General features: G+C 39.6%; 3 protein-coding genes across 3 annotated transcripts in view; 2 read left to right on the top strand and 1 right to left on the bottom strand.

Annotated features, from left to right (window-relative positions):
* mea1 (male-enhanced antigen 1) overlaps positions 1 to 9,044 on the bottom strand; it is an 11,087-nt gene extending 2,043 nt beyond the window's left edge. The window contains exons 1-4 of the mRNA XM_062430490.1: positions 9,005 to 9,044; positions 4,254 to 4,648; positions 3,946 to 4,054; positions 1 to 3,857 (exon numbers count right to left, since the gene is read on the bottom strand). The exon at positions 1 to 3,857 is cut by the window's left edge and continues 1,621 nt beyond it. Coding sequence (XP_062286474.1) covers positions 3,682 to 3,857; positions 3,946 to 4,054; positions 4,254 to 4,622 — 654 coding nt within the window. The 5' untranslated portion in view covers positions 4,623 to 4,648; positions 9,005 to 9,044 and the 3' untranslated portion in view covers positions 1 to 3,681. The remainder of the gene's footprint in view (positions 3,858 to 3,945; positions 4,055 to 4,253; positions 4,649 to 9,004) is intronic.
* A 4,781-nt stretch (positions 9,045 to 13,825) lies between these two features.
* lrrc73 (leucine rich repeat containing 73) lies at positions 13,826 to 22,889 on the top strand. Its single transcript, XM_062430860.1, has 6 exons — positions 13,826 to 14,097; positions 14,821 to 14,981; positions 16,472 to 16,594; positions 17,361 to 17,461; positions 18,944 to 19,211; positions 22,819 to 22,889. Exons 1-6 carry the CDS (start codon positions 13,826 to 13,828, stop codon positions 22,887 to 22,889), a joined length of 996 nt encoding a protein of 331 aa, XP_062286844.1.
* A 10,187-nt stretch (positions 22,890 to 33,076) lies between these two features.
* Positions 33,077 to 65,914, top strand: LOC133991872 (NACHT, LRR and PYD domains-containing protein 12-like; the record flags this gene model as incomplete). The annotated part of the gene is made up of 8 exons (XM_062430466.1): positions 33,077 to 34,860; positions 36,002 to 36,175; positions 36,916 to 37,086; positions 61,820 to 61,990; positions 63,074 to 63,247; positions 63,410 to 63,583; positions 64,481 to 64,657; positions 65,696 to 65,914. Coding segments are annotated over 8 exons (2,838 nt in total), but the record flags the coding sequence as incomplete, so codon positions are not given.
* Positions 65,915 to 72,089: the final 6,175 nt, after the last annotated feature.

The following is a 72,089-nucleotide window of genomic DNA, read 5'->3' as shown; positions in this document are numbered from 1 at the left end:
AGCGTCTCGAAGCGTCTTAAAGAGTCTTGAAGCGTCTGAAAGAGTATTGAAGTGACTCGAAGCGTCTGAAGGAGTCTCGAAGTGACTCGAAGCGTCTGAAAGAGTCTTGAAGCGTCTGAAATAGTCTCGAAGAGTTTCGAAGCGTCTGAAAGCGTCTCGAAGAGTTTCGAAGCGTCTGAAAGAGTCTCGAAGAGTCTCGAAGCGTCTGAAAGAGTTTCGAAGCATCTGAAAGAGTATCGAAGCGTCTGAAAGAGTCTCAAAGAGTTTCAAAGAGTCTCGAAGAGTTTCAAAGAGTCTCGAAGCGTCTTAAAGAGTCTCGAAGCGTCTTAAAGAGTCTCAAAGAGTCTCAAAGCGTCTGAAAGAGTCTCGAAGCGTCTGAAAGAGTCTCGAAGCGTCTGAAAGAGTCTGAAAGAGTTTCAAAGAGTCTCGAAGCGTCTCAAAGAGTCTCGAAGCGTCTGAAAGAGTCTCGAAGAGTTTCAAAGAGTCTCGAAGCGTCTTAAAGAGTCTCGAAGCGTCTCAAAGAGTCTCGAAGCGTCTGAAAGAGTCTCGAAGAGTTTCAAAGAGTCTCGAAGCGTCTTAAAGAGTCTCGAAGCGTCTTAAAGAGTCTCAAAGAGTCTCGAAGCGTCTGAAAGAGTCTCGAAGCGTCTGAAAGAGTCTGTAAGAGTTTCAAAGAGTCTCGAAGCGTCTCAAAGAGTCTGAAAGAGTCTCGAAGCGTTTCACAGCAATATTGATCAAAGTGAAACGTCTCCGTGCGCAGAAACAATCCAGAAGATGAAACAAAATATATAAAAGAAAAATAAATCTTTATTCTTCAGACGGTTCTTCCTGCAGTTATTGTTGTTGTATATTGACTCGTGACCACGCCCCATACAGGCCACGCCCCTACAGGCCACGCCCCATACAGGCCACGCCCACAGGGACATTTCCTTTTCCTATTTTTTTATGATTATTTTTCTCGCCAGCTGTTTTTTTGTTGCAGTCGTTGCTTGTTGCACGTGGTCCTCAACTCGCTGTCATGTGACCATTCCAAAGGTGGGATAGCTCCGCCCCCCTCGCTCGCTCACTGCTGGACAAAACAAACGCCAAAAACGGAAAAGGAAGGAGGGAAGGAAAGGTGCAGCTCCCTAAATTCCCAAACTGCCTCAGATGTAAATGTAAGAATTTAGGAGCTCGAACAGAGAAAGAGAGAAGAAGTGAGTGTTGGATGTTTTTTGGTTGGTTTTTTTGTCCAGCAGTGATTCAATGAGACACAAATACAGAACATTAAAAAAGAATAAATAAAGAGTAACGCTGCTTCCCGTCATCCTGTACATATGTTGTACTTTAATTAGAGTATTACATCGTATGAAAGTCCAATTTTGTACAGATGTTCATGTATGTACAGAACAAAATAAAAAGAAATAAAGTGGACATGTTTAACAATGAGAGTTCCTGTGTTTCTCTTACACACACACACATACAGACACACATACACACACAGACACACACACACACAGACAGACATACAATCAGGTTAAATCATTAAAACAAATTAAAGGCTTTCAGGTGGAATGTGACGTTTCCTTCATTCTTTTACTGAATATTTTCATTTTTACAACTAGAGCTGCAACAATGATCATTTATTAATTTCACCATCAAACATTTGGTCTTTAAAACACCTGAAAATAGTGAAAAGTTTCATCATTTTCCAACATTTCATCTTAAAATGAACAGAAACCTCAAAATATTCTGACATGAAACAAAAAAGGAGAAAATTGATCAGAAACTGAGAAGCTGGAAAGAATTTGATTGATTGAATTTCTATATTTTTCTTCATATTTGGATTCAAACCAACAATCAACTGAAGGAGCAAACTCTTCACAATAAAAGGAGCAAGCTCTTCAGAATAAAGGAACATGTAAAGTTCCTTATTCTGAAGAGTTTGGAGTAACTTAAAACTGCATTCTATCAAAAGGCCACCAGGGGGCGACCGTTTTGGTGTCAAAAGGACTTCCGTCTCTATACAAGTCAATGGAGAATTCACCAACTTCTCACTTGATTTCTAACCTCAGTAAACGTTTTCAAAATGTGTTTATGGTCTCAATCGCTAGTTTAAAGCCTTCTTCAATGCAGTATGATGTTCATTTGGGACATTTTGGCCTCCCTGATTTTATATGTGACGATAAAGCAGGGTATGCATTAGGGCGTGGCTACGTGGTGATTGACAGGTTGATTGGTTCACAGGTTCAGGAGGGCGCCTCATGCTCCTCCTGATGCCCATATAAGTAGAATCCCTGTTTTTATTTTTCCCAGCATGCACCTGACATTTTCAAGATGGCGCTGCTCAGATCCGATACTATTGGCCTCCGAGCAGCAGTCCACAAACCAATGGGTGACGTTACGGATGTTACGTCCATTATATATACAGTCTATGGTCCAAGCACGAAATTTGTCGATATGAAGAAAAACACATTTAATTTTACAGACTGTTCCTTTAAATATTTGCAGCTCTAGTTGTAAATATTTCTGTAATTTTCTCTTTTTATCTTTCTTTGTGATTTTTTAATCATAATTTCACAGATTTAAAAATTCCAGTTTTTGAGTCCAGATCTTATATTTTTTAATTTTTGAATCTGATATAAAAACGATTCTTCGACTGATGACAACAAACACAGAGAGGACGGAGCTTTGTGACATTAAGTTATTATTATATTTCTCTCGTCTCTGTGAGGATGTTATTTCACTTTCTCCTCATTTCATGATTTCAGGTTTATTTTAAACATTTTTTTTTACCCTGGGTTTCGTCTCTCAGGCTTCAGGCTGCTGACAGACGCCTGCAGACAGAACTGAGGGCTCGTAAACACGTAAACTTGCCTCTTTTTTGGGGGTAAAAATGATTATTTACAGATTATTCTCCTGAAAAGACAAAACATTCAACTCTGAACACTGTGATCAACATTTTTTACTTGTTTTTTTTAATTGGTAACACTTCTTTATTTTTCAGGTCCCATCATTTTATCCTCACTTCTAGAAAATCTGGAAAGTTGTAATCTGGAGATATGTTCAAGACTCTGTAAAACATTTTGGTACAAATTTATTTTTTGGGTTCATGTGAAGTTTTTAATTATCCAAAATAAATAAATAAATAAATAAAAATACAGAGAAGTGTTTGTTTGAAATGTAAAATGTAGTTTGGTGGCAGAAATGTGCTGAGAGTTTTTAATAAAGAATTTAATATTTAGTTTTCCACACAAAACTAAATATTTTCTGCCAGTTAAAAAGCAGTAAATTATTTATATTTGTGATATATTCAGGAACCTGTAAAATGAAGCGTTACCGTGAGATGTTTAATAAAGTAAAGCAATAATCAGCAGAGTGATGGATCGTTATTATTAGAGCAGCTCTGATTGGTTTAATTTATTCTGATTAAGAAACACATAAAATAAAAAAAGAAATAATGAATCTTATTTTTATCTGATTTTCACTTTTTGAGCTAAAATCAGAAACTGCGTTTAATGAGGTGACGATGCGTTCGAGAAAATCCGTTTTCTCAGTTTCAAGCAGCTTCATTCAACTTCACATTAAACCTTAAATTTCACTGTAACTATGGAAACGTGTTTGGGTTCAGACAGAGGCTGTAAGGCTGTCTGTTATTTCCCACACTGTGTCTGTGTCCCTGAAGTGTCCGTGGTGCGTTCAGGGTCAGTTGATGTTGTTCCTGCGGTTGAGGCGCATGGCGGCGGCGCTCTGCCGGCTCTGCATGGCGTTCTCCACCACGTCCTTCCACTGGTCGTCGGAGATCTCTTTGGCCCACGACGGCACGCCGAGAGACGGCAGCGCGATGGCCGCCATCGTCCTCTTCACCAGCTCCACGTGGTCTGCAAGACGCAGGAAGTGATGTCAGCAAACAGGAAGCTCACACATGATAATGGTTTAGACAAACATGAGGACAGGTGGAGGTCTTACCTTCGTCCATGGGGATGGAGGCGGCGCTTCTATGGGCTGCCGCCCCCTCAGGGTCCTCCTCCTCGTCACTGTCAGGAGGCGGAGCTTCAGGGAGGTGCAGCCCCATCACCTGCAGGAGAGAGACAGAGAGAGAGGTGAGAGAGACAGAGAGAGAGAGACAGAGAGAGAGAGAGAGAGACAGAGAGACAGAGAGAGAAAGAGAGAGAGACAGAGAGAGAGAGAACCAGACCAGAATGTGAAGTTGGGTCCAGACTATAAACTGGAAACACTCTTTAGTTGCAGATGTGATGACTATCAGCAGTTCGTACCTCTATCCTTTGCTGCACCTGCTGCAGCTGCTCAGTGTGTGACGGCGCCTCCCCCCCCTCCTCCCCCCTCTCTTCATCCTCCTCCTCTTCCTCCCCCGGTGGAGCCGTGGAGACGTTCAGTGCGTCCGGCTCCTGGTTCAGAGGTTGGTAATAATATCCTCCGTTGTTCACCTCCCCTTCCTCCTCCTCTTCCTCTCCGTCCAGCTCCATCTCCCCACCTTCCTCCTCCTCTTCCTCCCCTCCTCCGTCCCCCCCGCTCCACACCGCCGCCCCCCCCGCCAGCATCTCTCCGTCAGCGGGCCGCTCGTCCTCGTCCTCGGAGCTCGGTAAGACTCTCTCCGGTCCCATCGCTGAGCTCAACACTTCCATCCACAGAGGCCGAAGACGCTGAGACGCTGAGACACAAACACAGCAGATAAAGATCAGTCTGATAGTTTCATTCATCCTCCAGTCAAGGAAGGAAAGGAGGAAGGAGGGGAGGGAAGGAGGGAAGGAAGGAGGGGAGGAAGGGAAGGAGGGAAGAAGGGAGGAAGGGAGACACAAACAGTCAGAGCAGCTAAAGATCAGTCTGATAGTTTCATTCATCATCATAAGGAGGGAGGAAGGAAAGGAGGAAAGAAAGGAGGGAGGAAGGGAGGAAGAGAGGAAGGAAGAAAGAAGGAAAGGAGGGAGGAAGGAAGGAGGGAAGGAAAGAAAGAGAGAAAGAGGGAAGGAGGACAGATGGAAAGAAGGAAGGGAGGAGGGAGGAAGGAAGGGAGGGAAGGAATGGAAGGAGGAAAGAAGGGAGGAAGGGAGGGAGGAAGGAAGGAAGGTGGGAAGGAAAGAAAGAGAGAAGGAGGGAGGGAGGGAGGGAGGAAAGACAGATGGAAGGGAGGAAGGAAAGGAAGGAAGGACAGAAAAAAAGGAAGGGAGGAAGGTAGGAAGGAAGAAAGGAGGGAAGAAGGAAGGACATAAGGAAGGAAGAAAGGGGGATGGAGGAAGGACAGACGGACACTTCAACACTTCCACCCACAGAGGCCGAAGACGCTGAGACACAAACAGAGCAGCTGAAGATCAGTCTGATAGTTTCATTCATCCTCCAGTCAAGGAAGGAAAGGAGGAAGGAAGGAAGGAAAGGAGGAAGGAAGGAAGGAAGGAGCGAGGGAAGGAGGGAGGAAGGAAGGAAGGAGACACAAACACAGCAGCTAAAGATCAGTCTGATAGTTTCATTCATCCTCCAGTCAAGGAAGGAAAGAAGGAAGGAAGGAAGGAAAGGAGGAAGGAAGGAAGGAAGGAAGGAAGGAAGGAAGGAAGGAAGGAGACACAAACAGAGCAGCTAAAGATCAGTCTGATAGTTTCATTCATCATCATAAGGAGGGAGGAAGGAAAGGAGGAAAGAAAGGAGGGAGGAAGGGAGGAAGAGAGGAAGGAAGAAAGAAGGAAAGGAGGGAGGAAGGAAGGAGGGAAGGAAAGAAAGAGAGAAAGAGGGAAGGAGGACAGATGGAAAGAAGGAAGGGAGGAGGGAGGAAGGAAGGGAGGGAAGGAATGGAAGGAGGAAAGAAGGGAGGAAGGGAGGGAGGAAGGAAGGAAGGTGGGAAGGAAAGAAAGAGAGAAAGAAGGGAGGGAGGGAGGGAGGAAAGACAGATGGAAGGGAGGAAGGAAAGGAAGGAAGGACAGAAAAAAAAGGAAGGGAGGAAGGTAGGAAGGAAGAAAGGAGGGAAGAAGGAAGGACATAAGGAAGGAGGAAGGGGGATGGAGGAAGGACAGACGGACACTTCAACACTTCCATCCACAGAGGCCGAAGACGCTGAGACACAAACAGAGCAGCTAAAGATCAGTCTGATAGTTTCATTCATCCTCAAGTCAAGGAAGGAAAGGAAGGAAGGAGCGGAGGGAAGGAGGGAGGAAGGAAGGAAGGAGACACAAACAGAGCAGATAAAGATCAGTCTGATAGTTTCATTCATCCTCCAGTCAAGGAAGGAAAGGAGGAAGGAAGGAAGGAAGGAAGGAAGGAAGGAAGGAAGGAAGGAAGGAAGGAAGGAGCGGAGGGAAGGAGGGAGGAAGGAAGGAAGGAGACACAAACAGAGCAGATAAAGATCAGTCTGATAGTTTCATTCATCCTCCAGTCAAGGAAGGAAAGGAGGAAGGAAGGAAGGAAGGAAGGAAGGAAGGAAGGAAGGAAGGAGCGGAGGGAAGGAGGGAGGAAGGAAGGAAGGAGACACAAACAGAGCAGATAAAGATCAGTCTGATAGTTTCATTCATCAGAATTATTCATAGTGAGAGAAACTGTGATGTGTTGATCTGCAAAGAGGAATCACATCAGTTCTGTCTCACTACATGTTTTAACCCTCCTGTTGTCCTCGAGTCAAGGAAGGAAGGAGGGAGGGAGGAAGGAGGGAGGGAGAAAGGAAGGAGGGAGGAAGAAGGAAGGAAGGAAAGAAGGACAGAAGAAAAAAGGAAGGGAGGAAGGAAAGAAGGAAGGGAGGAAAGAGAGAAGGAGGGAGGAAGGACAGACGGAAAGAAGGAAGGGAGGAGGTAGGAAGGAAGGAAGGAGGGAGGAAGGAGGGAGGAAGGAAGGAAGGAAGGGAGGAAGGGAAGAGGAAGGAACGGTCCAAACAGACGGAGGATGACAGGAAGGTTGATCCAGCTGATCTGCTCTGTATCATCATTTCCTTTGACCTAGTGGAGTCAAGCTGATCACAGCATGGCTACAAAAATACAGACTAATAATAATAATAATAATAATAATAATAATAATAATAATAATAATAATAATAATAATAATAATAAGAATAATAATAATAATATATTAGAACCAACAAAGAACTGATCTTCTGAGTTTGGTCCTTTATTTTGTAGAGTTTGGTCCTTTATTTTGTAGTAATAACTGATAGATGCTCAACATGTCTGAGACATTTCTGTACTTCAGTTTATTTATTTTATAGTTCATTTATCACCTGATACTGATATTACATTACATTACATTATATTATATTCTACTACACTACATTAGACTATTTTAAGGGGGGGGGGGGGGGGGGGGGGGAGTTCAAATTATCAGATTCAGCTTCTTAAATATGAATATTTTCTGGTTTCTTTCGTCTCTCTGAAAGTAAACTTAATATTTAACACATGAGATCTAAACTGAGCTGTAGTATAGTTAGAGGTACTTATACTTTACTGTAGTACAGTTAGAGGTACTTGTACTTTACTGTAGTATAGTTAGAGGTACTAGTACTTTACTGTAGTACAGTTTGAGGTACTAGTACTTTACTGTAGTACAGTTTGAGGTACTAGTACTTTACTGTAGTACAGTTAGAGGTACTAGTACTTTACTGTAGTACAGTTAGAGGTACTAGTACTTTACTGTAGTACAGTTAGAGGTACTTTCACTTTACTGTAGTACAGTTTGAGGTACTAGTACTTTACTGTAGTACAGTTAGAGGTACTAGTACTTTACTGTAGTACAGTTAGAGGTACTAGTACTATACTGTAGTACAGTTTGAGGTACTAGTACTTTACTGTAGTACAGTTAGAGGTACTAGTACTTTACTGTAGTACAGTTTGAGGTACTAGTACTTTACTGTAGTACAGTTAGAGGTACTAGTACTTTACTGTAGTACAGTTAGAGGTACTAGTACTATACTGTAGTACAGTTAGAGGTACTAGTACTTTACTGTAGTACAGTTAGAGGTACTTGTACTTTACTGTAGTACAGTTTGAGGTACTTTCACTTTACTGTAGTACAGTTAGAGGTACTAGTACTATACTGTAGTACAGTTTGAGGTACTTTCACTTTACTGTAGTACAGTTTGAGGTACTTTCACTTTACTGTAGTACAGTTAGAGGTACTAGTACTTTACTGTAGTACAGTTTGAGGTACTAGTACTATACTGTAGTACAGTTAGAGGTACTTATACTTTACTGTAGTATAGTTGGAGGTACTTTCACTTTACTGTAGTACAGTTTGAGGTACTAGTACTTTACTGTAGTACAGTTTGAGGTACTTGTACTTTACTGTAGTACAGTTTGAGGTACTAGTACTTTACTGTAGTACAGTTAGAGGTACTAGTACTATACTGTAGTACAGTTTGAGGTACTAGTACTTTACTGTAGTACAGTTTTGAGGTACTTTCACTTTACTGTAGTACAGTTTGAGGTACTAGTACTTTACTGTAGTACAGTTAGAGGTACTAGTACTTTACTGTAGTACAGTTAGAGGTACTAGTACTATACTGTAGTACAGTTTGAGTACTAGTACTTTACTGTAGTACAGTTAGAGGTACTAGTACTTTACTGTAGTACAGTTTGAGGTACTAGTACTTTACTGTAGTACAGTTAGAGGTACTAGTACTTTACTGTAGTACAGTTTGAGGTACTAGTACTTTACTGTAGTAAAGTTTGAGGTACTAGTACTTTACTGTAGTACAGTTTGAGGTACTAGTACTTTACTGTAGTACAGTTTGAGGTACTAGTACTTTACTGTAGTACAGTTAGAGGTACTAGTACTATACTGTAGTACAGTTTGAGGTACTAGTACTATACTGTAGTACTTAGGTTCAGTCTCTCAACTGTGTGACAGCTGATGCTGATGATGATGATGATGATGCTAACAGCTAACTGAGCTAACCCTTCCTCCTCCTTGTTTCCGGTTATTAAACAGTTTTTCTTCTTCTTCTGTCTGTTTGTTTACTTCCTGTAGAGAGCGAGACCTCCTCCAGGTGAGCCGTGACGTGTCTCACCTGTCTGAGTCTCACCTGTCTGTCTCTTACCTGTCTGTGTGTCCGGAGCTGCTGCTGGTAGCTGGTAGCTGTTAGCCGCTGCTAGCTGCAGCTGTTTAGATACTTCCTGGTACGTCACACGCCTGCAGCACGTAAAGCCGACGTGTTTTTTTTATAACGTAAGACTTTATTAACAACACACAACATTAACACTGTAAACACGTCCAGAAAACACATTTATGACTTTATATTTTATATTTAATGGTTATTTTATTATTTATTTGTGTCTCTGTTAGTAATTATATTAAATACTAAGCTGGATTATTATAGAACATATTAATTTTTTTTATTTAGTTTTATTTTTTCAGATATGCAATGAAAGAATGTATGACACCAAATATATGTAGAGTTGATTTGTCCTCAACATGAGAATAAATAAATAAATAAATAAATAAATAAATAAATAAATAAATAAATAAATAAAAATAAAAAGATGAAGAAAAATAAAAATGGACACTCAAACACACTTACTCTAATTTTTCCTGTTTTTATTTTGTATTATTATTATATGTATGTAGGTTTGGAAAGGTACTATAGAAATAACGTTTATTATTATTATTACACATGGCATGACGACACTAACTGAAGTCATCACATCCAACATTAACACATAATTGTATTATTATTATCATTATTTTATCATTATTTTATCATTATTTAAACTTGTAAAGACTTTTTTCACTCACAGTTTTATTGTACATTTAATCTCATATAGTAGTATGATTATTGTATATTTTGGTTGTTAGTGTTTATATGAACCAGCAGGTGATGCTGTTGATCAGCTGTTATTAACTGTGATGATAACACATAATAAATAACATACTGTATATAATATATTTATGTTAAAGAGCATATTGCTTTACTTCCTGTGTTATTTTCCTTCCCTCCATTATTCCTTCTTTCCTTCTTTCTTTCCTTAAATAATACGGGAGAATTTAAATAAAAGTAAGTCAAACATATTTAGAGACATTAGTCACAAAGTGATTTACAGGCAAATTAAAACATGAAAAGGTGATAAAACAATACACATTATACACACACACACATACATACACACACACACACACACTAACACACACACACACACACTAACACACACACACACACACACACACACACACACACACACTAACACACACACACATACACACACACACACACACACACACTAACACACACACACACACACACACACACACTAACACACACACACTAACACACACACACACACACACACTAACACACACACACACACTAACACACACACTAACACACACACACTAACACACACACTAACACACACACTAACACACACACTAACACACACACTAACACACACACTAACACACACATTTGGTTGAAATAATAAAACAAAGCAACATAAAAACACATTTAATATTAACTGAAATAAATATTTTATTACAAATAAACAATATTCTCAAATTTTCCAAATGAATTAGTTACATATCAATCAATCAATCAATCAGTCAATCAATCAATCAATCAATCAACCAATCAACCAATCAATCAATCAATCAATCAGCAGCTTTTTTCTCTTTCATAAAATCATGACCTTTATTCTCCATGTGACGTCACAAGCTGAGGATTAAACCGAGGCTCAGCGGGTTGTGACGTAATAGCTGTAAAGCTCGCCTATTGGCCAAGAGGAGTTACTCAGACTCTTATTTATAACACTAACATGTTTCTGTCTGTTTTATCATTTCTGCTTCTGTGAGAGCAAAAAGTTCAAAGGTCAACTTATAATAATAGCTTGATTTGAATAATAATACATAATAAATAATATTAGGCTATGTATATTATTTATTTATCAGGTTTCTAGACACAGCCTTTCAATATTAATTGACGTTTCTGGTAAATTGATTAAAATGACACAATTACAAAAAATTTAAAAACATTTTTTTTAAATTAAATAAATTTAAAATAAATTTAAAATAAATTTAAAATAAATTTAAAAATAAAAATTAAAAAAATAAAAATTAAAAAAATAAAAATAAAAATTAAAATAAAAATAAAAATTAAAATAAAAATAAAAACAAAAACAAATAAAATAAAATAAAAATATGATATGTTTGGCTTTTGACTTATTAAAATATATTTATATATAAAAATATATAAAATATTCACAAGAGTAGTGTTACATTGGTGTTTATTATATTAAATATATAATAATATTTTTTAAATGAAATTTATCACGTGTCCTGTGAGAGATATTTATTTAAGATATAACATTAATGATACTACTGCTGCTAAATGTTTATATATTATATATATATTATATTATATATTATATATTATATATTATATATTATATATTATATTATATATTATTATATATATTATATATATATATTATTATATATATTATATTAAAACAGTTCATCACCAGCTGTCTCTGTCCTGCTGCTGGTTCACAGAAACCGCTCAGAGTGATGCCTCCTCCTCCTCCTCCTCCTCCTCCTCTCTCTGTCTCATAGTAACGGTCACCTGCAGAAACACACCGGGACTCACCGGGACTCACCGACCGACCGACAGACCACCGGGCCCGGCTCCACAGCGCGTGTCTCCCCGCTGCTGATCACAACCGATCAATCGATACCGGATCGATAGGACTGCCATGTCCGTGGATCAGAACCGGCGCGTGGCCTGCGGCGTGATCAGAGGCACCGGAGCCGTTAAGGATGACATCAGCGCGTGAAGCTCCAGATCCTCCCCGCGTGAGCTGATCGATCATTTATTTATCAGGTTCATTGATCACCTTATTGCAGCTGATTCCAGGCTCAGTTCATGATTGATCGGTTTGATCAGCTGATCGGCTCCAGGTAGAGCAGCATGCGCCAGCTCGTGCTCATTAATACTTTACATTCATTGATTATTGATTAGCTCCGGTGTGTTGTCACTTACACATATCGATCTATCAGTGAGCTCATCACCTGTAACTGATCAGCTGACTGACCCAACATGATCAGCACTCATCAATAAATGCTCAATAACTTATTAGTTTCTTTATCAGGCAGATCAATGATAAGAGGAGAAAGTATTGATCAGCTAATAATGTCCTTAAACCTGTTTATTATTGATCAGTCTGTACTAGGGCTGGGCAGTAAAAGTGTTTTATATCAGTCAATATATCGATAATTATTGATTGTTTATGACCTATTTATAATCAGGACCAAAATATTAAATTTAAAGACTTTTATTGTAAACTCTGATTATAATCTCCTCAGTTATCAATCAGACAGAGAAAAGAAACGTAAACACAACCATGAAAACACTCCAATAAATACATGTACATATAAGTCTGAATGATAATTAAAATCACAATAAACACTTTTCTTTTAAAACAATTATCTCTTAAATAAACATTAAATAAACATTAAATAAACATTAAATAAATGCTTAACATTGGTGCATAAAGTGTTTTAAAATAGTTTTAATTGTAAACATAGAAATTAAAGTAAAGCTGACGTAGAGCTGATACAGAGAAACTCAAATATCACGATATATTTAACCAAATACCTCAATATCAATATCACAACTATATTATAAAGATGAATTATAAATATTTACACAATGAGATGTTTGATAAATAATCATTATAATGTGGATATAATGACAAAGTGGGTAAAAGTTAAATAATAGAACAGTAGAGGTGCCACGATCTTGTCACGAACTCAAAACTGCAGCCGGTCACCATGGCAACCGCTTATATAGGAGACACATTACCATGGCAACCGCTTATAGGCTATAGGAGACACAACACCATGGCAACCGCTTATATAGGAGACACATCACCACGGCAACCGCTTATATAGGAGACACAACACCACGGCAACCGCTTATATAGGAGACACATCACCATGGCAACCGCTTATATAGGAGACACATCACCATGGCAACCGCTTATATAGGAGACACATCACCACGGCAACCGCTTATATAGGAGACACATCACCATGGCAACCGCTTATATAGGAGACAACAACTGAACTGCTTCACTCAATACAAGTTAGGGTTACATTATATTGTTAATAAATGATTTAATATTAACAGTAAGGCCTTAGTGTGGAGATTATATCACAGTCTAAACATGGCTGCTGTGCTAAAAGGACCAAAAAAAATAAATCGTGAACTTAAAATCCAAAATTAAATCGAATCTATAATTTGGAGAATCGTGACACCTCTATAGAAGAGTCTGGTAAGTTCAGATAATTACATCATTTTACTGTAATCAGCCTTTAACCCTCCTGTTGTCCTCGAGTCAAGGAAGGAAGGGAGGAGGAAGGAAGGGAGGAAGGAAGGAAAGGAGGGAGGAAGGAAGGAAGGGAGGAGGAATGAAAGGAGGGAGGAAAGAAGGAAGGAAAGGAGGGAGGAAGGAAGGAAAGGAGGGAGGAAGGAGGGAGAAAGGAAAAGAGGAAGGAAGGAAGGGAGGAAAGTGGGGGGAGGAAAGAAAGAGAAGGAGGGAGGAAGGAAAGAAAGGAAGGAGGGAAGGAAAGAAGGAGGGAGGGACGGAGGAAGGAATGAATAAAGGGGGATGGAGGGAGGAAAGAAAGAGAGAAGGAGGGAGGAAGGAAAGGAAGGAAGGAAAGAAAGAGAGAAGGAGGGAGGACAAAGGACAGACGGAAGGAGGGAAGAAAGGGCAGAAAGAATGAAAATACATTATGCTGTATCACTATATTACTATATCTCCTCTCATATCACGATATAATAACATAATATATTGCTCAGCTCTATTCTGATCTATCAGCAGCAGAGATGACATCATTCTGTCCCCTCAGGTTTCCCCCCCGCAGCATGCTGCCGGCCTCCATCCAGATCACAGGTGAGCAGCTGTCTGCGGCCGAGGTTCAGGACATCTGTGAGAGTCTGAAGGAGGACAGCGTGCGGCTGCTGTCGGTACGCGGCTGTCAGCTGTCCGACCGAGACTTCGGCCGCGTCTGCCGCAGCGTAGCCGAGTCTCGCTCTCTGGCTCAGCTCAACCTCAACCTGGCCGTCGTCTCCAGCGTCGGCCGAACCCGACACCTGGCCGACGCTCTGAAGACCAACCGCTCCCTGCAGACGCTGTTGTGAGTTAAATCAGAGGGGTTAAACATAAGGCCCGCGGGTCAGAACTGGGTCAGAACTGGCCCACTGGATAACTTTAATTTAAGTTTTTAATAAAACTCGCTGCTAGACTCACTTAACCCTCCTGTTGTCGTCGAGTCAAGGAAGGAAGGGAGGGAGGAAGGAAGGGAGGAAAGGAGGGAGGAAGGGAGGGAGGGAGGAAGGAAGGATGGAAGGATGGAAGGATGGAAGGAAGGATGGAAGGAAGGGAGGAGGAAGGAAGGAAGGAAGGAAGGAAGGGAGGAAGAAGGAAGGAAGGGAGGAAGGGAGGGAGGAAAGGAGGGAGGAAGGGAGGGAGGAAGAAGGAAGGAAGGGAGGGAGGAAGGAAGGATGGAAGGAAGGATGGAAGGATGGAAGGAAGGATGGAAGGAAGGGAGGAGGAAGGAAGGAAGGGAGGAAGGAAGGAAAGAAGGAAAGAAGGAAGGTAGGGGGGAGGAAAGAAAGAGAAGGAAGAAAGGGGGATGGAGGGTGGGAAGAGAGAGGAAGGAAAGAAAGAGAGAAGGAGGGAGGAAAGAAGGAACAGTCAGAACAGACGGGGTCTGCAGCTCATTTATAAACTGATGCAGCGACGGTGCAAACTGAGTAATTAATTATTAATTAAGCCAAAAACTGTAAAATAACTTAATTATAAACTAAGCCGACTACCTGATGATTGGTCGGTAAGCCCGTGTCTCCGCCCCCTCCAGTCTCCATGGCAACCCGCTGCTGGACGCCGGCCTGGTGACGCTGAACGCGGCGCTGTCCACACATCCGGCGCTGGTCAGTCTGGACCTGGGAGACTGCATGCTGGGAGACGAGGCGCTGAGGCTCATCTGTGGCATGCTGCCGCCAGACGGAGCCAAGTCAGGTACGCAGAACACGCAGAACACGCAGAACACGCAGAACGCGCAGAACACTGAGCAGAACATAGAGAACACTGAGCAGAACACGCAGAACACGGAGAACACTGAGCAGAACACTGAGAACACTGAGCAGAACACTGAGCAGAACACGCAGAACACAGAGAACACTGAGAACATTGGTCTGGATTATAAATGGATTGAGGGACAATTATGTGGAACACCCTAGAAAACCACTTAGCAACATCCTAGCAGCACCCTAGCAACCACTCAGCATCAATTTAGCAACACCCTAGCAACCAACCACAACAGCACAGAAAGCACCTGATACAACCCTAGCAACCGCTTAGAAACATCCTAGCAACCATTCAGCAACACCATCTGTCTGCAAACACATAATATGACACCTTAGCAACCACATGGAAACCGTCACATGACACCACAGTGACTCCTGGATCAGTCTGATAACTGACATGAAGCTGTAAAATGCTCTTATAGTGAATGTTAAACCTCACAGGTCTGAATAAAACAGTTCAGACACTCATCAAAAACATTAAAAACATTAAATTCATAATTTTAATAAACAGATTAGCAGATGAGTTTCTATTTCCAGGCTGTGAATCAGCTGAGAAACAGAGTGAAGCTGTAATATCAGCAGCAGTTTGGAGGAAGCAGACAGATATTCATGAAGCTCCGAGGACGTTTGGTCTCCTGGGAATCTGTTATTTCAGGCTCAAATAACCTGAATTCATCAGTCTGCATGCTGGAGGATTTAACAGAACAAGGACAAGCATCAACGTTCCTGCTGATGAGAACAAAAAGATCAAATCATATCTGAGCCTCATGTCCTGAATTCAACACTCAATAAGAAACATTTGAGATTAAAGTAAACTGTGATCTTGATTAGAGGGATGTTTATTTATTAATAAGAGTCAGACATGAAATTAAAATGAATGAAATCGTTTTATATCATTTCATTTTATACTTTAGTTTTCACAAGTTAAGCTTTGATGCTTCCAAACACACAGTTCCTGATAATTAAGAGTTATGATCATAATGTGAAATCACTGAAAAACAAACTAAACAAAAGATGAAATATGACAGTCAGGTTGGATACTGCACACATTTATATACATTAAAATATATATATGTATGTTTGCCCATACATATATTTTCAAACACACACACACACACACACACACACACACACACACACACACACACACACACACAGTCAGATATTCAGTAACCTTCTGATAAACTCTGATGATGATGTTATAATTTCCTCCTTTCCTCAAACACATCTTCCTTCATTGGTCTCGTTCTCCATAAATTGCTCTTCTTGAATCCATCTTTTTAAATCCGGTGTTTTGGTCTTTTGTAATTTGCTTCATTGATTCTCAGGCGTCTGATTCCAGTTGGAGGTTGTGTAGCTGTGTGTGTTCTTCAGTGTGTGTCTAGTTGTGTGTATCTTCAGTGTGTGTCTGGTTGTGTGCAGGTCTGAGGGAGCTGACGCTGAGCGCTAACCCAGGAATCAGCTCCAAAGGTTGGGCTCGACTCACCATCGCTGTGGCTCACAGCTCACAGCTGCGGGTGCTCAACCTGGACTACAACCCGCTGGGTAATCAGATTACATCAGATTACATCATACTACAACCCGCTGGGTAATCAGATTACATCAGATTACATCATACTACAACCCGCTGGGTAATCAGATTACATCAGATTACATCATACTACAACCCGCTTGGTAATCAGATTACATCAGATTACATCATACTACAACCCGCTGGGTAATCAGATTACATCAGATTACATCATACTACAACCCGCTGGGTAATCAGATTACATCAGATTACATCATACTACAACCCGCTGTGTAATCAGATTACATCATACTACAACCCGCTGGGTAATCAGATTACATCAGATTAAATTATATTACATTGTATTAATGACACTGTGGGGACAAAAAAGTGTTGCGCAACTACATAATCATAATTAAACTTTATTTATACTGCACATTTCTTACAAACAGACACAATTCAATCACTCATCAACAGATTTCGGGTGATTTCAGAGAATCTGTGATGTTTAGAGATTATCTGCAAATTATTTAAAAGGTAAAAATGAAACTGTTGAGTTCAGACAGACGAACGTTCAACTGATCTGAAATCAGAAACTCTTCAGATTATTAACACAGAGGCTCGAGGACGAGTATCTGCTACCTTGGTAACGGTTGAACCAACATACAGAAGGGTCCGAAGGTCTGAGACCACTTCCACTTCCTTTTTGTGGACTTGTAGGAAGAAGCTCTGAATGTTTCCTGAATGTTTCCTGAATGTTTCCTGATGTTTCCTGATGGCTCCTGCTCTGCTTGTCTCCAGGTGATCAGATTGCAGGGATGCTGGCGGTTGCCGTGGCGTCCAGTCGGACCCTGGAGGCTCTGGACCTGGAGGGGACCGGACTCACTAACCAGTCTGCACAGGTCAACCAGTCACATTTCTTCTTCTGTGTTTTCTTCATTGCATCAAAGTTCAGCTGAATCCAAACATCCAGACTCCCACATGACGTTTTATTAGTAATTAATAAAACAATTACCAGCATCCTAATAACATGTACGATATTTACTTTTGATGACATTTGTTTTTTAGTGAGTTATAATGTGTTATAACAGTCCTATAGGCTTAATAATGTGGATTAGTTTATTATAATCTGATAAACTAGAAGGGCAAAGGTTGGTTTGTTAGTAGTTCATGTGAAGGGAAACTCTCTCTGAACTGTGTAAAGCAGCAGAGTTGCACATCAGGACCATTAGGATTAGAAACATTTGAGCACGTTTAATTTCATCCAATCCCGTCTCAGACTCGGATTCAGCCTTTATATCAGTGCTAATGCTGCTAAGGAAGTCTTCATGCTGTCAGGTGTTCCTGTGTTTGACCAGCAGGGGGAGACATTGATCTGAACTTCCTTTAACACTGAGCTCAAACACTCAGAGGATTCAAAACCTAACTTTAGATCACAGTCCTCTTTACTCTGACCTTACTTTACACTAGTTAACGCTGACTCACCGTGTAACAGGATAGACAGGAGAATACACAGCAAAACATATTAATAATAAAACATATAGACAAAATATTAGGAACATCATTCAATAGACTATAATGTTCCCTAATACACCACCGCCGGGCGGTGACTTAAGACGTTTTTTATTTTAACCTTCCTGTCGTCCTCCCGGGTCAAATTGACCTTGTCTGTTTTGACTTTTCCTTCTTTCCTTCCAACTGTCCTTCCTCCCTCCTTCTCTCTTTTGTTCCTTCTTCTCTCTTTCCTCACTTCCTTCTGTCCTTCCTTCCTCCCTCCCCCTTCTTTCCTTCCCTCCTTCCTTCCTTCCTTTCCTTCCCTCCTTCCTTCTTTCCTTGCTTCCTCCCTTCCTCTTTTCCTTTCTCCCTCCCTTCCTCCTTCCTTCCTTCCTCCCTCCTTTCCTTCCTTCCTTCCTCCCTCCTTTCCTTCCTTCTTCTTCCCTTCTTTCCTCCCTCCCTTCCTTCCTTGACTCGAGGACAACAGGAGGGTTAAAGGCCTTTTCTTTGTACGTTTGCTGACGAAAAATACAAGATTACAAAAACTTAGATAAGAATAAAAATTGGCGCACAAACTAAGTTAAAGATTAACTAAAGATTAAAAGAATAAGAATTATAAGTGACAAAAGGAAGAGTTAGTGCGGTGAAGAGAAGAGAAGATGAGCAGAGCAAAACCTGAAGCAAAGCTTTATGCTAAAGGATCTGTGTTTGTCCCAGAGAGAGACCGTGTCAGTCTCTATATCAGACCTGGTCCAGTTTACTATCTGAGGGTCAAAGGTGACTCTGACCAGACGATGTTCTGATCCGTACTGATGCTGCGTCGGCTACAGTTGTGTTTGATGTTTGGAAAGAAGGGGGCGGGGCTCTCACCTGTCCGTCTCCGTCCCCAGGTGTTCTTGGACATGGTGGAGAACTACCCGACCAGCCTGCGGGTTCTGGTTCTGTCGGAGAACGACATCAGTCCGGAGCTGCAGCAGCAGATCTGCGACCTGCTGTCCGAAGCAGAGGACGACGATGACAGAGCGGCCACGCCCCTCCAGCCGGGCCACGCCTCCAGCGGCGCCATGCTGCCAATCAGAGACAAGTACCAGCCAATCAGAGACAAGTACCAACCAATCAGAGACAAGTACCAGCACCCCGCCTGGCTCCCCCACAGCAGTAAGGGCTGAACACTCGTCACTCGTCCCTGTCCTCTCCACAGACTGTTCCCCCTTCAACCTGTCCCTGAGTCTGTCCCTGTTGACCCAGTATTAGCCTGGTTCTGTCCCTGTTGACCCAGTATTAGCCTGGTTCTGTCCCATTTAACCCAGTATTAGCCTGGTTCTATACCGAATGAACCTAGTATTATCCTGGTTCTGTCCCTGTTGACCCAGTATTATCCTTGTTCTGTCCCAATGAACCCAGTATTATCCTGGTTATGTCCCATTTAACCAAGTATTAGCCTGGTTCTGTCCTAGTTGACCCAGTATAAGCCTAGTTCTGTCCCATTTAACCCAGTATGACCCTTGTTCTGTCCCATTTAACCCAGTATTAGCCTGGTTCTGTCCCTGTTGACCCAGTATTAGCCTGGTTATGTCCCAATGAACCCAGAATTAGTCTGGTTCTGTCCCAGTTGACCCAGTACTAGCCAGGTTCTGTCCCATTTAACCCAATATTAGCCTAGTTCTATACCGAATGAACCCAGTATTATCCTGGTTCTGTCCCATTTAACCCAGTATTATCGTGGCTCTGTCCCATTTAACCCAGTATTATTCTGGTTATGTCCCAATGAACCCAGTATTAGCCTGGTTCTGTCCCATTTAACCCAGTATTAGCCTGGTTCTGTCCCATTTAACCTAGTATTATCCTGGATCTGTCCCATTTAACCCAGTATTATCTTGGCTCTGTCCCATTTAACCTAGTATTATTCTGGTTCTGTCCCAATGGACCCAGTATTAGCCTGGTTCTGTCCCATTTAACCCAGTGTTAGCCTGGTTCTGTCCCATTTAACTTAGTATTAGCCTGGTTCTGTCCCAATGAACCCAGTATTAGCCTGGTTCTGTCCCAATGAACCCAGTATTAGCCTGGTTCTGTCCCATTTAACCCAGTATTAGCCTGGTTCTGTCCCAGTTGACCCAGTATTATCCTGCTTTTGTCCCATTTAACCTAGTATTAGCCTGGTTCTGTCCCATTTAACCCAGTATTAGCCTGGTTCTGTCCCATTTAACTTAGTATTAGCCTGGTTCTGTCCCAATGAACCCAGTATTAGCCTGGTTCTGTCCTATTTAACCTAGTATTAACCTGGTTCTGTCCCAATGAACCCACTATTAGCCTGATTCTGTCCCATTTAACCCAGTATTAGCCTGGTTCTGTCCCAGTTGACCTAGTATAAGCCTAGTTCTATCCCATTTAACCCAGTATGACCCTTGTTCTGTCCCATTTAACCCAGTATTAGCCTGGTTCTGTCCCATTTAACCTAGTATTAGCCTGATTCTGTCCCATTTAACCCAGTATTAGCCTGGTTCTGTCCCATTTAACCCAGTATTAGCTTAGTTCTATTCCGAATGAACCCAGTATTAGCCTGGTTATGTCCCATTTAACCCAGTATTAGCCTGGTTCTGTCCCAATGAATCCACTATTAGCCTGATTCTGTCCCATTTAACCCAGTATTAGCCTGGTTCTGTCCCAGTTGACCCAGTATGAGCCCAGTTCTGTCCTGTGTGTGGTGTTCTGTATAATAGTGGACTAAATGTGAATCTGGTTAAACTGGTTTTTATCTAATCCCAGTTAAAGAATATTCAGTAATCTTAATATTCAAACAATATTAATTAATTCTCCCATTAATGACAGTTTCTTCCTCTGTGGTTCCAGCAGCTGTGTGGTCTGAAGCTCAGTTGTTCTGGTTCTGGTTCTGGTTCCAGACCCGACTGGGTTCTGCTTTAAGGTTCGGTCACATCAGGATTCAGACACTAGATTCACTGGATTCACAAAGCAGATCAACAGGAATCCTTCATGTTTCGGTGATTTCGTGGAGATGCAACGATTCATTGATTAGCCAACTATTGATCTAATTACCAATTTGATAATCAATAAACAATTAGACTTTTCTTCAATCAATCAATCAATCAATCAATCTTTATTTATACAGCAAATCACAACAAAAGTCATCTCAAGGCACAGAGCAGACTGAACTCTTTAACCTCAGTGTCGTCCTCTCGGGTCAAATTGACCCTGTCTGTTTTGACTGTTCCTTCTTTCCTTCCTTCCTTCCTTCCTTCCTTCCTTCCTTCCTTCCTTCCTTCCTTCCTTCCTTCCTTCCTTCCTTCCGTCTGTCCTTCCTTCCTTCCCTCCCTCCTTCCTTCCTTCCTTCCCTCCTTCCTTCCCTTTCTTCCTCCCTCCTTTTCTTCCTTCCTTCCTTCCTTCCCTTTCTTCCTTCCTCCCTCCTTTCCTTCCTTCCTTCTTCCTTCCTTCCTTCCTTCCTCCCTTCCTTCTTTCCTTTCCTCCCTTCCTTCCTCCCTCCCTCCTTTTCTTTCTTCTTCCTTCCTTCCTTCCTTCCATCATTCAATCCTTCCTCCCTTCCTTCTTTCCTTTCCTCCCTTCCTTCCTTCCTCCCTCCTTATCTTCCTTCCTTCCATCATTCCTTCCTTCCTTCCTTCTTCCTTCCTTCCTTCCTTCCTTCTTTCCTTTCCTCCCTTCCTTCCTCCCTCCCTCCTTTTCTTTCTTCTTCCTTCCTTCCTTCCTTCCATCATTCAATCCTTCCTCCCTTCCTTCTTTCCTTTCCTCCCTTCCTTCCTTCCTCCCTCCTTATCTTCCTTCCTTCCATCATTCCTTCCTTCCTTCCTTCTTTCCTTTCTTCCTTCCTTCCTTCCTTCCATCATTCCTTCCTTCCATCTTTCCTTCCTTCCTTGACTCGAGGACAACAGGAGGGTTAATTTAATTCAGCTTCTTTAATATGAATATTTTCTGGTTCCTTTTGTCCTCTGTGACAGTAAACTGAATATATTGAGCTTTAGGAAACAATGATCTGTATTTCATAAACCAAACTAATCAATGAATTGAGAAAATGATTGACAGATTAAACTATAATGAATCTGTTTGTACCATCAAAGCTTATTAGCTGTGTTGCTCTCTGTTGATGCTAACATACTGACTATCGCTAGCATGTTTCGTTAGCATGGTTAGCTCATCAGCTGCAGCTCACCAACTAGACTGAAGAATCATCGCGTCCTCATCAAGCTTCAATAATCAAATATTTCACAAAGATGAATTTCTGATGTGACCGAGCCTTTAGAAAAGATGTAACCTGATAAAAACAAGCATTCAGACGTTATGAGGACACTTCTAACAGAGTTCCTTTAGAGGAATGAAAACATGTGTTCAGCTAATATATTAGAAATCATGTATATACTATCTTTATAACATTTTCCAAATCAGCTGTTAGATTGATTTCTATCAAATAAAACAGTTCCTCTCCTTCTCTGTCTGGTGGAGAGTTTGATGTTCAGATAGATGAATGTAACGTAGCAGCCAGTTAGCTTAGCTTAGCATAAAGACTGGAAACAGATGGAAACTGCTAGCCTCATACAGAAACTGGAGTGTATGAATGTCGGTGATGGATTATTTCTCTGCTGGTTGATTTCCAGAGAAACCAAACGGCTGCCTTGAATGAAATCAATCTAAACAGTGATTGATGGAAAATGACGAGCAGGATTTGTATTTACAGGTTTAAGAAACGTTTGGCGGTCCGGTTCTTTAAATCTAAATGTGTCGTTCTTTAACCCTACAGACTCCAGCCCCCAGATGGTCTTGCTGACATCAGGTCTAGGTGAGAGCTTATTGGCTGAGACTGAGATGTGACCCCTCCCACAAACACCCCCACTTCCTGTTCACCTTTTAAGTTATTCTTATCTTTTGGTTTGTTCTGAATGTTCCTGGTTTGTTTCTCTGCACTGCACTTGTCCGGGTTGTCAGATCACCTGATGGCTAGCAGCCAATCACATGCTCTGCATGGTTTGATGTAGCACCTGTACAGAACAGAGCGACACACAACCTTAACACACCAAGTGACTTCTACACAGACAGGTGTTTGTTCTGCAGTGTGTTTCTAATGAATGTTGGTTTGTTCTGCTGCTCTGATGTCACAATAATAAAACTGTTTACAGCTTCGTACAAACTGACGACTCAGCGTCTTCATTTACTGTCAGTCAGCTCCTGCAGAAAGTGATCCATGTTTAACATTTTCACAAAGACAATGATGGAAAATGACTCTATTGCTTTGCTCAAGTCTGATTTTTAGGTAGTCAGCATCACATTTCAGATGTCTATGAGTTGTTAACAGCTCCACCCTCTAAACTTCTCACATGGTTTCATTTCAATAAATGTTCAAATGATCCAATATTTCAGCAAAAGAGATCAATATTGACACATGCTGCTAGTGTTTGTCCAGCAGGTGGCGCTACAGAAAACATCATGGCGTCATTAAAGTATGAGAGGTTCATCCTGTGGAGAGCAAGACTAAGACCTGAATATTTCAGGACAATTTGACATCATCTTCTTTAGGCTCCACCTCTACTGGAGCAGAAGACATAAAGTACTAATCACCACCATATTAACAGAACATGAATCTTTCAATGGTGTCTTCTTTGGGGGGAGGGGGGGCATGAGAGTGATTGACAGCTACATGCAATGGGCGGAGCCTGTGAGTGACATCAGGTTAAAATTGGATCATAGAAAATAATCATCAGAGAGAGAGAAAGAAAAATCTCCTATGTGCATTAAGACAGAAACATGGAAAGCAAACACATGTATACAATATGTTTGAGACCCTGAGCAGTCATAGTGTATATAATTTGCATATCTCTGAGATTTGATGATCGTATCTGTCAAATGATCCAATATTTCAGCAAAAATCAAAGATTAGAGAAAATAGTCCAAAAACTGAAAACACATTTGTGTATCAGAACTTAGTTTGTTCTTCTTTCCTCTCCCATTAATCATCTCACCACCCCTCACATTTATCTGCTGACCCTTTGGAGGGGCCCCACCCCTAGGTTGGGAACCACTGGACTAAACTAGCTAACTGTATAATAAGTAGTGTAAACTAGCTCCACCTCCAGCAGCTACAACAGTAACATGCTGCTCTAACACTGATGCTTCACTATTAATAATCTAATGATGTCATAATAATAATATATCAGTCAGAGGACCAAACCACTACTTTTACTGTAATACTGCATACTACATCACTATAATACTGCAGTACTTTACTGTAATACTGCATACTACATCACTCATAATACTGCAGTACTTTTACTGTAATACTTTAACTACATCGCTCATAATACTGCAGTACTTTTACTGTAATACTGCATACTACATCACTCATAATACTGCAGTACTTTTACTGTAATACTGCATACTACATCACTATAATACTGCAGTACTTTTACTGTAATACTGCATACTACATCACTCATAATACTGCAGTACTTTAACTGTAATACTACATACTACATCGCTCATAATACTGCAGTACTTTTACTGTAATACTGCATACTACATCACTCATAATACTGCAGTACTTTTACTGTAATACTGCATACTACATCACTCATAATACTGCAGTACTTTTACTGTAATACTACATACTACATCACTCATAATACTGCAGTACTTTTACTGTAATACTACATACTACATCACTCATAATACTGCAGTACTTTTACTGTAATACTGCATACTACATCACTCATAATACTGCAGTACTTTACTGTAATACTGCATACTACATCACTCATAATACTGCAGTACTTTTACTGTAATACTGCATACTACATCACTATAATACTGCAGTACTTTTACTGTAATACTGCATACTACATCACTCATAATACTGCAGTACTTTTACTGTAATACTGCATACTACATCACTATAATACAGCAGTACTTTTACTGTAATACTGCATACTACATCACTATAATACTGCAGTACTTTTACTGTAATACTGCATACTACATCACTATAATACTGCAGTACTTTTACTGTAATACTGCATACTACATCACTATAATACTGCAGTACTTTTACTGTAATACTGCATACTACATCACTATAATACTGCAGTACTTTTACTGTGGGAGGATTCTTCATGCAGGATTTTTACCTCTATTTAAGAAGGACAGAACAACAGTAAGGACAGAATCTGCATTGTTCTTCCTGAATCAGAGATTTGATAATCGTATTTTGCTCCTTTCCAGCACTCTGGCATAAGTGTTTCCAGGAGGCTGAGTAGGGTGATCCCCCCATAGTTGGAGCACACCCTCTGGTCCCGTTTAAAAAAAAATAGGGACCATAATCCTAGACTGAGCCATGACAACCCTACAATGTCGAGAGCTTTCAGCATCTCAGGGTTAATCTCCCCCCTCCCCCTGCACCTTGCCACTGAGGAGCTGTTTAACTACCTCAGAGACCTCTGCCAGAGATATGGTTGAAGATTCCTCCGGATCATCCAGTTCTCCTTCCTCCATAGAGGACATGTTGGCCGGGTGAGGAGTTCCTCAAAGTTTAGTTAGTTTTTTCTTTTTTTTCTGAGTTAAACGTGTAATGGAGAGCACTGTAAATAAACCTTCACCTCTGAGAACATGTCCTTTACTACTGCAGTAAAGGACATGAATACTGTACAGAACAAAGTCTGTACACAAGTCAGGTCTTAAACTGACAGAACAGGTCTGGGTCAATGATCAACCTTCACCTGGTCTGATAGTTCCTGCTTGTTTTCTTTTAAAAGTCTGAGTTTTCCAGCTGATCAGGACTTTGTGTCCACAGACGAATCTGATGGTTGAGTTCATTCTGACTCTTCTTCACTCTACAGTCCACAGCAAGACTTTGACAGTAAAAATAAAAACAATGTTAAGTTAACTTTCATCCTGTTTTCCTCTTTCTGCTCTGTCATTTTTAATTTCAACTAGCTGACTGCTGATCCAGTTTTATGGCTTTATAGTTCTCTCCATATCAGTATGTACCTTTATCACCTGTGTGGTGTGTGTGTGTGTGTGTGTGTGTGTGTGAGTGTGTGTGTGTGTGTGTGTGTGTGTGTGTGTGTGTGTGTGTGTGTGTTGAGATCTGATAATCAGCAGAAACACTATTGTCTCGGCTACTATAAACACATAACACTTAACAATGAAATCAAACAGACCATGTTCGACAATGTTATGTTTAATGATAAATCTGATATGGATGAACCGACATGGCTCCTAAAGGTCTTCCTGAGGACACCAGCAAAGATCAAACCCTGTCAAGTTTTCTAAATGGAACAGCCAATATGTAGCCGATTAAGATATTATTCATAAGCACTTGTTGAAGGGGCACCACTTCTTAATTTGGAAGAAATTAATTATTATTATAATAATAATTATTAAATCAGTTTCAATTTAGAAGCTGCGACCACTGATTCAATAGATCTTCATCCTTTAATTCAAGAGAACACAGTTTTAAGACATTTATTAACTCATACTACTGGTTATAGTATGAGTGTACCATGCTAAGATTTTATTTGTGGACTTTTCATCTGCTTTTAACACTATTCAACGCAGCATTTTAGCAGATATACTAACTACAGAATTCTCCCTAGAAGCCGGACTGATCTTATGGATCGCTGACTTTCTTAGTTTCAGAATCCAGCAGGTCAGAGTGGGCTCGTCACTCTCTGTCAAAATGATCACCTGTACAGGCTCACCTCATGGCTGTGTATTATCATGTCTTTTGTTCTTTTTATATACCAACTCCTGCACCAGCACTTTTACTAACAGGCACTTTATTAAGTATGCTGCCGACACAGCATTGCTGAGCCTTTTACATGATGAGGAGGAAGAGCACGGGCCAGTTTTACACTTCTTTCTAAACCGGTGTGAGAAGTCCAATCTTCTACTGAATGCATCCTAAACTAAGGATATGTCCATAGACTCTAGAAAGACCCAAAACCATCAACCTACTTTCATCATAGGGGAGCAAATAGAAGCTGTCGTGGAATACAAGTACCTTGGTATTATTCTTGACCGTAAGTTAAAATGGGACACTTGGACTGATCACGTGAACACCAAAACACAGGAGAGAATGTATTTAAAAAAAAGATTACTGTCTTTTAATGAGCATAACAATACGCTGAACATGTTTTACTGTGCTTTTTTGAAAATGTTGTAACTTTTGTATCATCTGCAGGTTTGGTAACGCTACTGAGGCACAGAAACAGTTTGTATTAATTAAACTGTATTAATGGCAAGTTAACTGCTCGGGATCATGCTGCCTTCCTTTGAACATATTAAAGGGAGAGAACTCTGAGAAAGGCAAACAGCATTGTGGGGCCAGAAGTACTCCCTTGCTCCGTCTTTCTAACTGTTGCCATTTGCGCTACGCTACCGTTTGCCCCCATTCATCTAAAATAGGTCAAAGTTCTCATCTGTACCACAAGCCATTAAGCTCTTAAACTGAACTTTGTGTTCTTCAGAAACATGTTTGCACCAACAGAAGGAAAAGGGAACCTGATGTGTGTTGTGACTTATGGCAGGTGATCTGGCATTCTGCCATTTGGAGTCCAGAGGAGTTGAAGAGTTTATACATGTGTAGGTGACTGACTTTATGAGTTGAAAGGTTGATCCACATCTTTATATTCCTTTAATAAATGTTGGTCTGAGGTGAGTCCCAGCTAGAGGCCTGGAGTCCAGAGGGTCTGACCTGTTTAAATGTTATTGGCTTCATTTTCATCCTGATATGTTGATGGTTCTTTGTTTATTGATAGGAGAGGTTAACAGTGCTTTTAGCCAGAGGATGTCAGGAGTCACAATTTAGCAGCACTACAACTGCTGTTCATTTTATTACATTTATATTTATGTAAATGTTGTGATCATAATTTATGGGCTTACAGTCTGAGCTGATGTTATCAAATGTCTTGTTTTGTCCGACCACCAGTCCGAAACCTGATGAAATGTTCTTTTTTCTTTTTTAAATGAAACATTATGAAGATTTTATATGCATCACAATCACTAACACATGACTTCCAATAAAAAAGGGAGGAGCAGTCAGGTAGTCAATGAAGGTGAAAGTCCGTTCAGATGCCATTTTACAGTCAGAAGAGGAAAAGAGGAAAACAACAACTCTGAGGCAGGTGAGTGTTAATATAGTAGTTAGTTGGCTGATTTTAAATTGTCTTAATGTGACTGTTTAATTTCATGACTACACCAAGATTTCTGGTTTGGTTTGTGATTTTTAACATCACTGATTGAAGCTGAATGTTGACTTTTAAACATTCTTCTTTGGCTCCAAAAATCAGATGTCTTGTTTAGTCCGACCAGCGGTCTAAAGCCTGAAGAGATTTAGTTTACTACATTTGACTCTTTTTTTAAAACTCCGGTCCGACCTTCAGGGTCTATATAGGACAAGCGTAGACCAGGCTATGTAGACTGGGTCCTTTGTAGGGTTTGACCCCTGAGCTGGGACACAGCTATGGACAATGGGAAGGAGAGTTAATAATGTGACAGTCTTGGACACAACACTGAGACATTCATCTTCAAATACAGTCTTTAAAGGATTCAGGGGTCGCATTCTTCAAATGTCTGGTTTTGTGTGACCAACAGAAAATTAAGATTTTGTGTGCACTTGGTTCATTGAGTTCCCCCTCTTTATGCACACACACACAAACACACAAACACACACACACACACACACACACACACACACATACACATACACATACACATACACATACACACACACACACACACACACACACACACACACACATACACATACACATACACATACACACACACACATACACATACACACACACACACACACACACACACACACACACACACATATGACTTGCAGTAAGGGATGGAGGGGGAGGAGCAGACAGGTAGGGACTAAAGGTGAAAGTCTGTTCACACTATAAAGATGATTTATTGATGTTTTATTATGTCTCTCTCTCACACACAATAAAGAAGGGAGAGGAGCTGACACATAGGCAGTAAAGTCTATTCAGAGGGAAACTGTACACATGTTTATCTGAAGTCTGTTTATTGGATTTAAACCAGAGTCAAAGTTTCTCTTTGTGATGACTAGAAAACACACATGGTTGTAGTTAAAGTCATGTAAACTAATAAGAAGCTACTAAGTTGAGAGGCAGGACTGGGTTTATTATACTGTGTATGTGTGTGTGTCTCCAGTGTTCCTGGTTTACCTCTCAGACTCCAGAAGATGAAGAAAGAGGAGGAAGAGGAGGAAGAGGAGGACGGAGCAGAGTCTGTAACATCCAGCTGTCCGTCTATGAAGAGTGACCGGTCTAAAGATTATGTTCCACACTTCAGTAATGAACCTGGACCCTCAGACACAAAGTAAGAGACTGTTTCTACTGTAAACTGACCTGAAGATGATTCAGTTTAATATCATTTAAAATCAAACACCACTGACTGACAACACACACTCATGTCATGCATGTCAGATTTAGGGCCCAAACAAAAGGCTTCACCTTTCAAGAGTTCACCTCTAAGGGTTTTACATTGTGACAACAGGGACCTCAGTGCTCCTGGATCAACATCTCTAGATTGAGTCAGTGATAAATGTTAAGTGTTATGTGTTTACAGTAGCCAAGAGTGTTTCTGCTGATTATCAGATCTCAACACACATGCACACTCAGGTGATTACAGCTTATTCAGATGTTATTTACAGGAAATGTAAGTAAATGTAGAGTCTTGCTAATCTGACCCAGTGATCAAGGTACATACTGACATGGAGATAACTATAAACCCATAAAACTGAGTCAAATTACAAAAGTAATTTACTGATGTGCTGAGGACTATGGAGCAAAATGGAAAAATTTAGAGCGACATGTACAAGGAAGGGAAATTCAAATCCTCATTGGAGACAGGCACTCTTGACCAGAGGTTCAACAATGGATGCCAAATGTTGTAACAACTTAATGCACTGTAATAAAATATAGGAATGTCATGAGTTTCCAGGAGCTAAGATATTTACAATTAAAGGACTTTTATGACAAATAAATCAAGCAAAATGTGAAGTTAGATGAACATAGAATAATTAGAACCATAATTGTGGTTTTAAGTTCAAAGAAGTAAAAAATAATATCCACATATTGACGCCTAATGTATGGAGGAGGAAATACAACATTATATGTAAAACTGAAAAGATTGCAGAAGATGATTGGTTGCATATTTGGAGAGCACAACAGTCTACAACGTCCTCGCATAGTTGGAGAGAACATTGTTGAAAGGATGTGATCGGATACTCTGTAAGAATAAACACATCTCTATAGCACAACCATGCAGGAGACAATATGGGGTAATAAATGTAGATCAGTCCCATGTATTTTGTCTTTGTCTTGAAATTGTACAGTTTGTGGAAATGTTCATATGATTATTATCAAAATTCTGGGCTATGATATACTTAGTTCATGTATAAGACTGTACTTTGGTAATATTACAGGCGATATTGTGTTAAAAGAAGAAATATATTTGCTGAAAGTATTGTTGGCAGATTGTAAAAAAGTTATTATGAAGATATGAGACAAGGTGGAATCGCCTGATGAATGGATGAAAATTGTGAGTGAAATAAATTATATGGAACTGTTGACTCATAGGATAAGAACCCATGAGGACAGATGTCGAGAGAAATGGATGATGCTTACATATCAACGTCAAGATGAGAGAATGAATGATTGAATATGTCACAGGAATCAATCGGTTTTGTGTAGATGGCAAAACAATCTGTGTCAGAACAATATGAAATGACAGAGTTTGAGGTGTTGAAACGTTGTTTCCTGTTGTTGTTTTCCTGGTTTGTGCGTCCTCACAGCGATGTAACGTGACTCACTGCTGCCTCTAAATAGAGAGAAGTCACAGTTAAGAAGCACACACATGTTTATCTGAAGTCTGTTTGTTGGATTTAAACCAGAGTCAAAGTTTCTCTTTGTGATGACTAGAAAACACACATGGCTGTCTATGAAGAGTGACTCGTCCAACTATGAACCTCCAACCTTCAGTAATGAACCTGGACCCTCAGACACAAAGTAAGAGACTGTTTCTACTGTAAACTGACCTGCTCATTAAAATGTGTGTAAATGATTCAGTCAGACTTCATGCATGCATCAACACAGGATGTAAAAGCAACATATGGCAAAATAAAAAGATGTTTAAATATGATTGAAAGTGTTAAATTGGCAATTAAATGAATCTAAAATAGAATAAAACAGATAAAGCAAGAGAATAAAGAGTTACAGTGCAGTGTGAGATATTAACCCTAAAGATGTGATTTAATAAAAAGCAGCAAACAGAAAAGTCTTCAGCTGTGATTTAAAGAAGTGAGAGTTGCAGCAGACCTTCAGTCTTTTGGGAGTTTGTTCAGAAATGTGGAGAATAAAACCTGAACTCTGCTTCTCCAGGTTTAGTTTGGATTCTGAGGACAGAAAGCAGACCTGATCCAGACCAGCTGAGAGGTCTGGATGCTTCATAACGTAGCAGCAGATCAGAAATGTGTTTTGGCTCTAAACCATTCAGTGCTTATAAACCAACAGCTGTATTATAAAGTCTATTCTCTGACAGACAGGAAGTCAGTGTAAAGATCTGAGAACTGGACTGATGTGATCCACTTTCTTGGTCTTAGTGACTCTGAATCAGCTGCAGCTGTCTGATGGACTTTTTAGGGAGACCTGTAAAGACTCTGTTACAGTAGTCCAGTCTGCTGAAGATAAATGCATGGACCAGTTTTAAAAATGGACAGCGTGTATTATCTTGCACATTTGAAAGATGCAAGCCTCAATGCACTGCGTTAGTAGATCAGCTTGCACATTTTTTTGCGGGTGATGTCAAGTTTGCTCACGTTTTTACACATTCAGACCTTTACAAGCCTTCCAGGGCCTGCAGCCGTGAAGCTTCCCCACAGCATGATGCTGCCTCCACCATGCTTCATGGTAGGGATGGTGTGTTTGTGGTGATGTGTAGTGTTTGGTGTCTACCAAACATAGTGTCTAGTCTGATGCCAAAAAGCTTGCACAGTCACTCAGTTTGTGATGATGGCTATAGGCAGATTTATACAAATTTATCCAAATTTATCCATTTCTTGAAGGTGGATTTAACTGAACTCCAGATGATGTTCAGTGACTTGGAATAGTTTTTGTACCCATCCCCTCACTTCTACTTTTCAATAATAATCTTTTCTTCTTTTCTCTGAGTTTCTTGGAGTGTTATTTTGTATTCATGGTGTAATTGTAGCAGGAATACCAATGAACCAGTGACTGGACCTTCTAGAAACAGGTGTTTTTATATTACAATCACTTGAGACACATTAGCTGCACTCAGGTGATCTCCATTTCACTATTTGCGAGACTACTAGCACCAACTGGCTGGACCTCTGTTGAATTAGGTCAGTCACTTTGTAGAAATCTGTTTTCACTTGGACATTTAAGAGTTTGGGTTTTTTTGTACATTTTTGTCAAATTGAATGTGTTGAATCTCAGAGGCTGAAGAACAGAAACTGTAAGTGTGTAAATACTGACAGTCTGGACTGTTTATGTGGGGAAAGAGCTGCATGCAGCTTGTGAGCTGTCGGTTGGCCTCCACTAATGTCATGTGAAATAAAGAATGTGTTCATGTCCACAGAGAGAGGAAGAGGAGGGATGTTTCTGTGGAGGAGCAGCTGTCTTGCTGTTCTTTGTGTCAGGATGTCCTGAAGGATCCAGTCTCTACCAGCTGTGGACACTGGTTCTGCAGACAGTGCATCATCTCATACTGGGACCAGTCTGCTTCATCAGGAGACTCCTCCTGTCCCCAGTGTGCAGAAAGATCCAGAACCAGACCTGGACTGCAGACAGACAGTCAGACCAGCACTGTACAAAGTAAGACTGAAGATCTGTCTGCTGATCTCATCATCTCTGAAAACAGGACAGGAATCTACCTCCTCTATCCTACTGAACATTAACAGTCACATGATTTCTGTTTCATTCTACCTTTTTTCTTCTCTTTCAGCAGAAAGTGGTCTGCAGGAGGTTTTAGATGAACATCAGATCAGTCTGAGCAACACATGTGAATGTGTGACTCAAGGAACTGATGAAGCAGGAATTGAAATCCTCCTCATCAGCATCTTCACTGAGGTCCACATCACAGAGGGACAGAGTGAAGAGGTTAATACCCAACATGAGGTGAGGCAGCTTGAAACAGCTTCCAAGATGAAGACCCTCCATGACGCTCCAATCAAGTGTCAGGACATCTTTAAAGTCTTACCTGACCAACAGAAACACATCAGAGTGGTTCTGATGAACGGCGTCGCTGGCGTTGGAAAAACCTTCTCAGTGCTGAAGTTCACTCTGGACTGGGCACAGCGCTCCAACAACCAAGATATCAGTCTGCTGATTCTGTTCTCGTTCAGGTCGCTGAACTTGATCAAAGATGAGCAGTACAGTCTGCTCATGCTGATCCGTGTTTTCTATCCAACATTACAGAAGCTCACAGCAGAGAAGCTCGCTGTCTGTAAAGTTTTGTTCATCTTTGACGGCCTGGATGAAAGCAGACTTTCACTGGATTTCAACAACAGTGAGGTCGTGTCTGATGTCACACAGAAGTCATCAGTCAGTGTGCTGTTGACAAACCTCATCAAGGGGAAGCTGCTTCCCTCAGCTCTTATCTGGATAACTTCCCGACCTGCAGCAGCCAATCAGATCCCTCCTTCATGTGTTAGCAGGGTAACAGAAGTACGAGGCTTCACTGACGCCCAGAAGGAGGAGTACTTCAGGAGGAGATTCAGTGAAGAAGAGCAGTCCAGCACAATCATCTCACACATCAAGACATCCAGGAGCCTCCACATCATGTGTCACATCCCAGTCTTCTGCTGGATCACTGCTACAGTTCTGGACCACATGTTGACTACAGACCAGAGAGGAGAGCTGCCCAAGACCCTGACTGACATGTACTCACACTTCCTGCTGGTTCAGACAAAGAGGAAGAAGAACAAGTATGATGAGGGACATGAGACGAGTCCACAGGAGCTGACGGAGGCTGACAGGAACCTTCTTCTGAAGCTGGGGAGGCTGGCGTTTGAACAAATGAAGAAAGGAAACATCATGTTCTACCAAGAAGACCTGAAGCAGTGTGGTCTTGATGTCACAGAGGCTGCAGTGTTATCAGGAGTTTGTACAGAGATCTTCAAAAGAGAGAGTGTGATCTTCCAGAAACCAGTCTACAGCTTTGTTCATCTGAGCGTTCAGGAGTTTCTGGCTGCAGTCTACATGTACCACTGTTACACCAACAGGAAGACAGAGGTACTGAAGGACTTCCTGGGAGGATACTACAGTAACTCATCTCTGGATGACTTCCTGATGAAAGCCATGGTGAGATCGCTTAAAAGTAAAAATGGCCACCTGGACCTGTTTGTCCGCTTCCTTCATGGCCTCTCTCTGGAGTCCAACCAGAGTCTCTTAGGAGGCCTGCTGGGTCAGACAGACAACAGTCCAGAAACCATCCAGAGAGTCATCAACAACCTGAAGGAGAAGAAAAGTGAGTTTAACTCTCCTGACAGAAGCATCAACATCTTCCACTGTCTGATGGAGATGAACGACCGCTCAGTACATCAGGAGATCCAAGAGTTCCTGAAGTCAGAGAACAGATCAGAGAAGGAACTCTCTGTGATCCACTGCTCAGCTCTGGCCTACATGCTGCAGATGTCAGAGGAGGTTCTGGATGAGTTTGACCTGAAGAAGTACAACACATCAGTGGAGGGACGACAGAGACTGATCCCAGCTGTGAGGAACTGCAGAAAGGCTCGGTAAGTCCAGATGTGATTAACATTATTAATCAGTGTACATTAGTAGTTTAGTTTTTCAAATATAAATAATATAAAATTCCTATTATGACTGCAGACTGACTGACTGAAGGGGAGAAAACTACGTTTTATAAGCTTCCCAAATAGTTTTCATGCCTTTACAGCACTTTGTAAACTTATTTTTGAAAACATGAATAATTATTATTAACTATTAAATGTTATTTCAATGGAGTATGTTGCTGTGACAGTGGTTTAGTATCACAAGTAGAGAATAGTCATCTAATCATCAAACTGATTCAGTAATGTCAGTTATACAACAATATGTAAAGTTAGCTAACGTTAACCAACATTAGCCTCCGTAAACTACTGGTCATAGAGACTAAACCCCTGAGTGTGTTGAACCGAGCAATGGAGCCTTTTATTTCTCATCAATTCATCTTTTTATTTTAAAGAGGGAAGTGGTGTTACATGGTGTTGTTCTGAAGTCTTTCTGATATTCTGTTGGTCACAGAAAGAAACTCTGAGCTGTTTTGTCTCTTGTTGGTGTAGAGAAGAGTAGTAGCAGGAAATGCACAGAGGTCTGATCAATATATAAGAACAGAATGGAAGAATTCAGCCTGTTTAAAGACAGTAAAAGTGTTTTTCTAATCAAGATGTCCTCATGTTAACTTTGTGGAGACAGACATGGGATCAGATCACACAGACACACTGTGCACATTATGAAGCCTCAATGTAACTCCATTTTCTCTCCTTCATCTGCAAGATTAAAGCAAAACAAAGATTAAAAGTCTGCAGGTATGATAGAGAGTGATGAGAATGATTGTTTAATTCAAGCACAGTGAGACAGCATCAGCTGAACTGGGAGTGTTCTGGTAGCTTACTGGTCTGTGCTTTGATTCTGGTGGTGGACCTTTGTTGCATGTCATTCTCTGTCTCTCTCTCCTCTTGTTTCCTGTTTATCTCTCAACTGTCCATTAAAGGAATAAAATGCCTCAGAAAACAAAGATGATCTGAACCACTGATGTGAAGATCAAATGTTCATCAAAATAGTGAATGTCAAACTGTTTGATCATCAAATGCATGAAGTAAATATAAAGTGTCCTCTTTCATGTTAACATATGTTGTAATATATGTGTCATTACAGACTTTGGGACTGTGGACTCTCAGAGACTCACTGTGAAGTTTTGGCCTCAGCTCTGAAGTCCAACTCCTCCCATCTGACAGATCTGGACCTGAGCTACAACAAACTGTCTGATTCATCAGTGAAGCGTCTGTCTGCTGGACTGGAGAGTCCAAACTGTAGACTGAAGACTCTGAGGTGAGTTCACTGACTGTAGCTTTGGTAGATTTATTTCTATTTATTATATTCAAATTCTTCAGTGAAATTTCAAATTTTTGTTTCATAATTTTCAGGATTTGCTGAACATAAAGTGTAGAATGTAAACGTTTTCAGGAATTTAAAATCCTCAGTCTTGTTGTGAGTAAAAATGACTTCCAGAGTTGAAACTAATATGAGGCTTCAGCAGTCTGAGTTCCACATATCAAGTAAGTATGTTTGTGTTGCTTCAGTGTTTCCTTGCTGAGCTGCAGTGGAGGGATCCAAACTCAAAGAGGGAATTTAGTTCTAAATATTCTGAAACTTTGAGTCACACAAATGAAGTGTGAGTCTACCAGACTGTCAAAGCCTCATATTAGCTTCAACTGGACTTATTACACACACACACACACAAACACACACAAACACACAGCACAGTGCGAAAGCATCAGCTGAACTGGGAGTGTTCTGGTAGCTTACTGGTCTGTGCTTTGATTCTGGTGGTGGACCTTTGTTGCATGTCATTCTCTGTCTCTCTCTCCTCTTGTTTCCTGTTTATCTCTCAACTGTCCATTAAAGGAATAAAATGCCTCAGAAAACAAAGATGATCTGAACCACTGATGTGAAGATCAGATGTTCATTAAAATAGTGAATGTCCAACTGTTTGATCATCAAATGCATGAAGTAAATATAAAGTGTCCTCTTTCATGATAACATATGTTGTAATATATGTGTCATTACAGACTTTCTTACTGTGAACTCTCAGAGACTCACTGTGAAGTTTTGGCCTCAGCTCTGAAGTCCAACCCTCATCTGACACATCTGGACCTGAGCTTCAACAAACTGTCTGATTCATCAGTGAAGCGTCTGTCTGCTGGACTGGAGAGTCCAAACTGTAGACTGGAGACTCTGCTGTGAGTTCACTGAATGTAGCTTTGGTAGATTTTGTTCTGCTTATTAAATTCAAATTCTTCAGTGAAGTTTCAAATGTTTGGTTCATAATTTTCAGGATTAGCTGAACAGAAATGTGTAGAATGTAAATGTTTTCAGGAATTTAAAATCCACAGTGTTGTTGTGAGTAAAAATGACTTCCAGAGTTGAAACTAATATGAGGCTTCAGCAGTCTGAGTTCCACATATCAAGTAAGTATGTTTGTGTTTCTTCAGTGTTTCCTTGCTGAGCTGCAGTGGAGGGATCCAAACTCAAAGAGGGAATTTAGTTCTAAATATTCTGAAACTTTGAGTCACACAAATCAAGTGTGAGTCTACCAGACTGTCAATGCCTCATTTTAGCTTCAACTGGAGTTATTACACACACACACACACACACACACACACACACACACACACACACACACACACACACACACACACACACAATATATAACTTCAGTTTTAGTGTCTTCTAAACTGAATTAATTTATTCTGTATTCAGATTGGTTCGCTGCTGGTTGTCAAAGATCAGCTGTGATTATCTGGCCTCAGCTCTGAAGTCCAACTCCTCCCATCTGATAGAGCTGGATCTGAGTAAAAACAACCTGAAGGATTCAGACGTGAAGCAGCTGATTGATCTTCAGCAGAGTCCAGACTGCAGACTGGAGACTCTGAGGTCAGTAGAGAGTTGGAGTCAGTCTGTGCTGGTTTCAGCAGTTTAGTATTAAACACAGTCAGTATCAAAGCAAAGATCCAGTATTTCCTGGTGAACCTCCAACCTTCTCAGTGCTGCTTTCCTCAGTGAAGCTGTGAGAGGAGAATGGTGACAGGCTTCAGGATTGGACAGAAAGACAGAGAGAGAGAGAGAACAGATGAGCCAGAAGCTTGTTGCCATCATGTGTTTGAGTTGATGTGAAGACGACTGTTGTTAGCTGTGTTGATGTCTGCAGGAAATAAAGCTGGATTACAGCTGACAGCCTTACAAGATGTATAGAGACAGTGGTCCTCATCATCAAACTGTCACACCATCAAATCTGATCTCAAAGTGTTTGTTCTCTCATTTTAACACTAAATTATTGATCAGTTCATCTTTGTCAGAGCTCTAAGATCAGCCTGACTGCAGCCTGCAAATCACTGGCTCTTATTTCACACAAGCATCATTACGTTTAGTAACCATGTGGTCTTTATACAGACCAGAACCTCTGCTGAAGTCCAGGAATCACAGCAGCTGTTTATCTGAGAGCTCTGACTGATTGTCATGTGATGATTTAACAGCAGGAAACATCTTCAAATCCCACAGAGACTCTGTAGCTTTAAACTTTGATAAGAGTTGACATGTATCAGCAGTAAATCCATCAGTAAACTGATGACTGAATGTCTCTGTTTCTGCAGTAATGATGTGTTCATGACTCTCAGCACTTTATTTCCTCTGTGTACTTGAGTGAAATCTGCAGAGGAAACACACTTGATAGTAAAAGTGTGTGCAGGTGTGTGAGCTTGGAGCTCAGTGTGTTCACTCCAACACGTTAACATGAGAGCTGAAAGGAAGCAAGCTACGCTTCACAGCTGTTCCACTTCTGGTCTGAACAGGACTGAAGTCCCTGCTGCTCTTTATACTGGATGTGCTGCATCACTGACTGACAGCTGATGAAGTGAGTCTCACTAAACACTCATTTATCTCCTCTGTTCTTTCTTCTTCTCTCATCAGCTGGAAGTGGGATGATTGATCTCTGTCAGAGTGAGAGTGAACATCCAGGAGTGTTGAGAGAGGATCAGCTGGATCCTGATGATCCATCTGGAGTCTGGATCTGGATTTAGTCGTCTTCACTTAAGTCTCTTAACTGACTACAAACTGAACAGTTATCTCTGGATTTAGCTGAAGTCAGCACTTTACACATTTGTTCTACATGAGCTGTTTGATGCAGAAAAGATAAAAACAGGTGTTATAAGTCAGACTGTGAGCCTGGGCTCATATTTATCAATCGTCTCAGAATCACACTGAGAGTTAACGAGGACTAAAACTAATGAATGAAGCAGAAGAGAATTGACTGTGACTTTCAGCAGGAGAAGGATCACTGCTGGGAGAGAGTGAGACGTCTCTGTTTTACCACAGTCAGAGCAGCAAAGTAGAAATAATGATGACATATTGTAGTTTTCTCACAGTCTCAGCTGGAAATATTAAACAGTGGTCATTTGGTATATTATGTGTATAGGCAGGTAACCAGACAGGTAACTTACCAAGGTTATGGAACAAAACTATGAAGCAAAAATTCATTATAAGATGATATTTACAAAGTGTAAAGAAAGCCTGAGAAATAAATGCAGCCTATATGTTCATTAAGATAACAGGTCATGTGACTGAGCTGCTGAAATTCTCTTGGTTCAGCCTCATGGTTTCACAGCCTGTAATAATGCTACATCTTGCACATATTGCACAGACATGTTGTAAACCCTTTCCATGAAGCGTAACCATAGAAACAGATATAGTTCAGCTGCAACCTCCTCTCTCTAATATCAGGCTATAACTCTGCTGTTATTTGAAGCAGCCTCAATAAAAAAGAAGCCTTTAAAATATTTGAGCTGTTGTAATGAAGCTGATTATTATCATTATGCAGATGACATGATTGTGTTCTAATAACAGTTTTATTGGTCTGTAACTGAGGACCCTCGTCACGCTCATTATTTTTACAGTGTGCTCAAATCCAGATCAAAGTTTGATTCATGACTTCCATCATTGTGTCTTCTGACAGAAACATCACTGTTGCTCAGCTGCATTTTCCCGGTTAGCATAACGTGGAACATTGTGAGGACGCTGTGTATTTATTTAAATGATGATGCATCACACACACAGTCAGTCTCACAAATGATTCTGTTTCTGTCCAAATAATCTTTTAATAAGCTCACAGTCATCAATCATTCCTAAAACACCTTCTCAGGGAATATCTCTGCCTGGACTCCATCTCCTGCATCTCCTAAATATTGGCATACACAGGAATCGTTTACCAAGTGATTTCCTGCTCTGAGACGCTTGATAAATACGAGCCCAGATGTGACAGATTGAATGTTCACTCACTTCATTCAGTTCAATTCTGAAATAATTTCTCATTGGTCAGAAAACCTGTTGGTTGTTAAACTAAACGAAAGCTCAAATGGTTGGTTTCTCATTTTAATATAATATTGTGGAAGTCAGGTAATAGTTTTTTCCTTGTAACTGTGTGTAAAGTGTGTCACTCACTCTACGATGTGAGTCAACTCCAGACTGAACTTCTTCACAACTTTGACAATGATCCAGTGTTTTTATTTTGACTTTGTTTTGAAATATTTTCATATCTTACTTTTTACTCCATATGCTGAATATCGATTGTAGATTTAAAAACATTAGTGCTTTAATTAGTTTGTAGTATTTCTCGCTCAGAGTTGATAATTAGTTGTATTCTGTATATTTTTATGAGCATTTATTTCCTCATTTTTTAATAATTATAGAGTATACTATGAGAGGTTATAAGTATAATGCCTATACGTATATAACTGATTGACTAGGCAGAATGTATTTACCAAAGTATGATAATCATATTTACTCTTTGATGGTTTTAAGATGACTTGATGTGTGTTTAGTTATTCATATTCACTGTTTTCATTATTTCTGTTGTTTATACTTTTATGAAAGTTGATGTGTGTTGATGGGCTCTGGATCAACCTGTTTGATAAGTCTTTATCTTCCTTTAAATCACTTCTTCAAACTCATTTTATCCACTGATCTACCAGTTATTTAGTTGTATGTGCTGTACATCTTACATTTGAATCTTCTGTGTGTTTTCTGCTTTATTTTCTTGCTGTATGTTTGTTAGTTTTATGTAAAGTGTTGTGTAACGTTGGTTTGAGAAGTTTTCTACACGTCTGAAGGGAGGCTGGTGGGACGATGCTGATAGTAAACAAAGACCCGAATTCTAATAAACTTGGAAATAAATGAAGTGTCAGCGTTTTTATCCTGTGTGGAGCTTCAGCTTCATGTTTAACATCTATTTTTATTGTAGTTATTTTTCTGTCTTTGTGTTTAAATGACTCATATTTGATTGAATCTGTGTTCTTTGTTTTGGATTTCTGTGGATCTGTTAGATGTTTTATGTCTAACCACTGGACCACCAGCATCTGAGTTTATGTCACGCTTTATACTAAATCTCCATTATTCTTATCATTTATTCATTTCTTTAAAGCTTCAGGATAGGATTGTCTGTGTAATTTGGTGATATTTATAGTTATTCATCAGTCATTTATTATTGGAAAGTTTACTCTCATATATGTTGAATTGTATGTTTGCACGTTTGTCTGAGCTGGAGGAAGGAAACAGCACCACCAAGTGATGATACAAGAAATTAGAAAAACGTTTAACTTTTAAAAATGTAGAAGAGGAAACTCGATCTAGTTAGAGATGTCTCTGTTAATCATTTAGTCTATGAAACAAACGTGTAGTATAATCAAGAATAAAAGCAGCATGTCCAAAACTTCACATCCACAATAAAAGAAACAAACACACTGAGAAGTAAAAAGCAATCCAAGACAGAGTCCACACATGGCACACATCCTTTATAAAATACACAACTGTAGCCGACGCAGCATTCGTACGGATCAGAACATCATCTGGTCAGAGTCACCTTTGACCCTCAGATAGTAAACTGGACCAGGTTTGATATAGAGACTGACATGGTCTCTCTCTTGGACAAACAAAGATCCATTAATATTCCATGGAGCAACATGAAGTGACAAGAACTACATAAAAGTAATATAACACAGATTTTGGTGTCTCATTCTGACGTCATAACTTATCGGAGGGTCTTCAGTCCCTTTTCTACCATCAGATCAGAGTCACACAGACCAGCGTCATTAATTAAAAGACACTACACCAGCTATAAAGTATAGAGACATGGCACATTCCTGACTTCCCTCTGTGTGTCCTGAAACCACACAGAGCATGAAAGAAAAATTATCATTAACACTTGTACAAAAACTGGTCAATAGTTTGGTTTAAACACAATACCAATTACTTATATCAGTATCAATTACCTAAAGAAAACCTTCATTATCACAGTTATTACAGCAATCACAGATAAATGGGTATTTGAAGAACTGTCATTATTCTTTCTCCTTTCATAAACACAAATGTTGGTATGAGAACGTTTACTTAATGTGAGAAAGTGTTACATTGATGTTATGTTTACATTATGGTGATAATCAATTATCTATCATGGAATAAGTAGAATAACAATGTGTTGATCATATTAGTTGTTTTCAGGTTTTAATGAATCAAGCTGATGTCATATTAATGCCAGAATGATACATCCTGTGTTCTGTTTTACTATGTTATATTATGCATTTTATAATCAGGATTAAATACTGAATGAATGATGATGATGAAAAGTTTTGCGGTTGAAAGCTGGAAATAAGATCCTCAAAGTAGCTGTGATGAATCTGATTGGCTGACACACGAGCCCTCCCCAGGAGTAAAACCAGCTGCACCGAAACCGGCTTTTATTTCTCATCTTCTTTGGTTCACTTCAGCTTTTCTGCTAATGCTCCTCTTTTCTCATACATCTCTTCTTATATTACTCATTCTTTTGATCTTTAGTTATTCTTTACCTTATCTTATTTTGCGCTCCAATTTTTATTCTTAAGTGTTTGTAATCTTGTATTTTTCGTCAGCAAACATACAGAGAAAAGACCTTGAAAGTGAGCATGAGTCAGAGTAGCAGAGGGCAGCAGTGTTCAGGTTCTACTTCTACACAAGAAGCTTAGAGCTCCTCCTAGTGGCTGAAAGTAGCTGTTCAGCTCAGTGACTCATTGCAGCAAGACATCATGGAGGTTACAGTCAGACCACCAACCATGATTTGGTTTTATTGACCTGTCTCTACTTCTTCTTCTTCTTCTTCTTCTTAGCCTTTATTTAACCAGGTTAGTTATAAGGGAGACCTGGCCAATATAGCAGTGATACACTTACAGTATAAAAATGAAAAAAATAAAAAGTCAGACAACAAATAATTAGCCAAATAAAAACAAACTTATGGTTGGCGCGCAGGTGGTCGAGTGGTTAGAGCCATATATGCAGCCTACCTTGGTTCCAATCCTGATCAGAAGGCCAGCCGACCTGGATCATCCTTACAGCACCGGACCTTTAACAGTTATTACATTATTGGTTCCGAAATTTTATTACGGTGTTCACAAATTATTACATTATCAGCTTATTACATTTAAAAACAAGTAAAACTATTAAGTTACCGGCTGCTACAGACTAACTTACTACTGAGTCAGAGTAGCAGAGGGCAGCAGTGTTCAGGTTCTACTTCTACACAAGAAGCTTAGAGCTCCTCCTAGTGGCTGAAAGTAGCTTTTCAGCTCAGTGACTCATTGCAGCAAGACATCATGGACGTCACAGTCAGACCACCAACCATGATTTGGTTTTATTGACCCGTCTCTAGTTCTTCTTCTTCTTAGCCTTTATTTAACCAGGTTAGTTACAAGGGAGACCATGCCAAGATAGCAGTGATACACTTAAAGTATAAAAAAAAAAAAATTTAAAAATCAGACAATAAATAATTAGCCAAATAAAAACATACTTATGGCTGGCGCGCAGGTGGTCGAGTGGTTAGAGTCATATACGTAGCCGACCCTGGTTTGAATCCCGATCGGCGGTCCTTTGCTGCATGTCATACCTCCCTCTCTCTCCCATGTTTCCTGTTGGTCTACTGATAAATAAAGGCATCTATGCCAACAAAATCTTAAAAAAAAAAAAAGAAGTAAAACTGATATGTTTCTTAGCTTCCCCATTTGAAGCTACAGAAGAGGGATGTAACAGCTTCACTGACTTTTTCAGAAACGCCCGCTCTCTGATGGCTAGCTGGTTTTTCCTCTCTGCCTGCTGCCATCATTGACCCTCTGACTGGGAGCTCGCCCTCCGGTGTCAGGCAGAGCCACATTGAGGAAATCCTCCAGAAGATGAAACCCTGTACAAATACCCTGGACCACATTCAAACAGCTCTGCTCAGATCATTCTCGGACTCCTGATCACCCAAACTGTTAACCTCTCCGTTGTAACTGGTAGTGATCCATATAAGTTATAAGTTTTGCAGCATATCTGCGTGACAAGTTGATGCACCAACTTACGAGACATAATGGAGCATGGGAATAGCCCTTCCACCATAATGCTCTAAGCCCTTATATACTCAAAACTTTCAAATTTGCATAGATTAAAGAGTACGGTCTAGACCTGCTCTATGTGCAAAGTGCCTTGAGATGACTTTTGTTATGATTTGGTGCCATATAAATAAAGACGGATTGATAAGCACCTAACCAAAACACAATGTTTGTTTTTTATTACCAGATGAACCTGACACTGTCACAATCGGCAGGTGAGCCCAACTCAGAGTTGGAGTGGCCGGGAAAAAAGGGTTTTATTGTTAGAGCAATAAATATTAGTGAGGGGGGAATCCAGGTGACAGAGATTGAGGGGAAAGGGTTGATGAATGGGACTGGAGCAAAGGTTGGAGGGGTAATGGCTAGCAGTGAGCTTGGCTGAAGGGGTAACAGTCACGCAGAGATCTGCAGGTACTGAGGGACTGGAGGGAAGGACCAGTGTTTTATACTGCAGGAATGATTACTGGATGCAGATCAGGTGTGCAGCAGGGGGCAGGTGTGTAGAATGAGCAGAGGGAGGCACCACGCCCTCAACACAGACACACAGAGACAGGGAGGTAGGGGCAAGGGAAAAAACAATACGGCCACGACTGTGATAGACACACAGTGCTGAGCTTTATCTCACATTAATCTTCAGTTTCCCAGTTTTCCGATAACGTACATCACTTCAATGTGGCTAATGTACTGTTGAACTACATTCTCCCCGTAAAGATTTCCTGTCCACCCCAAAAGTAGCTTGATGTCTGTCAAGTCTGTACTGTACATAGACACACACAAGACTGATAGACCACACACTCACTATGTAGTAAACATTGTATTCGGTTATATTTACTCTGAAATCCATTTCCACAGTTAACTGCAGTGTTTCCAGTGATACTCAGTTTGATATACTGATGCATTACAGCCTATTAATACATAAGAGTAACATGACACCATCTGAACCATCACTTATTGTCAGACCGGTCAGACTGGTTACTACGTTATCAGGAAACACTGACTGTCATCTTTAATCAGCAAACAGCAGCCTGCACACATACAGCACTGATGACGCAGAGTTTAGCTCCTACTGTAACAGGGACTGATGAAGTAGAACAATCAGAGCTGAATAATGATCGTTCCACATGAACTGAAACAAGTCTGAAATTGTGAATGTTGTTATTTGTTCCTGATTTATAATGAATGTGATTCAGTCATCAATTATCCTGTTCCAGTGGTAGAAGAAGTACTCTGATCATTTACTGCTGTTAAAATACACATGGGACTGCCAGTGAAGAAGGTGAGAGGAACAAACAAGCAGGTACTCAGGTAACACCAACACGAAGATCCTAAAATGCTATGCTGGTTCTGGCCAATAGGAAGAAAGACAGATTCACTGTTGAAGGACTATCACCACACACACACAAACACACACACACACACACACACACACACACACACACACACACACACACACACACACACACACACACACACACACACACACACACACACACACACACACACACACACACACACACACACAGGACTTCCAATAAACAAGGGGAGGAGCAGACAGGTAGGCAGTGAAGTTTTAAATATTCAGTCAGACGCCATTTCACAGTCATCAGAGCAGGAGGAGGAAAACAGCAAGTCTGAGGCAGGTGAGTGTTAATATCAGGACTGTAAATAATGATTACTGTCATTATTGATCAATCTGATGATTATTTATCACATTAATTGTTTAGTTGATTGAAGTGTGTCAGAAAAATATGAAACCACAGAGTTTGAGGTGTTGAAACGTTGTTTCCAGGAAAATGTTGTTTTCCTGGTTTCTTTTTTTTTAACATTGTGTTTATTGAGGTTTTTCATGTTATAGATATTCGGGTAGTACAACAATATGAGCACAATCTGTTACCCCCTCATGTAGCTTGGTCCGAGTCCATTAAGGGCTTTTATGCAAGACTATTACTTGTTATAGAGTATTTTAAACTGTTGCCTTTACTTTGGTAAAAGAGCTGTCAATGCTTCATCCTTGATGGTTGAAAGACTTTTTATTGATCATAATTGATTATTTTTCTATACTAGTGCTCACTGCATAGAGACTGTTAGTGTTTGCTTCAGTAGTGTGTGTTGTTACTTTTGGCTCTGAGCTTTTAATGAATCAATCAGCAACAATTCATGTAAAAGTTTGGAGAAAAAAAAACATTCCCAGGATTGTTTAGGTGTGGTTTGATCAGATTTGATTGACAGGGGCCATGACAGCCTATTAATAGAGAAGAGTACCATGTCACCATCTGAACCATCAGACCAGTCAGACTGGTTACTAAGTTATCAGGAAACACTGACTGTCATCTTTATTCAGCAAACAGCAGCCTGCACACATACAGCACTGATGAAGCAGAGTTTAGCTCCTACTGTAACAGGGACTGATGAAGTAGAACAATCAGAGCTGAATAATGATAGTTCCACATGAACTGAAACAAGTCTGAAATTGTGAATGTTGTTATTTGTTCCTGATTCATAATGAATGTGATTCAGTCATCAATTATCCTGTTCCAGTGGTAGAATAAGTACTCTGATCATTTACTGCTGTTAAAATACACATGGGACTGCCAGTGAAGAAGGTGAGAGGAACAAACAGGTAGAAAGTAAAAATGAAAGTCTGTACAGACTTCATTTTAAAGTTAACAGATTAGAAAGCGAAAAACAGTAAGTCTGAGGAAGAACTGTGATCAACTTCCAGTAAACAAGGGGAGGAGCAGACAAGTAGACAGTGAAGGTGAAAGTATTCAGTCTGACGCCATTTCACAGTCATCAGAGCAGAAGGAGGAAAACAGCAAGTCTGAGGCAGGTGAGTGTTAATATCAGGACTGTAAATAATGATTACTGTCATTATTGATCAATCTGATGATTATTTATCACATTAAATGTTTAGTTGATTAAAATGTGTCAGAAAAATATGAAATAACAGAGTTTGAGGTGTTGAAACGTTGTTTCCTATTGTTGTTTTCCTGGTTTGTGCGTCCTCACAGCGATGTAACGTGACTCACTGCTGCCTCTAAATAGAGAGAAGTCACAGTTAAGAAGCACACACATGTTTATCTGAAGTCTGTTTGTTGGATTTAAACCAGAGTCAAAGTTTCTCTTTGTGATGACTAGAAAACACACATGGTTGTAGTTAAAGTCATGTAAACTAATAAGAAGCTACTAAGTTGAGAGGCAGGACTGGGTTCATTATACTGTGTATGTGTGTGTGTGTCCAGTGTTACTGGTTTACCTCTCAGACTCCAGAAGATGAAGAAAGAGGAGGAAGAGGAGGAAGAGGAGGACGGAGCAGAGTCTGTAACATCCAGCTGTCTGTCTATGAAGAGTGACCGGTCTAATGATGAACCTCCAAACTTCAGTAATGAACCTGGACCCTCAGACACAAAGTAAGAGACTGTTTCTACTGTAAACTGACCTGAAGATGATTCAGTTTAATATCATTTAAAATCAAACACCACTGACTGACAACACACACTCTACTAAACCATCTCCATCAGTTATTAGTGAGAGTTTGAAGATCTTCTGCAGCAGGTTCAGACATTTAAATATAAAGTATCAGCTGATGTGTTTATCAAAGCTGTGCAGCTCATGAACATGTGTGTAAATGATTCAGTCAGACTTCATGCATGCATCAGACTCTACAAACACACTGTGAGTTTACAGGAGATAAATGTTCAGGATGTGTCATATTCATTCACAGAGTTTACACATGAAGAAGACAAGACACGTTTATTGTATAGAACATTTCAACAACAAGACAATTCAAAGTGATTTATATAAAACAAAATGCATCAAGACAGGATTTAAAAGCAACACATGGCAAAATGAAAGACATTTAAATACAATAATGAGTGTCAAATTGGAAGTAAAATGAATACTAAAAAGAATAAGGGATACAAAAAATATTTGTGAGGACTCAGGCAGCAGCGCTCTGAATCTAGCTAACTGTATATAAAGTAGTGTAAACTAGCTCCACCTCCAGCAGCTACAACAGTAACATGCTGCTCTAACACTGATGCTTCACTATTAATAATCTAATGATGTCATAATAATAATATATCAGTCAGAGGACCAAACCACTACTTTACTGTAATACTGCATACTACATCACTATAATACTGCAGTACTTTTACTGTAATACTGCATACTACATCACTCATAATACTGCAGTACTTTACTGTAATACTGCATACTACATCACTCATAATACTGCAGTACTTTTACTGTAATACTGCATACTACATCACTATAATACTGCAGTACTTTACTGTAATACTGCATACTACATCACTCATAATACTTCAGTACTTTACTGTAATACTGCATACTACATCACTATAATACTGCAGTACTTTTACTGTAATACTGCATACTACATCACTCATAATACTGCAGTACTTTTACTGTAATACTGCATACTACATCACTCATAATACTGCAGTACTTTACTGTAATACTGCATACTACATCGCTCATAATACTGCAGTACTTTTACTGTAATACTGCATACTACATCGCTCATAATACTGCAGTACTTTTACTATAATACTGCATACTACATCACTCATAATACTGCAGTACTTTTACTGTAATACTGCATACTACATCACTATAATACTGCAGTACTTTTACTGTAATACTGCATACTACATCGCTCATAATACTGCAGTACTTTTACTGTAATACTGCATACTACATCGCTCATAATACTGCAGTACTTTTACTGTAATACTGCATACTACATCGCTCATAATACTGCAGTACTTTTACTGTAATACTGCATACTACATCGCTCATAATACTGCAGTACTTTTACTGTAATACCGCATACTACATCGCTCATAATACTGCAGTACTTTTACTGTAATACCGCATACTACATCGCTCATAATACTGCAGTACTTTTACTGTAATACCGCATACTACATCGCTCATAAAACTGCAGTACTTTTACTGTAATACCGCATACTACATCGCTCATAATACTGCAGTACTTTTACTGTAATACCGCATACTACATCGCTCATAATACTGCAGTACTTTTACTGTAATACTGCATACTACATCACTATAATACTGCAGTACTTTACTGTAATACCGCATACTACATCGCTCATAATACTGCAGTACCTTTACTGTAATACCGCATACTACATCGCTCATAATACTGCAGTACTTTTACTGTAATACCGCATACTACATCGCTCATAATACTGCAGTACTTTTACTGTAATACCGCATACTACATCACTCATAATACTGCAGTACTTTTACTGTAATACTGCATACTACATCACTCATAATACTGCAGTACTTTTACTGTAATACCGCATACTACATCGCTCATAATACTGCAGTACTTTTACTGTAATACCGCATACTAACTTCACTCATAATACTGCAGTACTTTTACTGTAATACTGCATACTACATCACTCATAATACTGCAGTACTTTTACTGTAATACCGCATACTACATCACTATAATACTGCAGTACTTTTACTGTAATACTGCATACTACATCACTATAATACTGCAGTACTTTACTGTAATACTGCATACTACATCACTATAATACTGCAGTACTTTTAATGTAATACTGCATACTACATCACTATAATACTGCAGTACTTTACTGTAATACTGCATACTACATCACTATAATACTGCAGTACTTTTAATGTAATACTGCATACTACATCACTCATAATACTGCAGTACTTTTACTGTAATACTACATACTACATCACTATAATACTGCAGTACTTTTACTGTAATACCGCATACTACATCGCTCATAATACTGCAGTACTTTTACTGTAATACCGCATACTACATCGCTCATAATACTGCAGTACTTTTACTGTAATACCGCATACTACATCGCTCATAATACTGCAGTACTTTTACTGTAATACCGCATACTACATCGCTCATAATACTGCAGTACTTTTACTGTAATACCGCATACTACATCGCTCATAATACTGCAGTACTTTTACTGTAATACCGCATACTACATCACTATAATACTGCAGTACTTTTACTGTAATACTGCATACTACATCACTATAATACTGCAGTACTTTACTGTAATACTGCATACTACATCACTATAATACTGCAGTACTTTTAATGTAATACTGCATACTACATCACTATAATACTGCAGTACTTTTACTGTAATACCGCATACTACATCGCTCATAATACTGCAGTACTTTTACTGTAATACCGCATACTACATCGCTCATAATACTGCAGTACTTTTACTGTAATACCGCATACTACATCGCTCATAATACTGCAGTACTTTTACTGTAATACCGCATACTACATCGCTCATAATACTGCAGTACTTTTACTGTAATACCGCATACTACATCGCTCATAATACTGCAGTACTTTTACTGTAATACCGCATACTACATCACTCATAATACTGCAGTACTTTTACTGTAATACTGCATACTACATCACTCATAATACTGCAGTACTTTTACTGTAATACCGCATACTACATCGCTCATAATACTGCAGTACTTTTACTGTAATACCGCATACTAACTTCACTCATAATACTGCAGTACTTTTACTGTAATACTGCATACTACATCACTCATAATACTGCAGTACTTTTACTGTAATACCGCATACTACATCACTATAATACTGCAGTACTTTTACTGTAATACTGCATACTACATCACTATAATACTGCAGTACTTTTACTGTAATACCGCATACTACATCACTATAATACTGCAGTACTTTTACTGTAATACTGCATACTACATCACTATAATACTGCAGTACTTTTAATGTAATACTGCATACTACATCACTATAATACTGCAGTACTTTTACTGTAATACCGCATACTACATCGCTCATAATACTGCAGTACTTTTACTGTAATACCGCATACTACATCGCTCATAATACTGCAGTACTTTTACTGTAATACCGCATACTACATCGCTCATAATACTGCAGTACTTTTACTGTAATACCGCATACTACATCGCTCATAATACTGCAGTACTTTTACTGTAATACCGCATACTACATCGCTCATAATACTGCAGTACTTTTACTGTAATACCGCATACTACATCACTCATAATACTGCTGTACTTTTACTGTAATACTGCAGTACTTTTACTGTAATACTGCATACTACATCACTCATAATACTGCAGTACTTTTACTGTAATACTGCATACTACATCACTCATAATACTGCAGTACTTTTACTGTAATACTGCATACTACATCACTATAATACTGCAGTACTTTTACTGTAATACTGCATACTACATCACTATAATACTGCAGTACTTTTACTGTAATACTGCATACTACATCACTATAACACTGCAGTACTTTTACTGTAATACTGCATACTACATCGCTCATAATACTGCAGTACTTTTACTGTAATACCGCATACTACATCACTCATAATACTGCAGTACTTTTACTGTAATACTGCATACTACATCACTCATAATACTGCAGTACTTTTACCGTAATACTGCATACTACATCACTATAATACTGCAGTACTTTTACTGTAATACCGCATACTACATCGCTCATAATACTGCAGTACTTTTACCGTAATACTGCATACTACATCACTATAATACTGCAGTACTTTTACTGTAATACCGCATACTACATCACTGGAGTCAAAGTTTCTCTTTGTGATGACTAGAAAACACACATGGTTGTAGTTAAAGTCATGTAAACTAATAAGAAGCTACTAAGTTGAGAGGCAGGACTGGGTTTATTATACTGTGTATGTGTGTGTGTCTCCAGTGTTCCTGGTTTACCTCTCAGACTCCAGAAGATGAAGAAAGAGGAGGAAGAGGAGGAAGAGGAGGACGGAGCAGAGTCTGTAACATCCAGCTGTCCGTCTATGAAGAGTAACTGGTCTGAACCTGAACCTCCACTCTTCAGTAATGAACCTGGACCCTCAGACACAAAGTAAGAGACTGTTTCTACTGTAAACTGACCTGAAGATGATTCAGTTTAATATCATTTAAAATCAAACACCACTGACTGACAACACACTCTCTACTAAACCATCTCCATCAGTTATTAGTGAGAGTCTGAAGATCTTCTGCAGCAGGTTCAGACATTTAAATATAAAGTATCAGCTGATGTGTTTATCAAAGCTGTGCAGCTCATGAACATGTGTGTAAATGATTCAGTCAGACTTCATGCATGCATCAGACTCTACAAACACACTGTGAGTTTACAGGAGATAAATGTTCAGGATGTGTCATATTCATTCACAGAGTTTACACATGAAGAAGACAAGAAACGTTTATTGTATAGAACATTTAAATACAATGATGATGTCAAATTGGAAGTAAAATGAATACTAAAAAGAATAAGGGATAAAAAAAATATTTGTGAGGACTCAGGCAGCAGCGCTCTGAATCTAGCTAACTGTATATAAAGTAGTGTAAACTAGCTCCACCTCCAGCAGCTACAACAGTAACATGCTGCTCTAACACTGATGCTTCACTATTAATAATCTAATGATGTCATAATAATAATATATCAGTCAGAGGACCAAACCACTACTTTACTGTAATACTGCATACTACATCACTCATAATACTGCAGTACTTTTACTGTAATACTACATACTACATCACTATAATACTGCAGTACTTTTACTGTAATACTGCATACTACATCACTCATAATACTGCAGTACTTTTACTGTCATACTGCATACTACATCACTATAATACTGCAGTACTTTTACTGTAATACTGCATACTACATCACTCATAATACTGCAGTACTTTTACTGTAATACTGCATACTACATCGCTCATAATACTGCAGTACTTTTACTGTAATACTGCATACTACATCACTCATAATACTGCAGTACTTTTACTGTAATACTGCATACTACATCACTTGAGTCAAAGTTTCTCTTTGTGATGACTAGAAAACACACATGGTTGTAGTTAAAGTCATGTAAACTAATAAGAAGCTACTAAGTTGAGAGGCAGGACGGGGTTTATTATACTGTGTGTGTGTGTGTGTCTCCAGTGTTACTGGTTTACCTCTCAGACTCCAGAAGATGAAGAAAGAGGAGGAAGAGGAGGAAGAGGAGGACGGAGCAGAGTCTGTAATATCCAGCTGTCTGTCTATGAACAGTGACTGGTCTGAACCTGAACCTCCACTCTTCAGTAATGAACCTGGACCCTCAGACACAAAGTAAGAGACTGTTTCTACTGTAAACTGACCTGAAGATGATTCAGTTTAATATCATTTAAAATCAAACACCACTGACTGACAACACACACTCTACTAAACCATCTCCATCAGTTATTAATGAGAGTCTGAAGATCTTCTGCAGCAGGTTCAGACATTTAAATATAAAGTATCAGCTGATGTGTTTATCAAAGCTGTGCAGCTCATGAACATGTGTGTAAATGATTCAGTCAGACTTCATGCATGCATCAGACTCTACAAACACACTGTGAGTTTACAGGAGATAAATGTTCAGGATGTGTCATATTCATTCACAGTGTTTACACACGAAGAAGACAAGACACGTTTATTGTATAGAATATTTCAACAACAAGACAATTCAAAGTGATTTATATAAAACATAAAATGCACCAAGACAGGATATAAAAGCAACACATGGCAAAATAAAAGACATTTAAATGTGATTAAATTGGCAATAAAATGAATCTAAAATAGAATAAAACAGATAAAATAGAAGAACTAAAAAATTCCAGGGAAATGTTGAGTGCCACGGGGCTACTGCCGGGACGAGTACACGATTTATTTCCAGTGTTCAAAAGTCACCCTGATCAAATTCTGGTTTCAAGTATTAAGTACATCTTACTAGTCAGTATCAAGTGTAATGTACTTTATTCTCAACTTAACATACCTGAAAATATTAAGTAAATGTTAATCATATTTAAGCATAAATAATATTTATTTAAACTAATTAAGTAAAGTCTACTTCATTTTTTCACAGACAGGAACATCACTGTTATGAAATTATTAAGTAAATCTTTAGAGTAGATTTTATTATACTTTTTTTATTTTATATGTTTTCACTGATTCAAATACATCGCTATGAAATACAGTCTACATTTCTGAATAGGCCTTCTGTGAGCAGCTAATGTAAAGCTAGCAGAGCTTAATGAAGAGGACAGCTTCTTACCTCGAGAGAAGGATCAAAGGGGAGAGCTTTATTTCTGTCTCCATATGTTAATGAGGTGGGCGGTTCTAACATTAGTCTTAAGGTCCGTGTAAAGTAAGTATAAATAAATATGTGTTCAGAAAAGTGTGTTGTTAACCACCCTGCCAAATGTGAATAATTTAAAAATCACTAAATATGTGAAATTAGGCTTCAAAGTGTAAAAATCAGCCTCTATCTCTGCTCCCAATCGCTGTGGGCGTTCCCGCCAAGTTCGCTGAAGCCCCGCCCCCTACCGAGTGTCACCTGTCAATCACAAAAAAGTAGGTCAGTTTCTGCCCAGCAAAAACCCCCATTACATTAGGGTCAATGGGGAGCGAGACAGGTATTGCCGCCGGTCTCGGCCCCCCCGTTTAAATTTTGTGCAGACCCCGCCTGTCAACGTCACATCTTATGAATCTCACACCTTTGTTGACATTTTGACCAAAAATTATTTGTCTCCTTTTTACGGTTTGGCTGTGAGCTCGAGTTAAAAATAAAAATGAAGGTTATTTTTTACTGCTTCTCGCACTCAAGCTAACTGACGCTTCCACTCTAACTTTGAAGAAAAAGTGATTTCCACTCCTCGTTTGACTGCTCATAGTTTGAAAAGTTTACATGTTATGTAAAAACTGTTTGGTGTTTTGGAGGGAGCACAAGTTTTCCTCCGTTTTAAAGTTTGAATCACATTTCTACTGCTGTAGAGGGAGTGCCTCGGAGCTTAGCACCCATGGCACTAATAAAGAGTTACAGTGCAGTGTGAGATATTAACCCTAAAGATGTGATTTAATAAAAAGCAGCAAACAGAAGAGTCTTCAGCTGAGATTTAAAGAAGTGAGAGTTGCAGCAGACCTTCAGTCTTCTGGGAGTTTGTTCAGAAATGTGGAGAATAAAACCTGAACTCTGCTTCTCCAGGTTTAGTTTGGACTCTGAGGACAGAAAGCAGACCTGATCCAGACCAGCTGAGAGGTCTGGATGCTTTATAACGTAGCAGCAGATCAGAAATGTGTTTTGGCTCTAAACCGTTCAGTGCTTATAAACCAACAGCAGTATTTTAAAGTCTATTCTCTGACAGACAGGAAGTCAGTGTAAAGATATGAGAACTGGACTGATGTGATCCACTTTCTTGGTCTTAGTGACTCTGAATCAGCTGCAGCTGTCTGATGGACTTTTTAGGGAGAACTGTAAAGTCCAGTCTGCTGAAGATAAATGCATGGACCAGTTTTAATCAATCATACTGAGACATAAGTCCTTTAATTCTGGATTTATTCTTCAGGTGCATGTTCACATTTGGTTTTCGTGCATTTTATGGGTAATCTACTAAGAATAATTGCTCAAATGAAAACAGACAGCAGTATTTAAATGAGGGTTTTGTGTCTTTATGGAGAATTTCGTCGAGCAGAAAGCCCACAAGCGCAAAATGAAATTTGATAAGGTTCTAGTGTAAGAAATTAACAAATATATTGAGTTATAGCAAAAAATATATTACCAAAGAAAACGCTTTGTGTGAGAGTATTTGTGACAAAAACAGCAAAATTACCTTCGGGTTTGGTAATTCACAATGCGTATGATAAATAACATATTTGCATTTTCTCCTCCCTGTATTTCGCACATTGGGGTAAAAACGCCCCATATTGAATATTTATTATGGCAAACGTACTAAATGGACAGTGAATACTATCTTGCACATTAGAAAGATGCAAGCCTCAATGCACTGCGTTAGTAGTTTTTTGCGGATGATGTCAAGTTTTCTCACATTTTTACACATGCAGACCTTTAGTTAATCAGGCCCAATGTGTGTCTCCTTCTCCTTGTGGTCTAACAAATGGTTTGAATCCACTTCCCTCCTCATCAAACATCTAAACTGCCTATAAAAAGTATTCACCCCCCTTGGATGTTTTCCCCTTTTATTGCTTTTATAAATGAAATCATGATCCATTCTTCTTTGCAAAACCGCTCAAGCAACTTCAGGTTGCATGGGGATCAGACATGAACAGCCCTTTTCAAGACCAGCCACAAATCCTATATTGGATTGAGGTCTGGCTTTGACTCAGCCACTCCAGAAAATTCACCTTGTTGTCTTCAAACCATTTCTGTGTAGCATTCGCTGTATGCTTTAGGTCATTGTCTTGCTGGAAAATAAATCTTCTCCCAAGTTGCAGTTCTCTTGCAGACTGAATCAGATTATCCTCCAGGATTTCCCTCGCTATATTTTGCTGTATTCATTTTAGCCTGTGGCTGTGAAGCTTCCCCACAGCATGATGCTGCCACCACCATGCTTCATGATGCTGCCTCCACCATGCTTCATGATGCTGCCACCACCAAGCTTCATGGTAGGGATGGTGTGTTTGTGGTGATGTGCAGTGTTTGGTGTCTACCAAACATAGCGTCTATTCTGATGCCAAAAAGCTCCAATTTGGTCTCATCAGACCAAAGAACCTTCTTCCAGTTGACCTTAGAGTCTCCCACATGCCTCTGGGTGAACTCTTGTCAATATTCAATATGAGTTTTCTTCAACAGTGGCTTTCTCTTTGCCACTCTCCCATGAAGCAACAGTTGTTGAATGCAGAGTCTCTCCCACATCAGCCACTGAAGCTTTTAACTCCTTCAGAGTAGTCACATGTGTGTTGGTGGCTTCCCTCACCAGTCTCTCCTTCTTGCACAGTCACTCAGTTTGTGATGACGGCTCTAGGCAGATTTATACATGTGCCGTACTCCTTCCATTTCTTGAAGGTGGATTTAACTGAACTCCAGATGATGTTCAGTGACTTGGAATAGTTTTTGTACCCATCCCCTCACTTCTTCTTTTCAATAATCTTTTCTTCTTTTCTCTGAGTTTCTTGGAGTGTTATTTTGTCTTCATGGTGTAATTGTAGCAGGAATACTGATGAACCAGTGACTGGACCTTCCAGAAATAGGTGTTTTTATATTACAATCACTTGAGACACATTAGCTGCACTCGGGTGATCTCCATTTCACTATTTGTGAGACTACTAGCACCAACCGGCTGGACCTCTGTTGAATTAGGTCAGTCATTTTGTAGAAATCTGTTTTCACTTCGACATTAAAGCGTTTTTTTGTTTTTTTGTAAATTCTTGTTAAAAAAGACAAATTATATTGACCATGATTTCATTTATAAAAACAATATAAGGGGAAAACATCCAAGGGGGTGAATACTTTTTATAGGCAGTGTATTTTAAATCCTGCATTGTTTACATCCATGTATATTAGCTTGCAGTCTTCTTCTTCTTCTTCTTCTTCTTCTCTGTCTTTGCTGACACATTGTTGTCTCTGTCTAATGACTTTTGAACTCTTCTAATCTTACTATATATAAATACTGAGAGTCTGGACTGTTTATGTGGGGAAAGAGCTGCATGCAGCTTGTGAGCTGTCGGTTGGCCTCCACTAATGTCATGTGACATAAAGAATGTGTTCATGTCCACAGAGAGAGGAAGAGGAGGGCTGTTTCTGTGGAGGAGCAGCTGTCCTGCTGTTCTTTGTGTCAGGATGTCCTGAAGGATCCAGTCTCTACCAGCAGTGGATACTGGTTCTGGAGACTTCTCTGGTGGATCATCTCATACTGGTTCCAGTCTGCTTCATCAGGAGACCCCTCCTGTCCCCAGTGTGCAGAAAGATCCAGAACCAGACCTGGACTGCAGACAGACAGTCAGACCAGCACTGTACAAAGTAAGACTGAAGATCTGTCTGCTGATGTCATCATCTCTGAAAACAGGACAGGAATCTACCTCCTCTATCCTGCTGAACATTAACAGTCACACTGATTTCTGTTTCATTCTACCTTTTTTCTTCTCTTTCAGCAGAAAGTGGTCTGCAGGAGGTTTTAGATGAACATCAGATCAGTCTGAGCAGCACATGTGAATGTGTGACTCAAGGAACTGATGAAGCAGGAAGTGAAATCCTCCTCATCAGCATCTTCACTGAGGTCCACATCACAAAGGGACAGAGTGAAGAGGTTAATACCCAACATGAGGTGAGGCAGCTTGAAACAGCTTCCAAGATGAAGACCCTCCATGACGCTCCAATCAAGTGTCAGGACATCTTTAAAGTCTTACCTGGCCAACAGAAACACATCAGAGTGGTTCTGATGAACGGCGTCGCTGGCGTTGGAAAAACCTTCTCAGTGCTGAAGTTCACTCTGGACTGGGCACAGCGCTCCAACAACCAAGATATCAGTCTGCTGATTCTGTTCTCGTTCAGGTCGCTGAACTTGATCAAAGATAAGCAGTACAGTCTGCTCATGCTGATCCATGTTTTCTATCCAACATTACAGAAGCTCACAGCAGAGAAACTCGCTGACTGTAAAGTTTTGTTCATCTTTGACGGCCTGGATGAAAGCAGACTTTCACTGGATTTCAACAACAGTGAGGTTGTGTCTGATGTCACACAGAAGTCATCAGTCAGCGTGCTGTTGACAAACCTCATCAAGGGGAAGCTACTTCCCTCGGCTCTCGTCTGGATAACTTCTCGACCTGCAGCAGCCAATCAGATCCCTCCTTCATGTGTGGACAGGGTAACAGAAGTACGAGGCTTCACTGACGCCCAGAAGGAAGAGTACTTCAGGAGGAGATTCAGTGATGAAGAGCAGTCCAGCACAATCATCTCACACATCAAGACATCCAGGAGCCTCCACATCATGTGTCACATCCCAGTCTTCTGCTGGATCACTGCTACAGTTCTGGACCACATGTTGACTCCAGACCAGAGAGGAGAGCTGCCCAAGACCCTGACTGACATGTACTCACACTTTCTGCTGGTTCAGACAAAGAGGAAGAAGAACAAGTATGATGAGGGACATGAGACGAGTCCACAGGAGCTGACGGAGGCTGACGGGAAACTTCTTCTGAAGCTGGGGAGGCTGGCGTTTGAACAACTGGAGAAAGGAAACATCCTGTTCTACCAAGAAGACCTGAAGCAGTGTGGTCTTGATGTCACAGAGGCCTCGGTGTTATCAGGAGTTTGTACAGAGATCTTCAAAAGAGAGAGTGTGAGCTTCCAGAAAGCAGTCTACAGCTTTGTTCATCTGAGCGTTCAGGAGTTTCTGGCTGCAGTCTACATATACCACTGTTACACCAGCAGGAAGACAGAGGTACTGGAGGACTTCGTGGGAAGATACTACAGTTACTCATCTCTGGATGACTTCCTGAAGAGAGCCATGCTGAAATCTCTGAGAAGTAAAAATGGCCACCTGGACCTGTTTGTCCGCTTCCTTCATGGCCTCTCTCTGGAGTCCAACCAGAGTCTCTTAGGAGGCCTGCTGGGTCAGACAGACAACAGTCCAGAAACCATCCAGAGAGTAATCAACAACCTGAAGAAGATGAACAGTGGTGATATCTCTCCTGACAGAAGCATCAACATCTTCCACTGTCTGATGGAGATGAACGACCGCTCAGTACATCAGGAGATCCAAGAGTTCCTGAAGTCAAAGAACAGATCAGAGAAGAAACTCTCTGTGATCCACTGCTCAGCTCTGGCCTACATGCTGCAAATGTCAGAGGAAGTTCTGGATGAGTTGGACCTGAAGGATTACAAAACATCACTGGAGGGACGATGGAGACTGATCCCAGCTGTGAGGAACTGCAGAAAGGCTCGGTAAGTCCAGATGTGATTAACATTATAAATCAGTGTAGATAAGTAGTTTAGTTCTTCAAATATAAATAATATAAAATTTTTATTATTGTTTAAATAGTGCTCTACTTGTTTATAGATGAAATAACATGTCAGTTATATTTAGTCTCAGATGTTCTTGAGCTGTTTAAATGTTGTGAGTTTAAATAATGTTGATGTTCAGTTGGTTGTTTCTAGCTGTTAAGTTAATGAACATTTATTCTATTTATTTCTAGTAATTATTGGATGTTACAGTTTTTTCTTCTATGTCTCTTCCTTTGGGTGTTGGAGGCTTCATTCAAACCTGGTGAAACACATGAAGGACTTTAGAGGTTGTGGTTGAGGTTTTATTACAGCAGCATTTTATCACAACATATATCAGTATTTTACAGTTATCAGTGAATGCAGTTAAGTTATTATTATATGATATATAATCAGACATACAGGTAATACCTGGTTTTAATAAGCAGACTTTAAAATAAGATCTAAATCATTTTTGATCTGTTTCTGAATTGAACTGTATTTATTTTATTTGTAACAACCTGTAAACTAAACATCTAAATATTGTCACAACCTGGCTCAGAGGTAGGACAAAAGATGGAGACCACACATGACTTTAAACTAGAAAACATACATTTATTGAATTAAACTAAAATAACTATGTATGTCAGTTCATCAGTAATGTTTGTAATGTATGGGGGTGTGTGAATGTGTATAAATGTGAAATGAAACAAGAATATTAATAACCAAAGCTCAAAACAAACCCAGCAACTCAAACAGGAGAGAGAGAGTAAATGCCCAGATGCTCTATTTATAAAAGAGGCATCCACACAAATCCAGGTGCTAACTATCTCTCCTGATGAGCCACTCCCCAAATCCCAGACAATCAATCAACCCAGGTCAGAGGCCATGAGGCCGTCACAATATTTAATGACATTGATATTTAATGATGTACAGGTGTAATATTGTCAGGTCATTAGTTTCATTAGTGTTTGTGAACAGTCAGTAAATGTAGCTGCTTATGGATGTGAACCTGACAGCAGCAGGTAGCAAAGAGAGATGATCTTTCTCAACTGGAACTGTTCACTGAGTTGAACTGAGTCTAAATATCCTGCAGTCACATTAAAAATAGTGGACAGTAAAAGTGTTTTTCTAATCAAGATGTCCTCATGTTAACTTTGTGGAGACAGACATGGGATCAGATCACACAGACACACTGTGCACATTATGAAGCCTCAATGTAACTCCATTTTATCTCCTTCTTCTGCAAGATAAAAGCTAAACAAAGATTAAAAGTCTGCAGGTATGAGAGAGAGTGATGAGAATGATTGTTTCATTCAAGCACAGTGAGACAGCATCAGCTGAACTGGGAGTGTTCTGGTAGCTTACTGGTCTGTGCTTTGATTCTGGTGGTGGACCTTTGTTGCATGTCATTCTCTGTCTCTCTCTCCTCTTGTTTCCTGTTTATCTCTCAACTGTCCATTAAAGGAATAAAATGCCTCAGAAAACAAAGATGATCTGAACCACTGATGTGAAGATCAAATGTTCATCAAAATAGTGAATGTCAAACTGTTTGATCATCAAATGCATGAAGTAAATATAAAGTGTCCTCTTTCATGATAACATATGTTGTAATATATGTGTCATTACAGACTTTATAACTGTAAACTCTCAGAGACTCACTGTGAAGTTTTGGCCTCAGCTCTGAAGTCCAACCCTCATCTGACACATCTGACCCTGGGTAGAAACAAACTGTCTGATTCATCAGTGAAGCGTCTGTCTGCTGGACTAGAGAGTCCAAACTGTAGACTGAAGGCTCTGAGGTCAGTTCACTGACTGTAGCTTTGGCAGATTTATTTCTATTTAGTTTCAAATGTTTGGTTTATAATTTTCAGGATTAGCTGAACACAAATCTGTAGAATGTAAATGTTTTCAGTTGTTTTCTTGTTGTGAGTAAAAATGACTTCCAGAGTTTAAACTAATATGAGGCTTCAGCAGTCTGAGTTCCACATATCAAGTAAGTATGTTTGTGTTTCTTCAGTGTTTCCTTGCTGAGCTGCAGTGGAGGGATCCAAACTCAAAGAGGGAATTTAGTTCTAAATATTCTGAAACTTTGAGTCACACAAATCAAGTGTGAGTCTACCAGACTGTCAAAGCCTCATATTAGCTTCAACTGGACTTATTACACACACACACACACACATACGCACACACACACACACATACGCACACACACACGCACGCACGTACGCACGCACGCACGCACGCACGCACGCACGCACGCACGCACGCACGCACACACACACACACACACACACACACACACACACACACACAGAAAAAGACAAACACACAAATATACACAACACACACACACACATATACTGAAAAAACAATGCAAACACACACGCACACAAACAACACACACAGAAACATACATACACACAGAAACACAACAGACACACACACACACATATACTGAAAAAACAATACAAACACACACAGATAAACACACACACAGATAGTGAAACACACACACAACACACACACACTTAAACACAAACAGAAACACACAACACACACAGACATATACACACATACAAACACACACACACAGACACACACATAAACACAAACAAACACAAAAAAATGTGAACACACACACACACAGAAATACACACACATACATACAGCCAAAGTAATACACAAACACACACAATCACATCAACACATACACATACAACGACACACAGACACACACACACACACACACACACACACACACACACACACACACACATTTTCTACATTCAAATCTTCTTCAGCTCTGAACAGATTATGAAACATTTAATAATTTCAAACATGAACTTTGTTTTCTAAACTGACTTCATTTATTCTTTATTCAGATTGCAGAGCTGCAGTTTGTCAGAGATCAGCTGTGATTATCTGGCCTCATCTCTGAAGTCCAACTCCTCCCATCTGAGAGAGCTGGATCTGAGATACAACAACCTGAAGGATTCAGGAGTGAAGCAGCTGTGTGGTTCTCTGGAGAGTCCAGACTGTAAACTGGAGACTCTGATGTAAGTTCACTGACTGTCTGTTACTATTGTTGATCTTAATGTTTAACAACTGAACCTAATTTATGTTCATACATAACTTACATCATGAAGTTCATTTGTTTCCATGTTTTTTTCAAACATGAACTTTGTTTTCTAAACTGATTTCATTTATTCTTTATTCAGATTGTGGGAGTGCAGTTTGTCAGAGATCAGCTGTGATTATCTGGCCTCAGCTCTGAAGTCCAACTCCTCCCATCTGAGAGAGCTGGATCTGAGATACAACAACCTGAAGGATTCAGGAGTGAAGCAGCTGTGTGGTTCTCTGGAGAGTCCAGACTGTAAACTGGAGACTCTGATGTAAGTTCACTGACTGTCTGTTACTATTGTTGATCTTAATGTTTAACAACTGAACCTAATTTATGTTCATACATAACTTACATCATGAAGTTCATTTGTTTCCATGTTTTCATGTTTTTACTGAACAAAGTTTAGTGTGTAGTTATAAAAGATGACTGATTGTTAAAGTGTAGAAAATGTCCACTGTTAGTTGTTAAAGTAAAGTTTCTAATTGTTGGTAAAGAGTCACATCTGTATACAGAAGATCCTCTCAACTAATATCTGTTTGAAACTCATCAAGTTTACTTGATGGAGAAATATTTCTTTATTTTCTTTAATGTATTAATGGTAAATGGACTTTTACATTACGTCTCATTCACCCATTCACATACATTCATTCCTGCACCGTTGGCACAGCAACTTTTGGACTGGAAGAGCCGGGAATAGAACACACACACACACACATACACGTAGAAACACACAGACACACACACACACACACACATAGACACACAGACACACAGACACACAGACACACACACAAACAAACACACAGACACACACACACATACACGTAGAAACACACACACACACATACACACATAGAAACACACACACACACACACACACAATACACACAAACACACACAAACACACAGACACACACACACACATACACATAGAAACACACACAAACACACACACAGAAACACAAACACTTACACACACACACTACACACAGACACACACACACACACAAACACACAGACACACACACACACACACATACACATAGAAATACACACACACACACACACACACACTTAAATCTTCTTCAGCTCTGAACAGATTATGAAATTTAATAATTTCAAACATGAACTTTGTTTTCTAAACTGACTTCATTTATTCTTTATTCAGATTGATGTTCTGCAGATTGTCAAAGATCAGCTGTGATTATCTGGCCTCAGCTCTGAAGTCCAACTCTTCCTCCCATCTGAGAGAGCTGGATCTGAGAGGAAACAACCTGCAGGATTCAGACGTGAAGCAGCTGATTGATCTTCAGCAGAGTCCAGACTGCAGACTGGAGACTCTGGGGTCAGTAGAGAGTTGGAGTCAGTCTGTGCTGGTTTCAGCAGTTTAGTATTAAACACAGTCAGTATCAAAGCAAAGATCCAGTATTTCCTGGTGAACTTCAAACCTTCTCAGTGCTGTTTTCCTCAGTGAAGCTGTGAGAGGAGAATGGTGACAGGCTTCAGGATTGGACAGAAAGACAGAGAGAGAGAGAACAGTCAGCCAATCAGATGAGCCAGAAGCTTGTTGTGATCATGTGTTTGAATTGATGTGAAGACGACTGTTGTTGTTGTGTTGATGTCTGCAGGAAATAAAGCTGGATTACAGCTGACAGCCTTACAAGATGTATAGAGACAGTGGTCCTCATCATCAAACTGTCACACCATCAAATCTGATCTCAAAGTGTTTGTTCTCTCATTTCAACACTAAACTATTGATCAGTTCATCTTTGTCAGAGCTCTAAGATCAGTCTGACTGCAGCCTGCAAATCACTGGCTCTGATTTAACACAAGCATTATTACGTTTAGTAACCATGTGGTCTTTATACAGACCAGAACCTCTGCTGAAGTCCAGGAATCACAGCAGCTGTTTAGCTGAGAGCTCTGACTGATTGTCATGTGATGATTTAACAGCAGGAAACATCTTCAAATCCCACAGAGACTCTGTAGCTTTAAACTTTGATAAGAGTTGACATGTATCAGCAGTAAATCCATCAGTAAACTGATGAGTGAATGTCTCTGTTTCTGCAGTAATGATGTGTTCATGACTCTCAGCACTTTATTTCCTCTGTGTACTTGAGTGAAATCTGCAGAGGAAACACACTTGATAGTAAAAGTGTGTGCAGGTGTGTGAGCTTGGAGCTCAGTGTGTTCACTCCAACACGTTAACATGAGAGCTGAAAGGAAGCAAGCTACGCTGCACAGCTGTTCCACTTCTGGTCTGAACAGGACTGAAGTCCCTGCTGCTCTTTATACTGGATGTGCTGCATCACTGACTGACAGCTGATGAAGTGAGTCTCACTAAACACTGATTTATATCCGCTGTTCTTTCTTCTCTCATCAGATGGGGGTCATGATCTCTGTCAGAGTGAGAGTGAACATCCAGGAGTGTTGAGAGAGGATCAGCTGGATCCTGATGATCCATCTGGAGTCTGGATCTGGATTTTGTCGTCTTCACTTAAGTCTCTTAACTGACTACAAACTGAACAGTTATCTCTGGATTTAGCTGAAGTCAGCACTTTACAGATTTGTTCGACGTGAGCTGTTTGATGCAGAAAATATAAAAAAGTTGTAATAAACATGGAAATAAATGAATAGTCAGCGTTTTTATCCTGTGTGGAGCTTCAGCTTCATGTTTAACATATTATTATCATATTTTTATTGTAGTTATTTTTCTGTCTTTGTGTTTAAATTACTCATATTTGATTGAATCTGTATTTTTTGTTTTGGATTCTGTGGATCTGTTAGATGTTTTTTATCTAACCACTGGACCACCAGCATCTGAGTTTATATCATGCTTTATTTTGAAGCTCCATTATTCTTTATCATTTATTATTAATTTCTTTAAAATAATTGTTTGTGTTTGGTGATATTTATAGATTTACATTTCTACTGATATGTCATTTATTATTGGAAACCTCATTCTCACAAATGTTCAATTATATGTTTGCATGTTTGTCTGAGCTGGAGGAAGGAAACAGCACCACCAAGTGATGATTCAAGACATTTATTTTATTTTTAATGTAGAAAAGGAGAAAGTCAGTCTAGTTAGAGATGTCTCTGTTAATCATTTTGTCTATGAAACAAACATGTAGAAAAATTAATACATTTAAGAAGCGTGTCCAAAAATGTCACATCCACATTAAGAGAAACACACACACTAAGAAGTAAAAAGCAATCCAACACAGAGTCCACACATGGCACACATCCTTCATAAAATACACAAAACTACTACTACTACTTTATTAAATGATACCACCCCCTCCTAACCCTGACCATCTGGAGTCAAAGCTAATAATAAAGGAAACAGTTTAGTCTGTTTAATACTGAACTCTTTTAAAGTTCTGCTACTTGTCTACAAATCACTGAATGGTTTAGGTCCAGAATACATGAATGACATGTTAGTAGAATATAAACCCAGTAGAGCTCTGAGATCTACTGACTCAGGTCAGATAGTGGAGCCCAGAGTTCAGACTAAACATGGTGAAGCAGCTTTTACACAACTGGAACAAACTACCAGCAGAACTGAAATCAGGTTAAAACCACTTCTCTTCTCCTGTGCTTATGATTGAGCTCTTTCAAAGCACTTTAAATTGTAATCTTTCATTTGCACTCTATGTCCTTTTAATGATTTTAAAGCAAATCATTATTTTATGCTGCAATCTTATATTTAATGCTCTATTCTATTTTATTTTTATTTTATTTTTAAAAATTGTATGTTTTTATGTTTTTTGTTTCCATTTCTTACTGTTAAAGTTTAAAGTCTGTGTAAAGTAAGAATAAATATGTGTTCTGAGTTTGACATACCACAGAAAAGTGTGTTGTTAACCACCCTGCCAAATGTGAATGATTCAAAAAATCGCCAAATATATGAAATTAGGCTTCAAAGTTGTGTAAAAATCAGCCTCTTTCTCTTCTCCCAAACGCTGTGGGAGTGGCCGCCAAGTCCGCTGAAGCCCCGCCCCCCTACCAAGTGTCACCTGTCAATCCTCTACCAGAAACATGAACGCTAGGTCTGAGAGCTTTCTGCTGCTACCTCAGCTGCTAGCTCGGCGGCTAACTCAGCTAACTGGCTACCTGTAGACTGTAGTAGTAGTGTGCGCTGAATGTATTTATACCTTTACAGCAGCAGGGCGGGTTTATGCTAAGCCTAGCTCCACAATTCAAATCTAAATGGTTGAAATGCTTTTTACACATTTTTTTGAAATACATTTATGACCTATTTAATGTGTTTAGAAGAAAATGTCTGAATTCACTTTACACAGTCTTTAAATGTGTGTTTTTATGTAAAGCACATTGGGTTGCCATTGTGTATGACATGCATTATCTAAATAAAGCTTCCTTGACTTTAAGACAATGGTTGGGTTTCAGAGTCGTGCTGCTACTTGTAACTCCATCTGCTCCTTCCTGATGACCTGCAGGAGACTGACTGTGGTTTCAGGTTATTCTGTTATACTCTGACTTCCTGTTGACCAGTGTGCAGATGTGGTTGCGGTTTGGCAGCTTGTGAGAGATGATGACACAGAAACTACATCTGGAGAGTAAAGCTTCATTTTCCGTTACTTATATCTTGTTATGATTTCAGATGTTAAACGTGGTCAAAGTTAAGACATTTGAGGTGAACATACTATATGTAGAAATGCTGCCTGCAAGTTAAAAGTCAACCTACTCTTAACGCTTCGTTTGTGAGTTTATTCTACTTTGCTGCTCTTCACACATAAAACCCATAAATGACCATCAATGTGTTAAGATAGTGTTATGTAAGACTGGCATATTAATTGCACTCTTTGCCTAATCATGTTCAGCAAGTATTTTTATACCAGAGAGAGAAAGTTACAGGTTTAACTCACCTGACATGAGTTTTACTGATTGTATTAATAAGAGTTCAGATTTAAGGACTTTGACGCAGCTTGGTTTGAGTCTTATTGGCAAACATTTGGACGTTTGGAAGCATCACTATCTACAATACTTTTATATTCCACATGTGAGGAAGCTGGAGACATAAGAACAGAAACATTATAATCAAGCAGATATTTAATTACATTATTCTTTCATTATGTCTGCTGCTCTTGGGTGAAATCCATGACTTCCCCGGTCCTGGATTAGGCGGTCCTCGCTAGAGTGGGACATCTGACCTCGCAGGTACAACCACAAGTAGGAAACTTAATTTTAAAGTCCATTTTAATTCCTTCACCAAAACTGCCTTTTATCATTTGTGCAATATAGTGATGGTGAGACTTCTACTGAGCCAGCAAGGTGCTGAAAAGCTTGTTCATGCTTTTCCGTAATGATCTATATACTGCTCTACCAAAAGCCTGAAGACTACAGACTATTCAGAATGCTGCTATCAGGGCTAAAAAAAAGACAAAAACTAAAATGAAAGATCATATAACTCTTCTTGAACATGACCTACACTGGCTCAGCTTATCTTTTAGAGTTGATTTCTTCGTTTTTAAGACATTAAATGTAATTTTATGATCCTCCACGTCCCCTAACATCCTGCACAGCTGCTTTTTAACTGGTCCAAAGTTCTTCAGGACTTGCTGACTCAGTGACAGTTTTTAAAAGACAACTCAAGACAAGTATTATAATACTGTCACAGAGAGCAGAGCAGGTGAAGCCACATGCCAAAGACAGCAGGCAGATGAGATGAACCGCAGAGTATTTATTGAGAAAATTAAAAAACGCTGAGACACAGGAACTAAAGAGTTTACTCAATAAAGTCTGAACTGAAAGCTGTACTTAGATACACAGACTGATTACAAACTGAACACAGGTGAGTGAAACAAGACACAGGTGAAACATATGATGTAATCAACAATGGTGGGAAAACACAGGAAGTAAAGGCAAACATGATGACACGTGACAACAGAAAGTTAGAAGTATTAATTCCTGAAGTTGTAAATGTTAACAACCTCCTGCAGTTTTCCTCCTATGTTTGTTCTCATCTTCAAGAAATTCAACTGGACCAGGTGTCATAACAACATTTATAGCAGCAAATATTAGTTTCATGCTGTAAATATGCAACTTTATATTGTGATGTTATACTTTGGTGACCTTTGACGAGCAGCTGCTGGTCCTCAGTGTGTCCGTGCACAAATTGACAGATAGAAAACAAGACTAGAAGAGATCCTAGAAGCTGGAATAAAGTTTATATTCTTTACTGTTGCCTGCAGCTCTTCAAGTTATAACGTATAAAACTGTAATTAACTTAAATATCTTATGTAAGACAGGTTATATAATCCACTGTATGTCAACATAACAAAGAAAAGATGCAATGACAAATACCACCTGCTAATTTTGCAAATTCACCCTTTAACATAAATTATCTATAAAATTAATTTAACTATAAAACACAGAAATAGCCTCTTTCAGATCATCCTTCCTGTCGTCCTCCAGGGTCAAATTGACCCTGTCTGTTTCCTCCCTTCCTTCTTTCCTCCCTTCCTTCCTTCCGTCTGTCCTTCCTTCCTCCCTCCCTCCTTCTCTCTTTCTTTCCTCCCTTCCTTCTTTCCTTCCTCCATCCCCCTTTCTTCCCTCCTTCCTCCCTCCCTTCCTCCTTCTCTCTTTCTTTCCTCCCCCTACCTTCCTCCCTTCCTTCTTTCCTCTGTCCTTCTTTCCTTCTTTCCTTCCTTCCTCCCTTCCACTTTTCCTTTCTCCCTCCCTCCCTCCTTCCTTCTTTCCTCCGTCCTTCCTTCCTTCCTTCCTTCCTTCCTTCCTTCCTTCCTTCCTTCCTTCCTTCCTTCCTTCCTTCCTTCCTTCCTTCCTTCCTTCCTTCCTTCCTTGACTTGAGGACAACAGGAGGGTTAAGAATAGCATGACTCAGCAATATATAGAAACTAATAAATGAATATCAGCAGATTAAACAGAAACTTTAGCTGAGCGTAACACAGAGATTAAAATCTATAAACACAATGTTACAAACTGCCAAATATGATTCTTACATGAAAAAATAATAATCACAAGCAATAAACTCCAAAGGATGGACTGAGCTTCAAAAATATAGAATGAAAACTGACCTGCAGCATCACATGACATAATCAACCAACAGCCTGGAAGCTGGAAAAGACAAGAGAAAATAAATGCACTACTGAAAATGTCCACCAGAGGGAGAAATATCATAGTATAGAGCAGGAGGGCCACATATGCAGCCCAATGTGATCTCAAGTGGGTCAAACCAGTAAAACCATTGAATAATTACCTAATAACAATATCTATATAATATATTTACTATAATAAATCTTCTATTTAATGTGAAAAATGAGCAGTTTCAACAATATTGTCTGTTTTTTTAGATTATTTTGCACAATATCATGTTATATTTTACCTAAGATATGAAAATATAATATACAATAATTATTTAAATGTGTTTTATTGAAACTGAAAATTACAAGAACTCTATGGAACCATAAACAGAAATCCTCATAACTACTAATACAACTATTTATAACATAACAATCTTATTAAAACTATTAATTTAACAAAACTTTTTTTTTTAGCACCAATACATAAGTAAAACATTTTAAAATATTTACATTTTTGTGCATTTTGGGCAACTTTAGGAAAAATCGTCAAATTTCAGAGTAAAAGACATTTGTGGTGAAAAACTGGAATTATTCTTCTGTCATCCAGTGGGCCAGATTGGACCTCTTGGTGGGCCGGTTTCTGGCCCACGGGCCTCATGTTTGACACCCCTGGTATAGAGCATGACAGTCTCTCTTTGGCACCAGTTTGAATTATTTCCACAAATCTTCTGATAAATCTGTTTATTTGGACGACTCTAAATACTACAATACCCAAGAGCCTCTACTGCTGTTGCTATGGAGATAACGCCAGTCAGAGGAGTAAGGTAAACACAACATGGAGAGTAGCTGCTGAACTCAGATCTGCAGATCATAAAATCATCAGTTTTCTAACCGTTATAATATTTTTCTTTATTTTAGGATCTCCATTAACGGCACACATGACTGAATTTGAAGCTCTGTGATTGGATGTTTGTGACTGAAATGTATGTTGGGAGTCATACTTCTCTGCTTCAGTTTTTATCGCCAGTCTTTTAGCTTTAATTTTTTTACTAAAGCAGAAATTTTCACACATTTGTTCTCATGATTCAACCAGGAGAGATTCATACTGATCCAAAATAATCTGTTTATCTTTGGGGGTAGTCTGCAGTCCAGGTGTTTTTATTTATCAGTGGGAACCATAGACTGTATATAAAATGGACGTAACATCCGTGACGTCACCCATTGGTTTGTGGACTGCTGCTCGGAGGCCAATAGTATCGGATCTGGGCAGCGCGTTCTTGAACATTTCAGGTGCATGCTGGGAAAAATAAAAACACGGATTCTACTTATATGGGCATCAGGAGGAGCATGAGGCGCCCTCCTGAACCTGTGAACCAATCAACCTGTCAATCACGACGTAGACACGCCCTAATGCATACCCTGCTTTATCGTCACATATAAAATCAGGGAGACCAAAATGTCCCAAATGAACATCATACTGCATTGAAGAAGGCTTTAAACTAGCGATTGAGACCATAAACACATTTTGAAAACGTTTACTGAGGTTAGAAATCAAGTGAGAAGTTGGTGAATTCTCCATTGACTTGTATAGAGACGGAAGTCCTTTTGACACCAAAACGGTCGCCCCCTGGTGGCCTTTTGATAGAATGCAGTTTTAAGTTACTTCTGTGTTGGCCTCATTTCAGAGGACCAGAACTCCCCGCCTGGTGGGAA

Source organism: Scomber scombrus, chromosome 12 (genome assembly GCF_963691925.1).
Source record: "Scomber scombrus chromosome 12, fScoSco1.1, whole genome shotgun sequence".
Lineage (NCBI taxonomy): Eukaryota > Metazoa > Chordata > Actinopteri > Scombriformes > Scombridae > Scomber > Scomber scombrus.
This window is presented reverse-complemented; position numbering and strand designations above follow the sequence as displayed.

Bases quoted from the DNA above. Each gene is read 5' to 3' on its own strand.
- lrrc73 (XM_062430860.1), top strand. From the start codon at position 13,826: ATGCTGCCGGCCTCCATCCAGATCACAGGTGAGCAGCTGTCTGCGGCC. The intron at 14,098-14,820 runs GTGAGTTAAATC...CGCCCCCTCCAG, and splicing joins CGCTCCCTGCAGACGCTGTT to TCTCCATGGCAACCCGCTGC. The intron at 17,462-18,943 runs GTCAACCAGTCA...CTCCGTCCCCAG, and splicing joins TCACTAACCAGTCTGCACAG to GTGTTCTTGGACATGGTGGA.